Here is a 72,089-nt window from a genome sequence, read left to right as displayed (position 1 = left end):
TATTGGGGTACAATAATGCTTGCTGACCTACATTGGCTCCCGGTCCACCAACGCCTCAAATGTAAAATTCTCATCCTTGTGTTCAAATACCTCCCTGGCCATGCCCCTCCCTATCCCTGTAACCTCCTCCAACCCTACAACCCTCCGAGATCTCTGCACTCCTTCAGTTCTGGCCTTCTGTGCATTGATATCACAGCTTACATTGCAACACCAACATCTGCCATCGAAGGTCTGACTGCTGCATTTGGAGGTCAGACTGCTGCTTTGGAAGTTCAGATTGCTGCTATCGTGGATCTGGGTACTATTGTTGAAAGAGGCTTCCAGGGCATCACAGCAGTCCGGCAATCTGTTCTCCAACAGATCACCAGGATTGCTGAGGCGTCACCCCAGGAGAGTGGCAATGCCTCCATGGAAGACGAATCTGCTGTCCTCTCTCAGGATGACAGCGTTCCTGCTCCCACCACTGCCACTCCGCCAGTGCCCTTGCTGTTGCCTGTCAGCCAGCCAGGCCAGATTGCTGCAGCCCATGCCGAGATGATGCAACCTGAAGCCGGGCCCTCTCGTCCTCCACATCTGTCCGCACGCTCCTCAATTGAAGGTCAGCAGCCTTCCATTACCCATGATCCAGCCACTGGGGATGCACCTCATAGGAGCACTGGGAAAGGTAAAGGCACACGAGCGACAGGCACTAATGGAATGCATAAGGGTGAATAGTCTCATTTTGTGTTTAATTTCATGTGTTAATTTATGAATGTGGATTTGAATTTGTATTTGGCAGTGGTTTTTATTTCTGCGATGAGCTGAGGGAGGAAGCAATGTGTAATCATAATGAGGACGATTTGATGGTCATGTGAGAGAGGAAAGGTAAGGAGTGTGGGACTGTTGGTGAATGGGGAGGTGTCGTTGAGGTTACTGGTATCGCTCATTAATAATCTGATCTTGCAGAGTGCTGGCAGACAGGGCCTTTCTACTTTGTAGCCTCCCTGCCTCTTCTTCCAATTCCTGCTGTGCTTCCTCCTCCTCCTCCTCCTCCACTTTCTCCTCCTCCTCCTCTTCCACAGGTTAACGAGTAGCTGGAGCAATGATGCAGGTGGGGAGGCTTCAGATTTCTGGGGCTTTGGGGCCAGTTCTAGGGCAGGAAGGGTCTGTTCAAGAAGAATGGGTTGCACCTCAACAGAGCTGGGACCAATGTCCTTGTGAGGATGTTAACTAGTGCAGTGGGGGAGGGTTTAAACTAATTTGGCAGCGGGGTGGGCACCAGGATGAAATATTAGAGAGGAGAAACAAGGTGCACAGAGGACTGAGAGGGACAGGTAGCACTAGAGTGAAGATATCAGAAATAGGAGGGATCAGACAGGTGGCAAATGTGAGGCAGTCTAAAATGAGATTGGAGTGCATGTACGTAAATGCATGTAGCGTGGTAAATAAGGTTGGTGAGCTGCAGGCTCGAGTTGCCACATGGGACTATGATATAGTGGCAATAACAGAGACCTGGTTCAAAGAAGGGGAAGATTGAGTACTTAATATTACTGGCTACAAGGGATTCGGGAAAAATAGGGAAGGAAAAAAGGAGGAGGGTGGTAATATTGATCAAATAAACTGTTACAGCACTGGAAAGGAATAATGTAATCAAGGGGTCAAAGACAGAATCTATTTGGTTAGAATTAAGGAACCATCGAGGAGCTATTACATGACTGGGTGTACACTGTAGGCCACCAAATAGTGGGAAGGAGATAGAGGAGCAAATTTGCAGGCAAATTACAGAAAGATGCAAGATCTTTAGAGTTTATTGAGGGTGTAATTAGCAGGGTGGATAAGGGGGAACCAGTGGATGTAGTATATTTGGATTTTCAAAAGGCATTCGATAAGGTGCCACGCAAGAGATTGTTACACAAGATTGGGGCTCATGGGATTGGGAGTAATATATTAGAGTGGATTGAGGATTGCTTAACTGACAGAAAACAGAGAGAAGGAATAAACGGGTCATTTTCAGGTTGGCAGGTTGGAGAGAGTGGAGAAGCTGGGGTTGTTCTCCTTAGAACAGAGAAGGTTAAGGGGAGATTTGATGAACAGCTTTGACAGAGTAAATAAGGAGAAACTGTTTCCAGTGACAGAAGGGTCGTTAACCAGAAGACACAGATTTAAGGTATTTCACTTTCTGCACCTGATTTGACATTGAATTCGCCACATTAACATACACGTTTTGGTTCAGAATCTGCGGGGCTTATGAACATTAATCTGATTGGTTAAGGGGATACACAGCTGCTTGCCCTGTTCGCACAGGTCCCAGATGCCCGAGAGAGAGAGGGCCGCGCTGGATTGAGGGCCCCGTGAGAGGAACTTGCCGTGCAAAAAAAAACGTGAAAAGTCTACTGGCAAGCGCGAGTCTAACGAGCGGAGGGCAGCGTTCGTCCACCACTCACAGCAAAATCCAGCCCATACAGTCTATTTCAACAAACATTTATGAAAGAGAATTCCACAATCTGACCAGAGATTTTTTTTTTCTCTGAGATAGACTTAAATTTGTAGCCTTGTTACCTTTTCACTGACTGGCAAAAGACAATCTGTCACTGTTGACCTTGTCATAACCCTTCATGATCTTGAAGGCAGCTATCAAGTTACCCCTTAACTATCTTCTTACTTACTTGGCTATTTTTAAAATAATTTTCTTCATTCTCAGGATGAGGGCGTCACTGGCAAGGCCGACATTTATTGACCCATCTTTAGTTGCCCTGAGAAGGCAGTGGTGGGCTGCCTACTTGAACCGTTGCATTTAATTGGCCAGTTCAGCGTTCACCACCTTGGTGTGGGAGTCACATATAGGCTCAGACCAGGTGAGGACGGCAGGTCTCTTTGACAATCTGACAGCTTCATGGTCATTTTTACTGATACCACTTTTTTTACATAAGAACATAAGAACATAAGAAATAGGAGCAGGAGTAGGCCAATCGGCCCTTCGAGCCTGCTCCTCCATTTAATAAGATCATGGCTGATCTGATCTTAACCTCAAATGTAAATTCATGTCCAATTTCCTGCCCGCTCCCCGTAACCCCTAATTCCCTTTACTTATAGGAAACTGTCTATTTCTGTTTTAAATTTATTCAATGATGTAGCTTCCACAGCTTCCTGGGGCAGCAAATTCCACCATCTGAGTGAAGAAGTTTCCCCTCATCTCAGTTTTGAAGGAGCAGCCCCTTATTCTAAGATTATGCCCCCTAGTTCTAGTTTCACCCATCCTTGGGAACATCCTCACTGCATCCACCCGATCAAGCCCCTTCATAATCTTATATGTTTCAATCAGATCGCCTCTCATTCTTCTGAACTCCAATGAATAGAGTCCCAATCTACTCAACCTCTCCTCATATGTCCACCCCCTCATCCCCGGGATTAACCGAGTGAACCTTCTTTGTACTGCCTCGAGAGCAAGTATGTCTTTTCTTAAGTATGGAGACCAAAACTGTATGCAGTATTCCAGGTACGGTCTCACCAATACCTTATATAACTGCAGCAATACCTCCCTGTTTTTATATTCTATGCCCCTAGCAATAAAAGCCAACATTCCGTTGGCCTTCTTGATCACCTGCTGCACCTGCATACTAACTTTTTGATTTTCTTGCACTAGGACCCCCAGATCCCTTTGTAATGCAGTACTTTCCAGTTTCTCGCCATTAAGATAATAACTTGCTCTCTGATTTTTCCTGCCAAAGTGCATAACTTCACATTTTCCAATATTGTATTGCATCTGCCAAATCTTGGCCCACTCACCCAGCCTGTCTATATCCCCTTGTAGGTTTTTTATGTCCTCCTCACTCTCTACTTTCCCTCCCATCTTTGTATCATCTGCAAACTTTGATATGTTACACTCGGTCCCCTCCTCCAAATCGTTAATATAAATTGTAAAGAGTTGGGGACCCAGCGCTGACCCCTGCGGAACACCACTGCCTACTGGTTGCCAGTCCGAGAATGAACCATTTATCCCAACTCTCTGCTTCCTGTTAGATAACCAATCCTCCACCCATGCCAGAATATTACCCCCAATCCAGTGATTCTTTATCTTGAGCAATAATCTTTTATGTGGCACCTTGTCGAATGCCTTCTGGAAGTCTAAATACACTACGTCCACTGGTTCCCCTTTATCCACCCTGTACGTTATGTCCTCAAAGAACTCAAGCAAATTTGTCAGACATGACTTCCCCTTCGTAAAGCCATGCTGACTTTGTCCTATTAAATTATGTTTATCTAAATGTTCTGCTACTGTCTCCTTAATAATACACTAAATTCAAATTCTCAAACTGCCATGTTGGGATTTAAACTCACATTTTCTGGATTATTAGTTCAGTAACATGACCGCTAATGCTACAGTTGCAGTTTTCTTAAGCTATAAAAGGTCAGAGACTGATACAACGAAGCACAGATACCAGTGATGGATAACAATGCTAAAGCTAGTGGCATAATATAATCATAAATGTACATTTAAGCTCTCCTCGCAATACATCAGGAATTACTGGTCAGATCATTCTTTCCTCTGTTCAACATTTCAACATCATAAATAGAATTACATTTTATTTTGTTTTAACTCCTTTTTCCTCATGTCATCATGTGCCATTTTTGCTTAAATCTATTTACCTATTTGTGTTATTCATTCTTTAGCTCCTTGTTACTTTTCTTCCATTTTTGTTCCTTGCTTTATTCTTTCCATTCTGTCACACAAAGGACATGTAAGATACAAGATTACTTCTATCAGTGCCTTATCGTAAGTTCAACCTGAAGGGACCACCGATTACGAGAGATAAACGTACGTTACTTTGTCAATTTAAGATTAGCTTTATTTTTTTTTATTCGTTCATGGGATGTGGGCGTTGCTGGCAAGGCCAGCATTTATTGCCCATCCCTAATTGCCCTTGAGAAGGTGGTGGTGAGCCACCTCCTTGAACCGCTGCAGTCCGTGTGGTGAAGGTTCTCCCGCAGTGCTGTTAGGTAGGGAGTTCCAGGATTTTGACCCAGCTGGTTATACGAGGAATCAATGACAGTGATACAACATTAACTTGGAGAGTGACACTCAAGACCTGGGGATGATCAGATCCTCCTCAGTCTTGCGAGCAGGGCCGACGTGTCACCTTCCGTTCCCTCTTTACCGGTGTTTCTAAGACACCCTCCTGACGTCTCCCTCCTCTTCAGAATCCCTTGACTCTGGGTGCACACCTTAGCTTGGGTGTCATGCCTTTTTTATATCTCATCTCTGGTTTCATGTCTACATCAAACAAGCTCCGATTTAAGAAAGGGATAAATTAAAATCTTCTGTAGTCAATGGAATTTACTCATAAAATAACAGTGAGTCTAACAGGCCTAACCGATATTTCTGTGCATCTGGTACAGCGACTTCTGGTGAGCGTACATGCACAGCCAAACGCAGAAACCTGGAAGTTGCTGTACCAGATGAGACCTTCCTCGGAAAGTTTTGCAGAAGGAGATCTCGCTGTCAGACTCACCGCTGGAATGAATGGACCAGCATGAAGTTGGAAAATGAACAAATCTGCACAGAAGAAGGTACGCTGGGTTTTTTAGGTCTAAACTAACTTTTAACGGTGTGGTAAGTCTTAATGACCGCTAAACAACCTCTCTGGCACTGGAAATCGACTTTTAAATACATGGAGTTTCATTCCTTCCCATTTCAATTGTTGTTGAACATTTAAAAAAAAATGTTTTTAATTTTTATTTTGTTACTTTTTCTTCCTGTCTCTTTTATCTTTATCTTTTAATTCAGTATTTCTTGCCCTCGCTTTATTTCGCTTTCTCTAACTGATTTTACATTGAAATCACTGTCGTAGCTTTCACTTCCTGGTTCTGTGTCCGCGCGGCCTCTCAAGGATGCTTCAATCTGATTGGTTGATGGGACGGAGCGATCCTTTCCCCACTCACACAGATCACGGATGCCCGGGGAGAGGATGCTCTACTTTCTGCGGTTCACTATGAGAGGAAGTTCCCGCACTAAAGCCCATGGATCATTTGTGGGCAAGTTTAAATCTAACGAGCGCCGTTTATTCACCGGTCGGAGCAAATTTTGGGCCATTGTTTTGTCCAATCTATTCGAGTGGTGTCAATTTAAAGACATCTCACCACAGCCCTGCGTTCATTGACGCAGCTCCTTCTGATAATCGTCTGGACCATTGTCGTTGCTGTTTGTGGCTTCGACACCTATTCGCTTTGAAGCCCCAGCGTTTTCTTGTGACCGTGTGACGAGAAGCTTCTGCATATAGCAGACAAGCAGTCCATCATGCTCTCTGATGTTGCTGAAGGACCAAAATCCCTTCACACATGCTCATTAGATTTCAAAAGTTGTGGAAACCTTAGGCCTTTGAAGAAGGAGGCAGAAAATTCATACACACAACGGAACCAAATTTTGCTTTTCCCAGTTTTCTCCTCCACTCACCCGAAGGCCAGGACTCACACGTGGTGCCAGTTGTCTTGCATTTCACTCAAATGAGGCGAGACGGTGAGTGTTGGCAGGCTATTTTCCAGGTGGGTCATTCTGAGTGAGCCTGATACTCTCCTAACATAACATCCATACGTGCGCACTTGCCAGCAGGGGTCACTTGGCTGATTTTTTTCTCCTCTCTAGTCCTGGGTGCTGATGTCAATTGTGGTCCCTCCATCATTGCCCTGGCTGAGATCAGCTAACTCAACACAGACCAGCAATCAAACCTACCAGCTTTCTGGTCTATAAGGCACAGTTCAACACCATGTTTTGCCTACACCCAAGAGCTGTTGGAATGGCCCTACATACCAATGATTGCTAATTTAATTGTGTCTAACATTGCAGCTCCAAAAAGAAAAATGCACAAAAAGTACCTGATAAACTTCTCATTTGAACATCTTACAAACTCCATCTTGAAGACTCCTAGTTACTGTAGTCTTGATGTAGCCAGGTGCCTAATTGAGATACAAACACACACACACACACACATATTATTGAGGGAACATGTCTAAATTACACACTCAAACCAATATGAAACACTGAAACCTTGAAGTTTAATCTTCTGCAGGATACTGTCTTATAGGAGGTTTTACCGATTTTTATGGGTAAGGGTTCCCTGTAGAAGGTTCTTTATGAGGGATCCTTCCTGGATAATGGGGACAATGGATGGAGAGTATCGCAGTGGCACGCAGTGCTACCTCAACTGCTTTATCGAAGTCACCACTGCTTATCCATCTGCAGCCAGAATTAAACATTTTCTTATATATGCAGTGCTAGAGGTCGAAGCCACTGTTTCACTAGTCAGACATGCTGCCCCTTAACTTCTGGCTGCATTTACAACCATCTTGGTTCATTTTTGGTCACCCAGTGCATCAGGGACCTCCTGGTGGCTCTGCTCCTGGGTTTCACCAGGTCATCATGTACACAAGCTCAGGATGTGACATATAGCCAGGCAGGGTACCTCCGACTGTTTGTCCATCTTTAGATCTTTAATACAAACTAATAGTTTGACCGTGAGGTGTCCGTCGGTTTTGCTAGAAGCATTCCATGACCAGCAGGCGTTGCAAGACATCAGCTGTATTAGTCACAATTCTGTTTGAAATTCACCAAATGTTAACCTTTAGTTTTGGACAGGCTGTCTGTCATTTTATTGACAGGGTCCGTCTTTGAAGGGGATTCTTGTAGGTGTTCGATTAGAGTTTGACCTTGCCCAATCCCAACCATCAAACGTCTGTAGAAAATAGGACATTTTCTGAAGTAAATGAACATCTATCAATGCTCATGATGTATAGTTACAAATCGGCCAATGATAATATTTCAACATTTTCCAATATAAAGCAGCAATCGCGGATCTCCAGAGAAACAATTCAACAATTTAATGAGATGCTTACTATTTCTTTTTCTCCCCTTTCTATTTGTTTCTTTTTTAGTACTAAAAAAATACTATTGAGGCAAAATGATCCTCAGAAGTTATTGAAAGAATTATACCTTGAGGTATAGGGAACAGATAGGTCACTGGGTGGGGAATTCTCTTCATCGCATAATATCGCATGGCATGAGATGAATGGCAATTGGGCGTGAGATTACATAGAATTACGTAGAAAGTACAGCACAGAAGCAGGCCATTCTACCCAGCTGGTCTATGCTGGTGTTTTCGCTCCACATGAGCCTCCTCCCTCCCTGCTTCATCTCACCCTATCAGCATATTCTTCTATTCCTTTCTCCCTCATGTGTTAATTGAGCTTCCCCTTAAATGCATCTATGTTATTCGCCTCAACTACTCCTTGTGGCAGCGAGTTCCACATTCTAACCACTCTCTGGGCAAAGAAGTTTCTCCTGAATTCCTTATTGGATTTATTAATGACTATCTTATTGATTTAAATGAGGGAAATTTGCATGGAGTTTGCCACTCTTTCTCTCTCTCTCTCTTCCCACACCCACCCTCCACCTCCCACCCTACATCTTAATCCAGTGGCAAGACAAATTCGAGACATCTGGAGATGGGGAAAGAGCTGAAGTGGATGTCCTGTGGTATCTGATGCACCCATAACCGAATGCCTGAGCTTTCCACAGATCCTTGCTACCACGCCTTCTTAGCCGGAGAAGTTAGCTTATCTGCCCAGTCCATCTAATTCGCCAAAGCATTCCTCATTCAGCGCGGAGATGGGTGTCCCTCTATCTCAATGGGGAACACAAATCCGCAGGTTACGCTCACCTGGTTGAGCCTGAGAGCTGAGGCGGTTTCCCGGGGAGGGGCGGCCATCGCCAAACTCAAGCGACCGCTTGGAGCCATCAGTGAGATTTGTGTAAGCCGAGAACACCAAAGATTAATATAAACACGCTCTAGACAATGACTGCGGAGTTAAAATACCAAAGGATCCCATCTTCGGCCGAGCTCGCAACTTTACTTAACATGCGAAAAAGTGCAGCAGTTTGAGGGAACTCAGTCTGGTGGATCACATGAAATAGATATCAAAACCTGAGCTCTAAAGATTGTAGTGTCAGCATTGGAACGCCAGAGAGCTTGTTATGCAAAAACCTGGTCGGCTCTACATTTATCCTTTTGCAGTGTGACCTGCCTTGAAGACAACCAGTCTGGAGAGATCTTGAATCTATAATAACCTGCCATAAATAAATGACCCTTTGTTTACAAAGACCACATGAAATCAATCCCATAGGTGATCATTATGGAAGGATTTCAGTCCGTTGTTTGACTTTATCGTAATAGCACCAATATGACGTTTGATACCAAAGTAATGTTTGAAAGTCACAGATAAAACCGACTGAGGAAAATGGAGTAGCGAACATAGCCCTTAAGAAAAGACATACTTGCTCTCGAGGCAGTACAAAGAAGGTTCACTCGGTTAATCCCGGGGATGAGGGGGCGGACATATGAGGAAAGGTTGAATAGATTGGGACTCTACTCATTGGAGTTCAGAAGAATGAGAGGCGATCTTATTGAAACATATAAGATTGTGAAGGGGCTTGATCGGGTGGATACGGTAAGGATGTTCCCAAGGATGGGTGAAACTAGAACTAGGGGGCATAATCTTAGAATAAGGGGCTGCTCTTTCAAAACTGAGATGAGGAGAAACTTCTTCACTCAGAGGGTAGTAGGTCTGTGGAATTTGCTGCCCCAGGAAGCTGTGGAAGCTACATCATTAAATAAATTTAAAACAGAAATAGACAGTTTCCTAGAAGTAAAGGGAATTAGGGGTTATGGGGAGCAGGCAGGAAATTGGACAATGAATTTAAATTTGAGTTAGGATCAGATCAGCCATGATCTTATTGAATGGCAGGCTCGAGGGGCCGATTGGTGGACTCCTGCTCCTATTTCTTATGTTCTTATGAGAGTGAAATGTATGAACAGCAGATGCCCTTAATTTCAATGTGTGAAGTTAGCTGCTAGGTGCTAGAAACCTAGGCAAGCACTAAGCATGATTGTGTCAGGAGCCAAGACTACTTTTGGTGAAAGCGATTTCTGATATAGAAAGCAACATATTGGTGAAGGGAACTGATCTGCACATTAAAAGTTCAATGCATAGCGGAGTGGCCATAAGCATTTAAGAAAGGAAATCATAACAGGGACATACAATAGGCATTCTCAAAACCAACATCACTGTAACAGAATATCTGGTGATCAGCCTTGTGTTATTTTGCTGCATTCAAATTGGCTGCCACATTTCCTAAATTACAACAGTGACTACACCTGGAGTACTGCTTACAGGTTTGGTCTCCTTACCAAAGGAAGGATATACTTGCCTTAGAACGGTGCAATGAAAGTTCACTAGATTGATTCCTGGATGAGAGGGTTGTCCTATGAAGAGAGATTGAGTGGAATAGGCATATATTGTCTGGAGTTTAGAAGAATGAGAGGTGATCTCATTAAAACATATAAAATTCTTAGAGGGCTTGACAGGGTAGATGCTGAGAGGCTGTTTCCCCTGGCTGGACAATTAAGAACAAGGGATCATAGTCTTAAGATAAGGGGTCGACCAAGATGAGGAAAAATGTCTTCACTCAGAGGGTTGTGAATCTTTGGAATTCTCTATCTCAGAGGGCTGTGGATGTGCAGTCGTTGAGAATAATCAAGACTGAGATCGATAGATTTTTGGACACAAAGGGAATTAAGGGATTTCGGGATAGGGTGGGAAAGTGGAGTTGAGGTCGAAGATCAGCCATGATATTTTTTTTTATTCATTCATGGGATGTGGGCGTCACTGGCAAGGCCAGAATTTATTGCCCTTCCCGAATTGCCCTTGAGAAGGTGGTGGTGAGCCGCCTTCTTGAACCGCTGCAGTCCGTGTGGCGAAGGTTCTCCCACAGTGCTGTTAGGAAGGGAGTTCCAGGATTTTGACCCCGCGACGATGAAGGAACGGCGATATATTTCCAAGTCGGGATGGTGTGTGACTTGGAGGGGAACGTGCAGGTGGTGTTGTTCCCATGTGCCTGCTGCTCTTGTCCTTCTAGGTGGTAGAGGTCGCGGGTTTGGGAGGTACTGTCGAAGAAGCTTTGGCGAGTTGCTGCAGTGCATCCTGTGGATGGTACACACTGCAGCCACAGTGCGCCGGTGGTGAAGGGAGTGAATGTTTAGGGTACTGGATGGGGTGCCAATCAAGCGGGCTGCTTTGTCCTGGATGATGTCAAGCTTCTTGAGTGTTGTTGGAGCTGCACTCATCCAGGCAAGTGGAGAGTATTCCATCACACTCCTGACTTGTACCTTGTAGATGGTGGAAAGGCTTTGGGGGTCCGGAGGTGAGTCACTCACCACAGGATACCCAGCCTCCGACCTGCTCTTGCAGCCACAGTAATTATATGGCTGGTCCAGTTAAGTTTCTGGTCAATGGTGACCCCCAGGATGTTGATGTTGGGGGATTCGGCGATGGTAATGCTGTTGAATGTCAAGGGGAGGTGGTTAGACTCTCTCTTGTTGGAGATGGTCATTGCCTGGCACTTGTCTGATGCGAATGTTACTTAGCAGTTATCAGCACAAGCCTGGATGTTGTCCAGATCTTGCTGCTTGCGGGCACGGATTGCTTCATTATCTGAGGGGTTGCGAATGGAACTGCACACTGTGCAATCATCAGCGAACATCTCCATTTCTGACCTTCTGTTGGAGGGAAGGTCATTGATGAAGCAGCTGAAGATGGTTGGGCCTAGGACACTGCCCTGAGGAATTCCTGCATCAATGTCCTGGGGCTGAGATAATTGGCCTCCAACAACCACTACCATCTTTCTTTGTGCTAGTTATGACTCCAGCCACTGGAGAGTTTTCCCCCTGATCTCCATTGACTTCAACTTTACTAGGGCTCCTTGGTGCCATACTCGGTCAAATAAGGGTATCAAGGGCAGTCACTCTCACCTCACCTCTGGAATTCAGCTCTTTTGTCCATGTTTGTCCAAGGCTGTAATGAGGTCTGGAGCCGAGTGGTCCTGGTGGAACCCAAACTGAGCATCGGTGAGCAGGTTATTGGTGAGTAAGTGCCACTTGATAGCACTGTCGACGACACCTTCCATCACTTTGCTGATGATTGAGAGTAGACTGATGGGGCGGTAATTGGCTGGATTGGACTTGTCCTGCTTTTTGTGGACAGGACATACCTGGGCAATTTTCCACATTGTCGGGTAGATGCCAGTGTTGTAGCTGAACTGGAACAGTTTGGCTAGAGGCGCAGCTAGTTCTGGAGCACAAGTCTTCAGCACTACAGCTGGGATGTTATCGGGGCCCATAGCCTTTGCTGTATCCAGTGCACTCAGCCGTTTGTGACTATCACGTGGAGTGAATCGAATTGGCTGAAGACTGGCTTCTGTGATGGTGGGGATATCGGGAGGAGGCCGAGATGGATCATCCACTCGGCACTTCTGGCTGAAGATGGTTGCAAACGCTTCAGCCTTGTCTTTTGCACTCACGTGCTGGACTCCGCCATCATTGAGGATGGGGATGTTTACAGAGCCTCCTCCTCCTGTTAGTTGTTTATTTGTCCACCACCATTCATAACTGGATGTGGCAGGACTGCAGAGCTTGGATCTGATCCGTTGGTTGTGGAATCGCTTAGCTCTGTCTATAGCATGTTGCTTCCGCTGTTTAACATGCATGTAGTCCTGAGTTGTAGCTTCACCAGGTTGGCACCTCATTTTTAGGTACACCTGGTCATAGAGTCATAGAGTTATACAGCACGGATAGAGGCCCTTCGGCCCATCGTGTCCGCGCCGGTGCTGCTCCTGGCATGCTCTTCTACACTCCTCATTGAACCAGGGTTGATCCCCTGGCTTGTTGGTAATGGTAGAGTGAGGAATATGCCGGGCCATGAGGTTACAGATTGTGCTGGAATACAATTCTGCTGCTGATGGCCCACAGCGCCTCATGGATGCCCAGTTTTGAGCTGCTAGATCTGTTCTGAATCTATCCCATTTAGCATGGTGGTAATGCCACACAACACATTGGATGGTGTCCTCAGTGCGAAGACGGGACTTCGTCTCCATGAGGACTGTGCGGTCGTCACTCCTACCAATACTTTCATGGACAGATGCATTTGTGACGACGTTGTCAAGTAGGTTTTATCCCTCGTGTTGGTTCGCTCACCACCTGCCGTAGGCCCAGTCTGGCAGCTATATCCTTCAGGACTCGGCCAGCTTGGTCAGTAGTGGTGCTACCGAGCCACTCTTGGTGATGGTTATTGAAGTCCCCCACCCAGAGTACATTATGTGCCCTTGCTACCCTCAGTGCTTCTCAACATGGAGGAAGATTGATTCATCAGCTGAGGGAGGGCGGTAGATGGTAATCAGCAGGAGGTTTCCTTGCCCATGTTGGTCCTGATGCCATGAGATTTCATGGGGTCCAGAGTCAATGTTGAGGACTCCCAAGGCCACTCCCTCCTGATTGTATATCACTGTACCGCCACCTCTGGTGGGTCTGTCCTGTGGGTGGAACAGAACATACCCAGGGATGGTGATGGAAGAGTCTGGGACGTTGGCTTAAAGGTATGATTCTGTGAGTATGGCTCTGTCAGGCTGTTGCTTGACTAGTCTGTGGGACAGCTCTCCCAATTTTGGCACAAGTCCCCAGATGTTAGTGAGGAGGACTTTGCAGGGTTGACTGGGCTTGGTTTGCCTTTGTTGTGTCCAGTGCCTCGTGGTCCGTTCGGTTTTATTCTTATTATGAATTTTTTTAGCGAGATTTTACAACTGAATGGCTTGCTAGGCCATTTCAGAGGGCAATTAAGAATCAACCACATTGCTGTGGGTCTGGAGTCACATATAGGCCAGACTGGGTAAGGACGGCAGGTTTCCTTCCCTGAAAGGCATTGGTGAACCAGGTGGGTTTTTAACGACAATCTGGTAGTTTCACAGCCACCATTACCGATACGAGTTTTTTAATTCCAGGTTTTATTGAATTAATTGAATTTAAATTCCCCAGCTGCCGTGGCAGGATTTGAATTCATGCCTCCAGATTATTAGTCCAGGCCTCTGGATTATTAGTCCAGTAACAAAACCACTATGCTACCATACCCATTCATATTATTGAATGGCGGAGCAGGTTCTAGGGGCCGTATGGCCTACTCCTGCTATTATTTCTTATGTTCTTACTCCAAAAGTATTTCAGTGGCTGTAAAGCTCTTTGGGATGTCCTGAGGCCGTGAGAGGCGCCATATAAATAAACAAGTCTGTCTTCCTTTCACAAAACCTACTTTAGGAATAAGCATTTCTGTGCCATCTGTAGTTTGGGTGTGCAAGGCAAGGAAATCCACCTCGTATTTGGACTGGTGCAGAACATGAATGAGGGCCACGCTAGATAATGAGGAAACTCAGTTGTAGATCTCAACTGGTCCGAAGGAACGTAGACATAGTCACCCATTAGACAGAGAGGAGATTCCGAAGGTTCATCAAATAAACAATTCTAATATAGCCCTTCATTATACCGTCAGGAACACGGCTCAGACACAGGCCACTGTTCCCACTGGATTGCAAAGGGATTCGGATATAAATTCAACAGACGTGTAGCCAGTAAACTGCCAGGAAAAGTGAATAAAAATAAAACTTTTAAGAAAGTTGACCTGCCGTCAATCATTTCCTTACAGCTAACAAAACCAGCCTAAAAAATATGGGAACATGTATAGGTTTGTCACAGCTTCCCCAACCAGGATTGCACATGCACTGGCTGTCAAACTGTGTCTCTGTGTTTGCATGCCATGGGCTGGATTCTGGCCATTCATCGTCAATGGATGGACGTAAATTTCTAAAAAGGGGCAATCCATTCTGAATGGAAATAGTCCAAAGTGATCCAGCTTCAGATATTTGGGAATATCTGAACTTGACTCAATTCAGACTCAATTGGATGTGAAATGTCTTTGCTATTTAACTTTCTCAGTTGACTCAGCTAATTCTTAGCCCCTAATTCATGTCGTTTTCCTGGAAAATTACATTCCAAGTCACAGCATCCTTGTGTTCTATAGGTAGAGCATAAATAATCAATGAATAAATATAAATCCCAAAGGACTTGGGTCTACATTTTCCTTTAAGCGGAGATGAGCTGGTCACTATTGGCAGTAAACCTAATAGGCTTCACTGTGACTCATTCGGCCTAATGCTTCTCAGCTTAGCAACACAGACATTGGGCCTGATATTACCAGGGCGGCGGGTTCAGGGCGGGGGGGCGATTGGGCCCCCCCACCCCGCCGACAGGAACGCACCCGATAGCAGCTGCTAATATCGAGCCCATTATCTGCAGTAAGGACAGGGGGGGAAATCCACCTCAATGGCAAATAGGAACTCCATTGTGACAAATAAAATCCTTGTTGTACTCATAAAAAATTGTCCTGGAAGTAAGATCAGATAAATTTGAAATTTAGCAGCCCCGCTCTTTAGAAGAAAAGATTTGAGACAGACTCGTATGTTTAGGTAATAATTTTAGGCCTATTCTTTTCAAGTTGGCTCCTGCACCTTATGGTTTGAATACAGCTAGAGTTATGCTCCACTCACTACAGAAGTTTAGTTGTGTTCAAGAAAGTAAAATTGCCAGTGCACAACCAAAGACAAACTTTGGTCTGCCTTATATCTGACTGTTTTCAGAGTTATCAGGGATACCTCCGAGATAGAATCATAGAATCATAGAAGTTTACAACATGGAAACAGGCCCTTCGGCCCAACATGTCCATGTCGCCCAGTTTATACCACTAAGCTAGTCCCAATTGCCTGCACTTGGCCCATATCCCTCTATACCCATCTTACCCATGTAACTGTCCAAATGCTTTTTAAAAGACAAAATTGTACCCGATTCTCCTACTGCCTCTGGCAGCTCGTTCCAGACACTCACCACCCTTTGAGTGAAAAAAATGCCCCTCTGGACCATTTTGTATCTCTCCCCCTCACCTTAAATCTATGCCCCCTCGTTATAGACTCCCCTACCTTTGGGAAAAGATTTTGACTATCTACCTTATCTATGCCCCTCATTATTTTATAGACTTCTATAAGATCACCCCTAAATCTCCTACTCTCCAGGGAAAAAAGTCTCAGTCTATCCAAACTCTCCCTATAAGTCAAACCATCAAGTCCCGGTAGCATCCTAGTAAATCTTTTCTGCACTCTTTCTAGTTTAATAATATCCTTTCCATAATAGGGTGACCAGAACTGTACACAGTATTCCAAGTGTGGCCTTACTAATGTCTTGTACAACTTCAACAAGACATCCCAACTCCTGTATTCAATGTTCTGACCAATGAAACCAAGCATGCCGAATGCCTTCTTCACCACCCTATCCACCTGTGACTCCACTTTCAAGGAGCTATGAACCTGTACTCCTAGATCTCTTTGTTCTATAACTCTCCCCAATGCCCTACCATTAATGGAGTAGGTCCTGGCCCGATTCGATCTACCAAAAATGCATCACCTCACATTTATCTAAATTAAACTCCATCTGCCATTCATCGGCCCACTGGCCCAATTTATCAAGATCCCGTTGCAATCCGAGATAACCTTCTTCACTGTCCACAATTCCACCAATCTTGGTGTCATCTGCAAACTTACTAACCATGCCTCCTAAATTCTCATCCAAATCATTAATATAAATAACAAATAACAGCGGACCCAGCACCAATCCCTGAGGCACACTGCTGGTCACAGGCCTCCAGTTTGAAACACAACCCTCTACAACCACCCTCTGTCTTCTGCCGTCAATCCAATTTTGTATCCAATTGGCTACCTCACCTTGGATCCCGTGAGATTTAACCTTATGTAACAACCTACCATGCGGTACCTTGTCAAAGGCTTTGCTAAAGTCCATGTAGACCACGTCTACTGCACAGCCCTCATCTATCTTCTTGGTTACCCCTTCAAAAAACTCAATCAAATTCGTGAGACATGATTTTCCTCTCACAAAACCATGCTGACTGTTCCTAATCAGTCCCTGCCTCTCCAAATGCCTGTAGATCCTGTCTCTCAGAATATCCTCTAACAACTTACCCACTACAGATGTCAGGCTCACCGGTCTGTAGTTCCCAGGCTTTTCCCTGTCGCCCTTCTTAAACAAAGGCACAACATTTGCTACCCTCCAATCTTCAGGCACCTCACCTGCAGCTGTTGAGATCTCCGCGCTCTTTCAATTTTGGTCTCTTGCGCGTCCCCAATTTTCTTTGCTCCACCATTGGCGGCCGTGCCTTCAGCTGCCTAGGCCCTAAGCTCTGGAATTCTCTCCCTAAACCTCTCTACCTCTCTCCTCCTTAAAACCTGCCTCTTTGACCGGCCTTTTGGTCACCTGTCATAATATCTCCTCATGTGGCTCGGTGTCAAATTATGCCTGATAACGCTCCTGCGAAGCACCTTGGGACGTTTTACTACGTTAAAGGCGCTATATAAATACAAGTCTTTGTTGTTTTTACAAATGAAGAGCTAAGAAACAGGCTGAATCTCTGCTTTATTTTCCACGGTTCTCCTATCCATCCTATTAACAACAACTCTGACATTTATCCTTGCAGTAGCTATTATTAACAAATAAAAATCACTGAAAAATAATGCCAGAGCCGACCTATAAAAATCTCGGCCATGGCACTGTAAAAGTCCCCCAGCTTTCAGCTTCTGCCCCTGGTAGTTTTTATGACTCCACCTCAAACAGTTTATCATACTGCATTAGTGTCCTTCTTTCTAACTTGCTTAGGAAGTTCCATAATTTGATTGTTCTCTTAGGAATTCACCTTCATCTTCAAGATCCAAGCTCAGGTACTTTCTTTTTCTACTCTCCGGGAATGGGGAGATCAAGTCGTCCGGTTTTGAAGCAGAGGCAATTTATTATTCACATGGCGGATTATGTCAATTTGATGTTCATCTAACCAATAAATTCCTCGTTCCTTTGAATAGTGCCCTCATTAGTGGCAATTCTGACATCTTCCCTTTCGGAAAAACTAACTGTTTGTCACTTTACACATGTTCAAAACCATGAGAGAACAAGTACTGTCATTGACTGAGCCCATCTGTCATGTTCACCTCCCCCTCTTGGGACCACCTAGTACCTTCAACTGCTCTGGCAGTCTGACACAAGAGTGTATACGTGCAGGAAGGTCCACTCTAACAGGGAATGAACGAAGCTTCACCACAAGAATACCAGCACCACAAAGGAAAGTTCTTTTATCTCTCCTCCTTCCTTTTGGTCACAGGACATTCAGTTACAAAATGTTATGGGATGGGTTATACAATTGTTTATAGAAAAATAATTGCATGAGAAGCACACACTGAATATACACTCTCCAAAATTCCTTAATATCCAAAACCCTGTATGTGGTGTGTGTGTGTGGTGTGTGTGTGTGTGCGGTGTGTGTGTGTGTGTGCGGTGTGTGTGTGTGTGTGTGTGGTGTGTGTGTGTGGTGTGCTGTGTGTGTGTGTGTATATGTGTGTGTGTGTATATGTGTGTGTGTGGTGTGTGTGTGTGGTGTGCTGTGTGTGTGTGTATATGTGTGTGTGTGTGTATATGTGTGTGTGTGTGTGGTGTGTGTGTGTGTGGTGTGTGTGCATGTGGGGTGTGCGTATGTGGTGTGCTGTGTGTGTGTGTGTATATGTGTATGTGTGTGTGTGGTGTGTGTGGGTGTGTGTGTGTGTGTGTGTGGTGTGTGTGTGTGGTGTGTGTGTGTGTGTGGTGCGTGTGTATGTGTGGTGTGTGTGTGTGTGTGTGGTGTGTGTGTGTGGTGTGCTGTGTGTGTGTGTGTATATGTGTGTGTGTGTATATGTGTGTGTGTGGTGTCTGTGTGTGTGTGTGGGGTGTGTGTGGTGTGTGTGGTGCGTGTGTGTGTGTGGTGCGTGTGTATGTGTGGTGTGTGTGTGTGGTGTGCTGTGTGTGTGTGTATATGTGTGTGTGTGTATATGTGTGTGTGTGGTGTGTGTGTGTGTATATGTGTGTGTGTGGTGTGTGTGTGGTGTGCTGTGTGTGTGTGTGTATATGTGTGTGTGTGTGTGTGTGTGTGTGGTGTGTGTGCATGTGGGGTGTGCGTATGTGGTGTGCTGTGTGTGTGTGTGTATATGTGTATGTGTGTGTGTGTGTGTGTGGTGTGTGTGTGCATGCGGGATGTGCGTGTGTGATGTGCGGTACGTGTGTGTCTGTGTGTGTGTGTGTGTGTGTGTGTGTGTGGTCTCCATCTTCGGCCCCGCTTCAGCTTATCTGCTGCTGAAACCCTCATCCATGCCATTGTTACCTCTAGACTTGACTATTCCAATGCTCTTCTGGCCAGCCACCCATCTTCCACCCTCCATAAAATTGAACACATTCAAAACTCTGCTGCCTGTATCCTAACTCGCACCAAGTCCCGTTCACCCTTCACCCCTGTGCTCGCTGACCTACATTGGCTTTTGGTCTGGGAACTCCTCGATTTTAAAATTCTCACCCTTGTTTTCAAATCTCTCCATGGCCTCGCCCCTCCCTATCTCTGTAACCTCCTCCAGTCCTACGCTACATAACCCCCTGCACTCCACTTGATCTCTGAGCTCCTCCAATTCTTGCCTCTTGCACATCCCCGATTTTAATCGCTCCACCATTGACGGCCGTGCCTTCAGTTGCCAAGGCCCTACGCTCTGGAACTCCGTCCGTAAACCTCTAACTCTCTGACTCTCTCTATTCCTTTAAAGCACTTCTTAAAACCTACCTCTCTGACCAAGCTTTTGGTAGCCTGTCCTAATATCTCCTTATGTGGTTCGGTGTCGAATTTTGACGGATAATGCAACTGTGAAGCGCCTTGGGACATTTTATTACATTAAACGTGCTATATAAATGCAAGTTGTTGTTGTGTATGGTGCGTGTTTGTGTTTGTATGTGTATGTTTGCGGTGTGGTGTATGTATATGTGGTATGTGTGATGTGTGTTTGTTTATGTGAATTTATGTCTGTATAAGTGTGTGTGGTGTGTGTGATGTGTGTTTGTGTATGCGTATGTATGTTTGTGTGTGTGTGCAGTGTGTGTATGAGTGTGTGGTGTGAATGATGTGTGTTTGTGTATGCATATGTATGTTTGTGTGTGTGTGCAGTGTGTGTATGTGTGTATGGTGTGTGTATGTGTGTGTTTGGTGTATGTATGTGGTGTGTGTATGTGTTTGTATGTGTGTGGTGTATGTGTATGTGGCGTGTGTATGCATATGAGTGTGGGGTGTATATGTATGTATGTGTGTGTATGTGTATGTGTGGTGTGTGTGTATGTCTGTGGTGTGTGTGATGTGTGTTTGTGTATGTGTATGTGTGTGGTGTATGTGTGTGCGTATGCATGTGTGGTATGTATATGTGTGTGTGGTGTGTGTATGTATATGTGTGTGGGGTGTATATGTATGTATACATGTGTATGCATGTGTATGTGTGTATGTGTGGTGTGTGCATGTGTGTGTGGTGTGTGTATGTGTTTGTATGTGTATGCCTGTGTATGCGTGTGTTTGTATATGCATGTAGTGTCTGTGTGTACTTATGTGTGCTTGTGTATATGTATATGTGTGTGTGGTGTGTGTATGTATGTATGTGTGTGTGGTGTGTGTATGTGTGTCTGTATGTGTGTAGTGTGTGTATATGTGTGCAGCGTGTTTATGAGCGCGGTGTGCATTTGTGTATGTGTATGTCTGTGTGTGGTGTGTGGTGTGTTTGTGTGTATGCGTGTGTATTTGTGTGGTGTATGTGTGTATTTGTGTGATGTGTATTTGTGAATGTGTATGTGTGTGGTATGTGCGTGCATGTGTGTGGTGTATGTATGTGTGTGGTGTGTATGTATGTATGTGTATTTATGTGTGTATGTGTATGTATGTGTGTGGTGTGTATGTATGTGTATATGTGTATTTGTGTGGTGCACAGTGTGTGTATGTGTTTGTATTTGTGTGGTGTATATGTACGGTGTGTGTATGTGTGTGTGCTGTGTGTTTGTGTATGTGTATGTATGTGTATATGTGTGTGGTGTGTGTTTGTATGTATGTATGTATGTATGTATATGTGAGTGATGTGTATGTGTTTGTGTGTGTTTTTATGTGTGTATTGATGTGTGGTGTGTGTATGGTATGTATTTTTGTGTGGTGCGTGTATGTGTGGTGTGTATGTATGGTGTGTGTATGTTTGGTGTGTGTATGTGTGGTGTGTGTATGTGTTTATGTGTGTGTTTGTATGTGTGCATTGGTGTGTGGTGTGTGTATGTGTGGTGTGTGTAATATTTTTGTGTGGTGTGTGTATGTGTATATGTTTGGTGTGTGTATGTGTGGTGTGTGTATGTGTGGCATTTGTATGTGTGGTGTGTGTATGTGTGGTGTGTGTATGTGTGGTGTCTGTATGTGTGGTGTGTGTATGTGTGTATGTTTGGTGTGTATGTTTGGTGTGTGTATGTGTGGTGTGTGTGTATGTTTGGTGTGTGTATGTGTTTGTATGTGTGTGGTGTATGTGTATGTGGTATGTGTATGTATGAGTGTGGGGTGTATATGTATGTATGTGTGTGTATGTGTGGTATGTGTGCATGTCTGTGGTGTGTGTGATGTGTGTTTGTGTATGTGTATATATGTGTGTATATGTGTGTGGTGTATGTGTGTGGGTATGCATGTGTGGTGTGTATATGTGTGTGTGGTGTGTGTATGCATATGTGTGTGGGGTGTTTTTGTGTGTATACATGTGTATGCATGTGTATGTGTGTATGTGTGGTGTGTGCATGTGCGTGCGGTGTGTGTATGTGTTTGTATGTGTATGCCTGTGTATTTGTGTGTTTGTATATGTGTGTAGTGTCTGTGTGTACTTGTGTGTACTTGTGTATATGTATATGTGCGTGTGGTGTGTGTATGTATGTGTGCGTGGCGTGTGTATGTGTGTCTGTATGTGTGTAGTGTATGTGTGTATGTGTGCAGCGTGTTTATGAGCGCGGTGTGCATTTGTGTATGTGTATGTCTGTGTGTGGTGTGTGGTGTGTTTGTGTGTATGCATGTGTATTTGTGTGGTGTATGTGTGTGTATGGTGTGTATGTGTGTATTTGTGTGATGTGTGTTTGTGCATGTGCATGTGTGTGGTATGTGCGTGCATGTGTGTGGTGTATGCATGTGTGTGGTGTGTATGTACGTATGTATGTGTATGTATGTCTGTATGTGTGTGTATGTATGTGTGGTGTCTGTGATGTGAGTTTGTGTATGTGTATGTATGTGTGTATGTGTGCGTATGTGTGCGGTGTGTGTGGTGTGTGTATGTGTGTAGTGTGTGTGTATGAGTGTATGTATGTGTATGTGTGCATTTGTGTGGTGTACAGTGTGTGTATGTGTTTGTATTTGTGTGATGTATATGTACGGTGTGTGTATGTGTGTGTGATGTTTGTTTGTGTATGTGTATGTATGTGTATATGTGTGTGGTGTGTGTATGTATGTATATGTGAGTGATGAGTATGTGTTTGTGTGTGTTTTTATGTGTGTATTGATGTGTGGTGTGTGTATGGTACGTATTTTTGTGTGGTGCCTGTATGTGTGGTGTGTATGTGTGGTGTGTGTATGTGTGGTGTGTATGTTTGGTGTGTGTATGTGTGGTGTGTATGTTTGGTGTGTGTATGTTTGGTGTGTGTATGGTACGTATTTTTGTGTGGTGTGTGTATGTGTGGTGTGTATGTGTGGTGTGTATGTATGGTGTGTGTATGTGTGGTGTGTATGTTTGGTGTGTGTATGTGTGGTGTGTGTATGTGTGGTGTGTATGTTTGGTGTGTGTATGTGTGGTGTGTGTATGTGTGGTGTGTGTATGTGTGGTGTGTGTATGTTTGGTGTGTTTATGTGTGGTGTGTGTATGTGTGGTGTGTATGTTTGGTGTGTGTATGTGTGGTGTGTGTATGTGTGGTGTGTATGTTTGGTGTGCGTATATGTGGTGTGTGTATGTGTGGTGTGTGTATGTGTGGTGTGTGTATGTGTGGTGTGTATGTGTGGTGTGTGTATGTGTGGTGTGTGTATGTGTGGTGTGTATGTGTGGTGTGTGTATGTGTGGTGTGTGTATGTGTGGTGTGTGTATGTGTGGTGTGTATGTTTGGTGTGTGTATGTGTGGTGTGTATGTGTGGTGTGTATGTGTGGTGTGTGTATGTGTGGTGTGTGTATGTGTGGTGTGTATGTTTGGTGTGTGTATGTTTGGTGTGTGTATGTGTGGTGTGTGTATGTGTGGTGTGTATGTTTGGTGTGTGTATGTTTGGTGTGTGTATGTGTGGTGTGTATGTGTGATGTGTGTATGTGTGGTGTGTGTATGTGTGGTGTGTATGTGTGGTGTGTGTATGTGTGGTGTGTGTATGTGTGGTGTGTGTATGTGTGATGTGTGTATGTGTGGTGTGTATGTTTGGTGTGTGTATGTTTGGTGTGTGTATGTGTGGTGTGTATGTGTGGTGTGTGTATGTGTGGTGTGTGTATGTGTGGTGTGTGTATGTGTGGTGTGTGTATTGTTGGCCAGAGGCTGCAAAAACCTGTTGAGGTTTATTCGAAGTGCTAACAAAGACACTGACATTTGAACTGAGGTGACCTGGAGTTCAGTCACTGGTCTGAACCGGTTTGAATTTGTTCCGCTTCTTACAGAGACAAAGGGACGGTGTGCTACCTGGGCCCTTGGAACAGAGCCAATCAGGGGATGACATCGATCACTCCAGCAACTTTGAGCCAACCGGAGAAGACAGCATCATTCGAAAAGACAGACTTGGGGAATAAAAACTGGAGAGTTGCTGGTTTGGTCCCAGTGTGTGTCTTTGTTTGTTTGTGAGCAAGAGAGAGAGTCAGTGTGTGTTTTTGTTGGTGTGTGTTTGTGTCTTTGTTTGTGAGGGAGACTCTGGAGACTAGCCCTCGTGGAAGTGAATACCTTACGTCAGGGACGTAAAGACTGCGTCAGGGACGTGGAGACGACGTCGGGAGTAAGAGGGAGAATTGCCTGGCCAGCAGTGTCTCTCCTTTCCGGGTAATATAATATCCTTTCTATTCTGTGACCACTCTGGGAGTGTTGTCAGGAAAACCTTGTGGGTGTGTGTTTAAAGCCTAATACTCGGGGAGTATTAATAGAGAAACCTAGTGGGTGTGCGTTTAAAACCGAGTTTGAGTATAAACCTGTATAACCTGCTGTAAACTACATGCCTATATCTAACTAGACGTATAAGTGGTATGTACATGATCTAATAATGTTAATAAAGCGAATTGAGAATTAAGAGAGAATTGACTCTTCCTCTGTGTACTAAGCCAAAACCGTTAACCGGTGACTTCCGGTCAACAGTATGTATTTATGTGTGTGTTTGTATGTGTGTATTGGTGTGCGGTGTGTGTAAGTATTTTTGTGTGGTGTGTGTATGTGTATATGTGTCGTGTGTGTATGTGTGGTGTGTGTATGTGTGGCGTTTGTATGTGTGGTGTGTGTATGTGTGGTGTGTGTATGTGTGGTGTTTGTATGTGTGGTGTGTGTATGTGTGCATGTTTGGTGTGTGTATGTTTGGTGTGTGTATGTTTGGTGTGTGTATGTTTGGTGTGTGTATGTGTGGTGTGTGTATGTTTGGTGTGTGTATGTGTGGTGTGTGTATGTGTGGTGTGTGTATGTGTGGTGTTTGTATGTGTGGTGTGTGTATGTGTGCATGTTTGGTGTGTGTATGTTTGGTGTGTGTATGTTTGGTGTGTGTATGTGTGGTGTGTGTATGTTTGGTGTGTGTATGTTTGGTGTGTGTATGTTTGGTGTGTGTATGTATGGTGTGTGTCTGTGTGGTGTGTGTATGTTTGGTGTGTGTATGTATGGTGTGTGTATGTGGGGTGTGGTGTGTGTGTATGTTTGGTGTGTGTATGTTTGGTGTGTGTATGTGTGTATGTTTGGTGTGTGTATGTATGGTGTGTGTATGTGGGGTGTGGTGTGTGTGTATGTTTGGTGTGTGTATGTATGGTGTGTGTATGTGGGGTGTGGTGTGTGTGTATGTTTGGTGTGTGTATGTTTGGTGTGTGTATGTGTGGTGTGTGTTGTGTGTATGTTTGGTGTATGTATGTGTGGTGTGTGTATGTGTGGTGTGTGTATTTGTAGTGTGTGTATGTGTGTATGTTTGGTGTGTGCATGTGTGGTGTGTGTATGTGTGGTGTGTGTGTGTGGTGTGTGTATGTGTGATGTGTGTATTTGTAGTGTGTGTGTGTGGTGTGTGTGTGTGGTGTGTGGTGTGTGTGTATGTTTGGTGTGTGTATGTGTGGTGTGTTTATGTGTGGTGTGTGTATGTGTGATGTGTGTATTTGTAGTGTGTGTGTGTGTGGTGTGTGTATGTGTGGTGTGTGGTGTGTGTGTATGTTTGGTGTGTGTATGTGTGGTGTGTGGTGTGTGTATGTGTGGTGTGTGTATGTGTGGTGTGTGTATGTGTGGTGTGTGTATGTTTGGTGTGTGCATGTGTGGTGTGTGTATGTGTGGTGTGTGTGTGTGGTGTGTGTATGTGTGATGTGTGTATTTGTAGTGTGTGTGTGTGGTGTGTGTGTGTGGTGTGTGGTGTGTGTGTATGTTTGGTGTGTGTATGTGTGGTGTGTGTATGTGTGGTGTGTGTGTGTGGTGTGTGGTGTGTGTGTATGTTTGGTGTGTGTATGTGTGGTGTGTGTATGTGTGTATGTGTGTATGTTTGGTGTGTGCATGTGTGGTGTGTGTATGTGTGGTGTGTATATGTGTGGTGTGTGTATGTGTGGTGTGTGTATGTGTGGTGTGTGTATGTGTGGTGTGTGTATGTGTGGTGTATGTATGTGTGGTGTGTGTATGTGTGGTGTATGTATGTGTGGTGTGTGTATGTGTTGTGTGTGTATGTGTGGTGTGTGGTGTATGTATGTGTGTATGTGTGGTATGTGTATGTGTGGTGTGTGTATATGTGGTGTGTGTATGTGTGGTGTGTGTATATGTGGTGTATGTATGTGTGGTGTGTGTATGTGTGGTGTGTGTATGTGTGGTGTGTGGTGTATGTATGTGTGTATGTGTGGTGTGTGTGTATGTGTGGTGTGTGTGTCTGTGTGGTGTGTGGTGTATGTATTTGTGTATGTGTGGTGTGTGTATGTGTGGTGTGTGGTGTATGTATGTGTGTATGTGTGGTGTGTGTATGTGTGGTGTGTGTGTATGTGTGGTGTGTATGTTTGGTGTGTATATGTGTGGTGTGTGTATGTGTGGTGTGTGTATGTGTGGTGTGTATATGTGTGGTGTGTGTATGTGTGGTGTGCATATGTGTGGTGTGTATATGTGTGGTGTGTATATGTGTGGTGTGTGTATGTGTGGTGTGTATATGTGTGGTGTGTGTATGTGTGGTGTGTGTGTATGTGTGGTGTGTGTATGTGTGGTGTATGTATGTGTGTATGTGTGGTGTGTATATGTGTATATGTGTGGTGTGTGTATGTGTGGTGTGCATATGTGTGGTGTGTGTGTATGTGTGGTGTGTGTGTATGTGTGGTGTGTATGTTTGGTGTGTATATGTGTGGTGTGTGTATGTGTGGTGTGTGTATGTGTGGTGTGTATATGTGTGGTGTGTGTATGTGTGGTGTGTATATGTGTGGTGTGTGTGTATGTGTGGTGTGTATATGTGTGGTGTGTGTGTATGTGTGGTGTGTATATGTGTGGTGTGTATATGTGTATATGTGTGGTGTGTGTATGCGTGGGTTTGGGAGTGGGGGAGTGGAGATGCTTCCTTCAGGAAATCAAGATTTAATTTACTTCAACATTATTACAAGTTGGCCCCTGGACAAGGTTGTCTCCTTTATTCTAACACTTGTAATTTTTATTTTAAAAGGAAAGTTGCATCCATTTTTCATATATCGTTACCTATTTGTTTGTGATGAAGTGCTATAAATGTAAATGTACATAATTTATACTTTCTTTTGTGTTGGCTTAGGAACAAACTGTATCCACACATGAACATCAGGTTAACAGCTGAATAACACTGTTAGCAAATAGAAGCCAAGTACAACAGATGTAGTGCTGAAATTTTAATGATTTCTTCAGCAGGCCATTTCATTTTAATTTAATTTTTTATTAAGACTGGAAGCTGCCACATTAAAACTTCTTAATGGGATTTCGAGAATATAAATTTGCCATTTCCGCACTGGTTGACTAAGTAAGCTCTTTAAATTTAGGAATATGCTAAGAACAGAAAGATATAGGCCATGTTAAGCACTTCACCACTGATACAATTGCAGGTTCTGGAATGGATTACCAAACGTGCATGTGTTCATGGAGGTAGTGATTGATAAGTCACGTCATTCCCTATGCAGTTGTTGACTCTTTGCAAGTCCTTCTAAGCCAGCTGTTATCAGTTAAATAAGTCAAATATCAAAGATTGAAAAGGGAAATATGTTACACATTGTGACTCATGGATTTATTAACAGATATTGGGCTGAATTGTTCTATTGCTGAGATGTAGATTTTTTTTGATGGTCGTTATGTGTGTACCATGCAATAAAAATGCAATTTGCCCCATCTTCACATGGCAATTTAAAGTTAACATTGCTTGAAACCGTCCAGTACAAAAATGGAATTTCAAAATCTAAGCAGACAATAAGTGACATAGAAACATAGAAAATAGGAGCAGGAGTAGGCCATTCGGCCCTTCGAGCCTGCTCCGCCATTCAAAATGATCATGGTTGATCATCTATCTCAATTTCATATTCCCGCTCTCTCCACATACCCCTTAATGCCTTTTGTGTCTAGAAATCTATCCAGCTCCATCTTAAATATATTCAGTGACTTGGCCTCCACAGCCTTCTGTGGTAGAGAATTCCACAGGTTCACCACCCTCTGAGTGAAGAAATTTCTCCTCATCTCAGTCCTAAATGTCATACCCCATATCCTGAGACTGTGACCCCTCGTTCTGGACCCCCCAGCCAGGGGAAACATCCTCCCTGCATCCAGTCTGTCTAGCCTTGTCAGAATTTTCTATGTTTCAATGAGATCTCCTCTCATTCTTCTAAACTCGAGTGAATACAGGCCGAGTCGACCCAATCTCTCCTCATACGACAGTCCTGCCATCCCAGGAATCAGTCTGGTGAACCTAAATTGATGACCTTTGTTAATGAGTGGATAAAGTAGGAAAATGACAAGCAAGGCTCACAATAAGTGGGCAGTTAGACTGCAGGCACCTGTTTGAGATCAGTATCTACTTAGAGTGCCATGGGATCAGTTATAATAGTAGTAGTACTCTCACCTCTGACTGAGAAGGTAGTGGGTTCAAGTCCCACTCCAGAAAGTTGAGCACAAAAATCTAGGCTGACAATCCAATGCAGTACTGAGGGAGTGCTGCACTGTTAGAGATGCTGTCTTTCAGGTGAGACGTTAAAACTGAGACCCCTTTTGCTCTCTCAGGTGGACATGAAAGATCCCATGGCACTATTTTGAAGAAGAGCAGGGGAGTTATTCCTGGTGTCCTGGCCAATATTTATTATTCAACCACCACCACTAAAACAGGTCATCTGGACTTTATCACATTGCTGTATGTGGGACCTTGCTGTGCGCAAATTGGCTGCTGCGTTTCCTACATTAGAACTACATTGGGACGTCCTGAGGTTGTGAAAGGCGCCATATAAATGCAAGTTCTTTCTTTTATGACCAACTCCCACATTGCTTTTTGGCCAGAAATAATGGAAATTTGTGCATGCTCAGAGTGCATTCAGTAATATGTGAATACTAGCTAGATTTAATGTTATCAGACAGCTGACTGGAATGTTAGCTCTTTATTAATATTAAAAAGATTAAAAATTTACTTTAAAAGGTTTTTAATCAAGCCAAGGATGAGCTAGATTTTTTTTTTAAACTTCACTTCACACTGTCTCAGTCATAAAGTGAAGCATACAAAGTCCAAAATAGTCGGAGACTTCCTTCTGGGAGAGGCACTCACATCATTTGTTTAAATGTGATTTGGGTGAACACACACCTTAATTGCACTGCACAGTTGGTTTGATGAAGGAGAAAATACTTCATGTTAACACTAACTGGGCTAAAGGTTTGTCTTCACCATTGAATTCAAATGAACCTACAATGGGCTTCATACAATCGCAATAAACTTGAGCACGTCCAAAACTCTGTTGCCAGCATCCTAACTCGCACCAAGTCCGGTTCATGCATCACCCCGGTGCTCACTGACTGACATTCCCACTCCGGGAATGCCTCGATTTTAAAATTTTCATCCTTGTTTTCAAATCTCTCCGTGGCCACGTCCCTCCCTACCTCCAGCCCTACAACCCTCCAAGATCTCCGCGCTCCTGCAATTCTGGCCTCTTGTGCATCCCCGATTTTCATCGCTCCACCATTGGCAGCCGTGCCTTCAGCTGCCTAGGCCCTAAGCTCTGGAATTCCCTCCCTAAACCTCTCCGCCTCTCTACCTCTCTCTCCTTCTTTAAGATGCTCCTTAAAACCTATCACTTTGATCAAGCTCACATCTCCTTATGTGGCTCGGTGTCAGATTTTGTTTGATAATCGCTCCTGTGAAGCGCCTTGGGACATTTTACTACGTTAAAGGTGCTATATAAATGCGAGTTGTTGTTGTTTTTGTTGTTGGGTGGGCGAGCCGCTCCATCAGATTGGCAGTGAAAATGAATAATTACCACCTTGGCCTAGAAAATGGGCCTCACAGCACCTGTTTTATCGGGCCTCACGTGGCCTACTGAGGACCCAAAATGGAGGACAGGAAACACGCGCGCAGTTCCCGCAGAAAGGACACACTCACACCGGCCGAAAGTGCGGCGTCTGCCATATTGGGTAAGGAAAAACAAGAGGCGTCCTTTACCCAAGAGCCTAAAGCAGGCGTTAGGCCCCTTTTGCATGTGCAACGCTAGGTGTGGCCCGATTTCCCTCCTCACTTCCTCCGGCCTTCGTGGCGGGTCATTGCGCTGCGCCAGCTCGATGACAATGAGGTCCAAGGCCCAATATCTGGGGAGCCTCGGACTTCACCATTCCGGTGCAGGGTATTTACCCTGGCCCTTTCCCGAGCACCGAGGAAGGGCATTCCTGAATTCCAGGCCATTATGTCATAGAATTATTGAATCATAGAATCACAGAAGGAGGCCATTCGGCCCATCCTGCCTGCGCCGGCTCTTTGAAAGAGCTATCCAATTAGTCCCACTCCCCTGCCCTTTCTCCACAGCCCTGCACATTTTTTCCCTTCAAGTATTTATCCAATTCCCTTTTGAAAGTTATTATTGAATCTGCTTCCACCGCCCTTTCAGGCAGTGCGTTCCAGATCATAACAACTCGCTGCGTAAAAAAAAATCTCCCCATCTCCCCTCTGGTCCTTTTGCCAATCACCTAAAATCTGTGTCCTCTGGTTACCGACCCTCCTGCCACTGGAAACAGTTTCTCCCCATCTACTCCATCAAAAACGTTCATGTTTTTGAACAACGCTATTAAATATCCCCTTAAACTTCTCTGCTCTAAGAGTAATATAACTGGTAACATAGCAAGGAAGCAAAGTCTCAGACAGCAGGCACTTCTAGATTGAAAAAACACTCTGCGATTCCACCACGTTTGTACAAAACCCCTCAGTTCACTACATCAACAAAGGTGTTAATCCTCTAACCCATTAATGGTGAAATAGCTGTCAAAATAATTCCTCACAAATATGATTTCTACTGACTCGTGCCTTGCTTACTCAATTTTTTTCATAGAAAGCATGGTGTTAGAGTCTCCACCAGCCAATAAAATATCTGGACTAAACCGTTCACCCCAGAAAAAAACACTACATCTCTGAAAGCCCATGGGGAGGTGGGAGAGGTGGGGGGAAGGGGTTTGAATCGCGCTGAGGTTTGTGGGATCGGGGGGGCGGGAGGAGCATCTACGGTAACCGCCCCCCCTTGCCGAAGAGCCTGGAAATGTCAGCCAAAGCTTGCCAGACCTGGGAGGGGAGAGGGAGCTGGATCATCCCAGCCAACACTCCCCCCTACATAAAAACAAAGAAGTTGACCTGCGACAGGTGGCTGCTTTATAAAGTAGAAAACTATTTCTGCACCTCTGTTCTTCAGAGGGATGAGGGGGAGGGTTCAGACCCCGATTCCGGCCTAGACCCTCAGGTAGGTCTAATGTCTTCTGGGTGTCAAGCAGGTGCGTCTGGTGAGAGCAGCAACACTATGTCGGGGCATGGGAACTCCTGACTTAGGAAGGCCTTCCTTCTATGTAGGTGCAGGCTGAGACAGAGATTAAGTGTTAGTCTTGGCTGTCGGTAGCATTCTTACCTCTAAGTCAGAAGGTTGTAGGTTCAAGTCCTGCTCTAGGGACTTGTGTTCATAATCTAGGCTGACAGTTCTGCACTGCCGGAGATGCTGTACTTCAGATGAGATGTTAAACTGAGGCCCTGCCTGCCCTCTCAGGTGGATGTAAAAGATCCCAAAGCACCATTTTAAGAACATAAGAACATAAGAAATAGGAGCAGGAGTAGGCCACTCGGCCCCTCGAGCCTGCTCCGCCATTCAATAAGATCATGGCTGATCTGATCCTAACCTCAAATCTAAATTCATGTCCAATTTCCTGCCCGCTCCCCGTAACCCCTAATTCCCTTTACTGGGACGTGGCATATCCGAGTCCTGCCCCAGAGTTCCACCCTGATGTCCAGGCTAATATTTAACCTCAATCAACACCTACAAAACCGATGCTCTGGACCTTTATCACATTACCGTTTGTGGGAGCTTGCTGTGCACAAATTTCAAAATGTTTCCAAAATTGCAACAGCGACTACACTTCAAAAAGTACTTCATTGGCCGTAAAGTGCTTTGAGACATCCTGAGGTCGTGGAAGCCGCTATATGAATGTACGTTCTTTTTTTCTTTCTCCCACCCCCACCATAAGGCTTTCCCTGAACGCGTGATGTAAGGCTGGGACGTGGCATATCCGAGTCCTGCCCCAGATTGTGGCCATTCCAGAAGACACTCCGTGAGGTGCCTCTGAATCTCCAGCTCCTACGTTTCTCAAATTATGCTGAGGAGTATAGAAAACGCCCCAATTATCTTAAAATGAGAGCATGAGCCATAACATAGGAACATTGCAAGAGGAGTAGACCATTCAGCCCCTCGAGCCTGTTCTGCCATTCAATTCGATCGTGGCTGATCTGTATCTTAACTCCATCTATCTGCATTGGTTCTGTAACCCCTAATACCCTTGCCTAACAAAAGTCTATCAAACTCAGTTTTGGAATTTTCAATTGACCCCCAGCCTCAACAGTGTTTTTGGGGGGAGAGAGTTCCAGATTTCCACTACCCTTTGTGTGAAGAAGTGCTTCCTGACATCACCCCTGAATGGCCATTGTTTTGGACTCCCCCATCAGAGGAAATAGTTTCTCTCTATCTACCCTATCAAATAGGATGAAACCAGAACTGAGAAGTTATACCTTTTAGGAAATAGTGAATAGGCAGAGGCTCTTTTCTCTGGACAAGAGAAGGCTGGGGTGGGAGAGGTGGGTGACCTGATAGAGGTCTTCAAAATTATGAAGGGGTTCGATAGGATAGATGTAGAGAAGATGTTTCCACTTGTGGGGGAGACCAAAATTAAGATAGTCACTAATAAATCCAATAGGAGAAACTTCTTTAGCCAGAGAGTGGTTAGAATGTGGAACTCACCACCACAAGGAGTAGTTGAGGCAAATAGCATAGATGCATTTAAGCTAGATAAGCACATGAGGGAGAAAGGGATAGAGGGATATGCTGAAAGGGTGAGATGAAGAGGGGTGGGAAGAGGCCCGTGTGGAGCATAAACACCGGCATGGACCTGTTGGGCCGAATGTTTTGTTTCCGTGCTGTAAATTCTATGTAAGTCCAAGTAAATAAAGAGAGGAATAGTTAGAGTTAATAGGCAGAGTTATAAGGCAGAAAAATGCAAGCAAGTCAAGCAGGTTAGTTCTACACTCCTTAGAAACTTTGAAAGGCTGGGTTTTGACTAACCTTTAACACTACAGCATAGAAAATAGGCAGATACAGGAGCATTAAGGTACAATAAATATTTAATGGTGTAGATAAGGTAAGCCCAGTGGATTACTTGATAATTAACCCAGGAAAGTAGGACCAGAGAATATGAATTTAAATTAAAGTTAATTAAAATAGATATTAGGAAGAAATTCTTTACTTGAAGAGAGATAAATGTTTGAAATAGTTTGTCAGTGACGGTAGTAGACTAAAAAAAACTTATTTATACAGTGTCAGGCGCGGCTCAGTGAGTAGCACTCTTGCTTCTGAGTCAGATGGATGTGGTTTCAAGTCCCACTCCAGAGACTTGAGCACATAAGAACATAAGAACATAAGAAATTGGAGCAGGAGTAGGCCAATCGGCCCCTCGAGCCTGCTCCGCCATTCAATAAGATCATGGCTGATCTGATCCCAACCACAAATCTAAAGAACACAAGAAGTCGGAGCAGGACCCGGCCACATAGCCCATGGGCCCTCTCCGCCACCCACAGGGCATTGACCGATCCGAACTCAGCTTCATGTCCAATTTCCTGCCCGCTCCCCATAACCCCTAATTCCCTTTACTTCTAGAAAACTGTCTATTTCTGTTTTAAATTTATCTAATGATGTCGCTTCCACAGCTTCCTGGGGCAGCAAATTCCACAGACCTACCACCCTCTGAGTGAAGAAGTTTCTCCTCATCTCAGTTTTGAAAGAGCAGCCCCTTATTCTAAGATTATGCCCCCTAGTTCTAGTTTCACCCATCTTTGGGAACATCCTTACTGCATCCACCCGATCAAGACCCTTCACAATCTTATATGTTTCAATAAGATCGCCTCTCATTCTTCTGAACTCCAATGAGTAGAGTCCCAATCTACTCAACCTCTCCTCATATGTCCGCCCCCTCATCCCCGGGATTAACCGAGTGAACCTTCTTTGTACTGCCTCGAGAGCAAGTATGTCTTTTCTTAAGTATGGAGACCAAAACTGTGTGCAGTATTCCAGGTGCGGTCTCACCAATACCTTATATAACTGCAGCAATACCTCCTTGTTTTTATATTCTATCCCCCTAGCAATAAAAGCCAACATTCCGTTGGCTTTCTTGATCACCTGCTGCACCTGCATACCAACTTTTTGATTTTCTTGCACTAGGACCCCCAGATCCCTTTGTACTGCAGTACTTTCCAGTCTCTCGCCATTAAGAAAATAACTTGCTCTCTGATTTTTCCTGCCAAAGTGCATAACCTCACATTTTCCAATATTATATTGCATCTGCCAAATCTCCGCCCACTCACCCAGCCTGTCTATATCCCCTTGCAGGTTTTTTATGTCCTCCTCACTCTCTACTTTCCCTCCCATCTTTGTATCATCTGCAAATTTTGATATGTTGCACTCGGTCCCCTCCTCCAAATCGTTAATATAGATTGTAAAGAGTTGGGGACCCAGCACCGACCCCTGTGGAACACCACTGGTTACTGGTTGCCAGTCCGAAAATGAACCATTTATCCCAACTCTCTGCTTCCTGTTCGATAACCAATCCTCCACCCATGCCAGAATATTACCCCCAATCCCGTGATTTTTTATCTTAAGTAATAATCTTTTATGTGGCACCTTGTCGAATGCCTTCTGGAAGTCTAAATACACTATGTCCACTGGTTCCCCTTTATCCACCCTATACGTTATATCCTCGAAGAACTCAAGCAAATTTGTCAGACATGACTTCCCCTTCATAAAGCCATGCTGACTTTGTCCTATTAAATTATGCTTATCTAAATGTTCCGTTACTGTCTCCTTAATAATAGACTCCAAAATTTTACCCACCACAGATGTTAAGCTAACTGGCCTATAATTTCCAGCCTTCTGCCTACTACCCTTTTTAAATAACGGTGTTACATTAGCAGTTTTCCAATCTGCCGGGACCTCTCCTGAGTCCAGGGAATTTTGGAAAACTATCACCAAAGCATCCACAATCCCTACTGCCACTTCCCTCAAGACCCTAGGATGGAAGCCATCAGGTCCAGGGGATTTATCCGCCTTGAGTCCCATTATTTTACTGAGTACCATCTCCTGAGTGATTTTAATCGTATTTAGCTCCTCCCCCCGAGAGTCCCCTGTTTGTCCAGTGTTGGGATATTCTTAGTGTCCTCTACTGTAAAGACTGAAACAAAATATTTGTTCAGCATTTTTGCCATCTCCATGTTTCCCACCATTAATTTCCCGGTCTCATCCTCTAAGGGACCTATGTTTGCCTTAGCCACCCTTTTTCTTTTTATATAACTATAGAAACTCTTGCTATCTGTTTTTATATTTTTTGCTAATTTCTTTTCATAATCTAACTTCCCTTTCTTAATCAATCCTTTAGTTACCTTTTGCTGTCTTTTGAAGAATTCCCAATCTTCTATCCTCCCACTAAGTTTGGCTACCTTATATGTCCTTGTTTTTAGTCGGATACTATCCTTGATTTCTTTACTTAGCCACGGATGGCTGTCATTTCTTTTACACCCTTTTTTCCTCAGTGGAATATATTTATTTTGAAAGTTGTAAAATAACTCCCTAAATGAACACCACTGCTCATGTACCGTCTTACCCTTTAATCTATTTTCCCAGTCCACTTTAATCAATTCCGCTCTCATACCATCATAGTCTCCTTTATTCAAGCTCAGTACGCTTGTTTGAGAATCAACCTTCTCACCCTCTAATTGGATATGGAATTCAACCATGTTGTGGTCGCTCGTTCCAAGGGGATCCGTAACTAGGACATTATTAATTAATCCTGACTCATTACACAGGACCAGGTCCAAGGTTGCTTGCCCCCTTGTAGGATCAGTTACATACTGCTCAAGAAATCCATCCCTGATGCAATCAATGAACTCGTCCTCAAGGCTGCTCTGCCCAATTTGATTTGTCCAGTTAATATGATAATTAAAATCCCCCATAATTATGGCTGTTCCCTTATTACATGCCCCGACTATCTCCTGATTAATACTTCTTCCAGCAGAGTTGCAACTATTAGGAGGCCTATATACTACGCCCACTAATGTTTTTTTTCCCTTATTATTCCTTATCTCCACCCAAACTGTTTCATTATCTTGATGCTTTGTCCCAATATCATTTCTCTGTATTACAGTGATTCCTTCCTTTATTAACATAGCCACCCCACCTCCCCTTCCTTCCTGCCTGTCCTTCCTGATTGTTAAATACCCTGGCATATTTAATTCCCAGTCGTTGTCACCCTGCAGCCATGTTTCTGTAATGGCCACAAGATCATACCCATACGTAGTTATTTGTGCCGTTAACTCGTCCATTTTATTACGAATGCTACGTGCATTCAGATAAAGAACTTTCAAATCTGTTTTGTGACGCTTAGTTCCTGCTTTTTCCTTTTTTAACACTTTACCTATTACTCCATACCTTCTGTCCCTTCCTGTTACGCTTTCCTCTCTCTCCCTGCTCAGGTTCCCAACCCCCTGCCACTTTAGTTTGAACCCTCCCCAACAGCACTAGCAAACACTCCTCCTAGGACAGCGGTCCCGGCCCTGCCCAGGTGCAGACCATCCGGTTTGTACTGGTCCCACCTCCCCCAGAACCGTTTCCAGTGTCCCAGGAATTTGAATCCCTCCCCCTTGCACCATTCCTCTAGCCACGTATTCATTTGAAATATCCTCCTATTTCTACTCTGACTAGCACGTGGCACTGGCAGCAATCCTGAGATTACTACCTTTGAGGTCCTATTTTTTAATTTACCTCCTAACTCCCTATATTCTGCTTTTAGGACCTCATCCCCTTTTTTACCTATATCGTTGGTGCCTATGTGCACCACGACAGCTGGCTGTTCGCCCTCCCCCTCCAAAATGTTCTGTAGCCGCTCCGAGACATCCTTGATCCTTGCACCAGGGAGGCAACACACCATCCTGGAGTCTCGGTTGCGGCCGCAGAAACGCCTGTCTATTCCCCTTACAATCGAGTCCCCTATCACTATAGCTCTGCCACTCTTTTTCCTCCCAGCCTGTGCAGCAGAGCTACCCGTGGTGCCAGGAAGTTGGCTGCTGCTGCCTTCCCCTGATAAGTCATCCCCCCCAACAGCATCCAAAGTGGCATATCTGTTTGAGAGGGGGATGGCCACAGGGGACCCCTGCACTACCTGCCTGCATCTCTTACTCTTCCTGGTGGTCACCCATTCACTTCCTGCCTGTATACCCTTTACCTGCGGTGTGACCAACTCGCTAAACGTGCTATCCACGAGTTTCTCTGCATCGCGGATGCTCCACAGTGAGTCCACCCGCAGCTCCAGCTCCGAGATACGATCGGTCAGTAGCTGCAGGTGGACACACTTCCCGCACACATGGTCGGCAGGGACATTGGTAGTGTCCATGACTTCCCACATCTTGCAGGAGGAGCATATCACGGGTGCGAGGTCTGCTGCCATGACTTGCCTTAGCTTAGTTACCCCTTTTAAATTACGTTGAAATTAGAAAATGTTAACTATACTAGGGACCTAGGTTCACTAAAAAAAAACACTATCTGCTATAAAACCTGCAGATCTTCCCTTTCTTATTACTTTACTTACAGTAAAATGGTAGAAATACTCACCTGAACCTACTCACCAATCAGCTGCCTCCCCTGTGCCGCATCACTTTCTGACTGGTGACGTCACCCCGAACTGCCGCTGGTCTCAGAGTCTCGCTCTCAGAGTAAGCTCTGGTCTCGCTCTCTCCGCGCTGTTTATATCCCCGCTCTGGTCTCGCTCTCTCCCGCCGCTCACCGACTGGACTCTCGCTCTCTCCGCGCTGTTTATATCTCCGCTCTGGTCTCGCTCTTTACTGCCGCTCACCGACTGGACTCTCGCTCTCTCCGCGCTGTTTTTATCCCCGCTCTGGTCTCGCTCTCTCCCGCCGCTCACCGCTCTCAGGTCCACTACCGCTCTGCAGGAAAAGCAAGGCAAAGCAGCACCTCCTTCCCCCACTTTACCAAACTCCCACACGTACCGAACTCTCAGCACACTGTGTTGTCCTCACACCGTGCTGTCCGCACTGACAGGCCCCTGTATTTCTACAGTTGAGACTCAGATGAGTCAGGCCTGCCCCACCTTCAGGTACCAATTGAATCTAGCTAACCAATTAACTTGCTACAGCAGCTCTCTGCTGAAGCCAGACAGAAACTTAGAAATTTAAACTTTTAAATTGACCTTAAACAGTTGAAGCAATATGCACTAGATTTAAAGAGATTAACCCTTAAAGAGATTAACCCTTCAACTCCCACACGTACCGAACTCTCAGCACACTATGTTGTCCTCACACCGTACTGAGATTTCAGTGCAGTACTGAGGGAGCGTTGCACTGTCGGAGGTGATGTTTTACGGACGAGGCCACATCTGTCCTCTCAGTTGCACGTAAAAGATCCAATGGTGGTATTTTGAAGAAGAGCAGGGGAGTTCTCCCCAGAGTCCTGGCCAATATTTATCCCTCAACCAACATCACTTAAAAAAAAAAGATTATCTGGTCATTATCTCATTGCGGTTTGTGGGAGTTTGCTGTGTGTAAAATTAGCTGCCATGTTTCCCTACATTACAACAGTGACGACACTTCAAAAAATACTTTGTTGGCTGTTAAAGCGCTTTGGGATGTCCTGAGGTCATGAAAGGCGCTATAAAAATGCAAGTTCTTTCTTCCTTTATTACGAACAGTCAAAATGCAGCCGGATGCAATAATGGGAGAGTTAGGGTACTGGAGGGAGAATGGGTTTTAGTTGTACTTTGACTTTTCTTATAGTTTTATGATAATGGGGACAGCTTTGAGTGCCATTATGACTGTTATGCCACTGTAGGCATTGGCTAACCCTGGGGAATCTGTCAAGTGAATTTCATTCCCTGAATTATATATCAATTCGTTTTTAAAGATTTTTTTTTAAGAAAATCAAATTATGTTCACCACTATTGCTTTTTATCCCATTACGATGTAAAAATGCAATATAGTTTAGTTACCTTTCTCATTGAAAATTTTTCTTTTCCAATCATTTATGTTTCCCGTGCCTTTTCCCCTTGAAGTCAGGAAACTGGTAACCAATTAATATCGAAATGTAACCAAGAAACAGTGAGCAAATGTCATTCGTTGTGTCCTGCAATGTAACTCGCTGGAGTATTTCTCCTACATTTTCCATCAGTTTTGATCTGCCCATTCTGTAATTTATACATAAAAACTTGTCGGCAATATCAGTGTTTTAATGCATGGCAATCTTTTTTTGTGTTATTTTTAAAATGGGGTTTACCTATTAACTATGGTTAACAGCTCAGTTAAAACAGACAGAGGAAATTCATATCAACACATTTAGGTTAATTTTTAGTCACTTTAAAACATTTCTTTAACATAGTGTAATCATTGTACATCATTTAAAATCTTATAGGTGGTTTTCAAGTTCTAAAATTCCAACTTGATTGAATCATGGCAAATACCAATGAATCCTACGAGTTGCGTAAGTCTCAGTAGAATCATTTTTAATAAAATATCAAATGAACTGCTGCAATATCTTTCGGTTTGGCATCAGGGATATGAAAGTTCACAGCAGACTCACAGTCTGTGTGATGTTATAATTCTTAACTGCGGCACCGCAGTGGGATCCCTGATAGTGAAATTCATAGCTTGTGCCGAGCTTCTCAATATACCGAAGAAAAATTTCCTGACGTACTTCATTCGGCTTCCCGTTGAAGTATGGAGGGGCAGGCCATGCGACTGGATGCACCAAAGTGCTGCGGAATGTCGGGAGCAGAGGCCTGTGACTTCCTTCGTGCCAGATGCACAGTGTACATGGTGTGGTAACGTGGGAGCACTTTGAGCTCCTGGAACCTGCACACAGACTCTGCCCGCCAGGCTTATTGACGGGCTAATTTGCCTGTAAGGAGGCACCAAGGCCGTTGTAAGCGCATGTTGCTAAAACTGGGGGAAGACAGAGCAGGCTAAAATAGTCTTGGAGACCTCGAGTGGACTGTAAAGTAGCACATGGGGTGGCTTCTTGAGGATGCTGAAGTTCCATGATGACCCCTGATAGAAGTATGAGTCACGTTGTCCCTCTCCTTGGGTCTTGGGCTTGGGTGACTCCGTGGTGTCATGAGCTATTGATTTGGAGTAATATCCTTGCTATGCCTATGGCTGTCTTTGCCTTTCAAATAACGCTGACAGCCTCCACAAAGATCCAGGATAAAGAGCATAATTCTGTTCCCAAACCAACTTACATCTATATGGCACCTTATCATGTCCCAAAGCTCTTCATATCCAATGAATAACTACTTTCGAAGTGCAGTCACTATTATATAAACAAATACAGTGGCCAATTTGGCTGCAGCATGGTCCCAAGAGTTGCAATGATCAGTTAGTCTAGTTTTTGGTGCTGTTGGTTGAGATGGGAATATTGTTCTTCTTCAAATAATGCCATGCGATTGCTTACATCTATCCAACAGGCCTTGGTTTAACATCTCCTCTGAAAGACAACAGTTCAAACAATGTCCTCAGCACTGCACTGAAGTGTCAGCCCAGATTATGCAGTGAGGCTTGAACCCATGACCTTCATGACTCAGATGTGAGAGTGGTACCACAGAGCCAATGGGACACTATTACTGAAAAGATGCAAAAAATTGAAGAAGCCACAGTTTTTCCCCTGATATCTCATACAGTTTGTGGCAGTCTGCTTACTAGTGAATTATAACAGTGCAGAACAGCATAAACCTGTGTTGCTCGTCCATGCATCCTTGGTGTTTGTGTTGTCAACCCCCTGACTCATGGGCTGGTCTAGGCAGACAGCTGTATGACATACGACGCCGTTCCTTCACGGCAAGTATCAGCCATGGCTCAGCGGGTGGCATTATTGCCCCTGAGTCAGGGGGTTGTGGGTTCAAGTCCCACTCCAGAGATTGAGCTCAAAATCAAGGCTGACTCTTCAGTGCACTACTGAGGGAGTGTTGCACTGTCAGAGATGCTGTCTTTCACATGAGACGTTAAACCAAGGCCCTGTCTGCTCTCTCAGGTGGACGTAATAGTTCCTGCGACACTATTTCGGAGAAGATATACATTAATGACTTGGAGTTGGATGTACAGGGTACAATTTCCAAATTTGCAGATGACACAAAACTTGGAAGTGTAGTGAACAGTGTGAAGGATGGTGATAGGCTTCAAGAGGACATAGACAGGCTGGTGGAATGAGTGGACATGTGGCAGTGAAATTTAATGCAGAAAAGTGTGAAGTGATTCATTTCAGTAGGAGGAATGAGAAGAGGCAATATAAACGAGAGGGCACAATTCTAAAGGGGGTGCAGGAACAGAGAGATCTGGGGGTATAAGTGCACAAATCATTGACGTTGGCAGGGTTGGTTGAGAAAGTGGTTAAAAAAGCATATGGGATCCTGGGCTTTATAAATAGAGGCATAGAGTACAAAAGCAAGGAAGTCACGATGAACCTTTATAAAACACTGGTTCGACCACAACTGGAGTATCTATTGTGTCCAGTTCTGGGCACCGCACTTTAGGAAAGATGTAAAGGCCTATAGAGAGGGTGCAGAAGAAGATTTACTTGAATGGTTCCAGGGATGAGGGACTTTAGTTATGTGGATAGACTGGAGAAGCTGGGATTGTTCTCCATGGAACAGAGGAGATTTGATAGAGGTAATTAAAATCATGAAGGGTCGAGACAGAATAGATAGAGAGAAACTGTTCCCATTGATGGAAGGGTCAAGATCCAGAGGACATAGATTTAAGGAGATTGGCAAAAGAACCAAAGGTGACATGAGGATAGAACATTTTAAACAGTGAGTGGTTATGATCTGGAATGCACTGCCCAAGGGGGTGGTGGAAGCAGATTTAATTGTTGTTTTCAAAAGGGAATTGGATAAATACTTGAAAGGAAAAAATTTGCAGGGCTATTGGGATAGGGTAGGGGTGTGGGACTAGCTGGATCGTTCTTGCATAGAGCCGGCATAGATTCGAAGGGCTGAATAGCCTCCTTCTATGCTGTAACCTCTCTACGATTCTAAGAGCAGGGAAGTTCTCCCCGGTGTCCTAGCCAATATTTATCCCTCAGCCAACATCACTAAAGGAGATTATTTGGTTGTCTTAGTGGGTAAATGTGCTACATGGTGCGATTATCACGTTGCTGTTTGTGGGACCTTGCTGTGCGCAAATTGGCTGCCGTGTTTCCCTACATTACAACAGTGACTACACTGCGAAAGCACTTCATTGACTGTAAAGCACTTTGGCATGTCCTGAGGTTGTGAAAGGCGCTAGTCTTTCTTTCTGTTGTTATTAGGTCAATATCCTGGAATTCCCTAACTCATGCCATCAACACACGGACTGCAGTGGTTCAAGAATAAGAGTCATCACCACCTTCTCAGGGCAACTAGGGATGGGCAATAAATGCACCATTTCCAGGACAAATAAAAAAATGACATTGGGCTCAATATTAGGAGGGCGGTGGGTTTGCAGCGGGGGGTCGACTGGGCGCGTGGGTAACGCGCCTGGTGAAATCAGTGCGCTCCGCATGGAATTACAGGCTAATTGGACCCACTTACCTTTGCTTCCGGGTTTCCCGCTGGTAAGCTGTGCGGCGGGCGGGCTGCGCATGTGCAGCAAGGTCTGTCATCTGGAGGAGTCCTATTTAAAGGGGCAGTCCACCAATGCTCCTCTTGCAGCAAACAACCAATGCTACACAATGGAGCACGCCAGAGGGAAGGCTGCCCCAAGATTTTCAGACTCCTCACTCCAGCTGCTGCTGGGTGGGGTGAGGAGGAGGAGGGAAATCTTTTTCCCGTCTGATGGGAGGAAGTGCCCTCCCTCCACCACGGAGAAGGCCTGGCTGGAGGTGGCCGAGGAGGTCACCAGCTGCGGCAATGTGCCACGAACCTGGGTCCAGAGCAGGAAGAGATTTAATGACCTAACCAGGTCAGGCAAGGTGAGTATACTTAAGCATTCTCCCACACTCCGTCTTCCACATCACCTCCACCACCACACAACTCCTTCTGCACTGCCACCACAATGCTCTCGCATCACTCCTCACATCCACTCAACCATCATCCTCACCTTGCCTGCATGTACTCACCGGCCCTGTCCCCATTCGAACACTACCACACAACCCAATCGTCATACAATCTCATGGCTATGTTGCACATGCACCCACCCATGCATCTCCCTCACGCTCACCCCCACCCACACCAATGCATGTAATGGCTCACCATGCAACCATCACTCAATCACGCCTCTGTGTGATTGAGTGATTGATAGGAGAAGAGATGCCAGAACGCCCGGGAAAGGGCACGGACCGGAGGGGGCCTGCCACACCAGGTGGTTCTAACGGACGCGGAGCAGCAGGCATTGGAGCTCAGCCGCACGCTGGAGTGCCTGTCTGTGGCGGATGCCGAGGCTGGGATTGCACAAGCGGCCGGTGACAGAAAGCTAACACTCAGCACTCATGATAGCGAATGATCTCAGCATCACTTGGCATCTGCAGCACCTCAACATCTGTCCACATCCCTAAAATTGCTTTCTGTTCTCTTGCAGGGCCATCTGCGAGTACCATGACCGTGGAGGGCGATTCCTCAGAGGACCTGCCGGCCTCTGAGGGTCCATCATCACACCTGAGTGAGCACGAGCAGACCCTGGTGGCAGGGGCATCCGTGGAGAGTCCGCGTCGGTGGGAGCACTCTTCTCCAGGCAATGCTCAGCTGAACACAAATGCTGAACCCTGGGGGCCAGCAGCGAAAAGGAGAGTCATCGTGGGGCAGCAGCACATTGCCGAGGTGCTGGAACAGGTGCCATGCGCACCCTCCACAATCGCGCAGAGGATGGAGGAGTCCAACTCCTGCATGAGGGGAATGGTGGCACAGGTACAGGAGGGTATCTCCGAGATAGTGTCGCAGGGACGTGAAGGCATCTCTGAGATAGTGTCGTGGGTAGGTGCGGGAATGTCTGCGATGGAGGAAAGGCTAGCCTCCCTCGAGCGTCAAGCACGGCTCAACAATGAGTCCATTCAGGCCCTGACAATGGCCGTTCGGATTCAGGGTGAGCAACATTCTGCCGCCTTGAACAGGCTGACAGATACTTTACAAGTGGCCTTCCAAGGCCTCACACAAGTCCTCCAAACTGCCGTCCAGCAGGGTGGAAGGAGTAATGTGGGCCTGGGCCACGAGAGGGATGATGGTGAAAGGGGACATGGAAGTGGGGATGCCCCTCAAAGCGCTCCCACGTCTCACCCGTTGCCTCCCTCTCAACCAGTACCCGCAATGCTGCCCCCTCTCCAGATGGCCGAGTCTGCCCCTGCACAGGTGCAGGTGGAGCAGTCTTTGGAGGGGCCCTCACGGGCACCCAAACCCAGAGGGCGTCGGCCCAAAGCATCTCATCGGTCATGGCATGGACAAGAGCAACCTGCCACTACCTCTGCTGAAGCCACGTAGGGGTTCCTGGAAACGCAAGGCGAAGGTTTTGTGAGCACAAAGGGAATGCACAAGGGTGTCTGGCGATTTGTCATGTTTTTTATTTATATTTGTTTTATTTCACATGCACAATAAATCTTATTATTATCACCACTACTGCCACGTCTTGCTCATTCTTGACTGGCTTTTGGAATAGGTCCCTTTCATGGGGTTCACCATGAACACGCACACTTGATGCCACCCATTGTGTCACTGCAGAGTGGGTGTAGGTGTATTTGCAGGGCTTTTTTGTGCAGACGACTGAGAGACGTCGGCGATGTCCCCGGTGGCACCCTGGAAGGATGCGGAGGAGAAGTTGTTGAGGGCAGTGGTGACTTTAACAGCGACAGGTAAGAAGATGGTGCTCAGAAAAGCAGCTCGGCATGAAGGAGGCTGCAGATGTCCACGACTACATGTCGAGTGACTCTGAGCCTCCGTGTGCACTGCTGCTCAGAGAGGTCCAGGAAGCTGAGCCTCGGTCTGTGGACCCTGTGGCGAGGGTAGTGCCCTCTGCGACGCATCTCTCTCTGTGGTTGCCCTCCCTCCTGCTGTGCAGGTGGATGTGTCACAGCACTGTGTTGTGGAGCTCCACGTGTCAGAGGTGGACGGCGTGGCCGGCGAGGCTGGTGATGCTGTTCGCCCTCCGAGGAGGTCATGACTGCAGCTACGGCGGCCCCCATCCGGAAGATGTACATTTGAGGGGGTCCGCAAGGTAGGTACATGTGTCTGGACACCGGGGTAAGTGTGCAAGTTTGTGAATTTGACTGTCAGGAGGAGGGTGGTGGAGGGCAAACTTTGTCTAAAGTGACAGAGTGGCCTCCTGCAATGAGTGAGGGTCTCCCCGCCCCGACCTGTCAAATGGACCTTTGCAGCTGCCACAGGCTGGTGGCTGCAACACGTCCATTTGAACTGGGAGTGTTTCCCCCAGTACGGGAAACAGTCTCAGTTAATTTCAAAATCCCACCCCTCCTAAAATATCAGGTCAATCAGTTCTGTAAACAATCTGAAGTACCTGTTTAAGTACTTTAAGTGGCACCCCTCCGGCTTTAATTGCCGGCGGGAGTCCCACATGCGGGGGCTGCGCACGCATGTCAGTGCGTCACTGGGGAACCCGGAAGTGGGCGAGTTGGAGCCGGGCTCCAGACCAACCCCGGGAATCCCCGATTTTCGCAGCCCCCCCTCGCCACGAACGCTCCCGATCGCGGGGTACGAAAATCGAGCTCATTGTTTCCGACATTATCTCCCTCTGCTGGATCCGTATGCAATCACATACTACAGCCTTAAACATTACAATCTCCTGAAGGCACTGAACTTGAAGGGATGCAGTTCCATGGACAAGAGGTCGCTTATCCAAGTCATAATTCTTTATGAGTCCAGAGAGCAAGGCTATTCCTCTGTGGCAGGCATCACAACCAAGAACGTGGATCCTGCCTTCACCTGACACCCCACGGATGAATTTTCTAGACTGGTCCCAGGGATGAGGGACTTCAGTTATGTGGAGAGACTGGAGAAGCTGGGGTTATTCTCCTTAAAGCAGAGAAAGTTAAGGGGAGATTTGATAGAGGAGTTCAAAATCATGATTGGTTTTGACAGAGTAAACAAGGAGAAACTGTGTCCAGTGGCGGAAGAGTCAGTCACCAGAGGACGCAGATTTAAGGTGATCGGCGAAGAGCCAGAGGCGACATGAGGAAACATTTTTTTTTTACACGACGAGTTGTTATGATCTGGAATGCACTGCCTGAGAGGGTGGTTGGAGCAGATTCAATAGTAACTTTCAAAAGGGAATCGTATAATTCCCTTTCGAAAGGAAAAAATTCTCTTTTGAAGGGAAAAAAATTACAGGGCTATGGGGAAAGAGCTGGGCAGTGGGACTAATTAGACAGCTCTTTCAAAGAGCAGTCTAATTAGTCCCACAATGGGTCAAATGGTCTCCTCCTGTGAAGTATACCTACTATGATACTACGATACTATGATTATAGATAGTGATCAGAAACCAGATTACAGAGAAATACATAGAGTATACAGCCACAGAAACAAACCATTCGGCCCAACGGGTCCATACGTCTGTGTTTATGCTCCTCATGGGCCTCCTCCCGCCCCACTTCATCTGACCCGATCAGCAGACCCTTCTATTCCTTTCTCCCTCATGTACTGATCCAGTTTCCCCTTTAAATGCCACTACAGGTGCATCTCGAGTGGCAACACGCCCATGGAGCCAGAAAATCAAGCATTTGCCCACCATTGAGGGTAGGTTGCCCTTGCCTCCCTGAGACCCATATAATGCCACTCCCTTAGCCCCCTGTGCAAGGAGGCTGACAATTTTATTTAAAAAAAAACCACCTAGCTTCTGACCGATTTTATTGAATATAAGACAATGAAGATGAAAACTGAGATGAGGAGAAACTTCTTCACTCAGAGGGTGGTAGGTCTGTAGAATTTGCTGCCCCAGGAAGCTGTGGAAGCTACATCATTAAATAAATTTAAAACAGAAATAGACAGTTTCCGAGAAGTAAAGGGAATTAGGGGTTACGGGGAGCGGGCAGGAAATTGGACATGAATTTAGATTTGAGGTTAGGATCAGATCAGCCATGATCTTATTAAATGGCGGAGCAGGCTCGAGGGGCCGATTGGCCTACTCCTGCTCCTATTTCTTATGTTCTTATGAAGCCAGATCTACTGGTCCTTCTGCTGCTGTGCCTGAAATCATTTCATTTAGGCCTAGGCCAGGGATCTGAGACCTTCTGGTCTGTATGGCCTGAATAGCCTAGTATCACACCATGTAGCACATTTACCCACTTAGGCACTGGGGTAACACCCAGAATACATTTAAGGCATCGCAAAACATCGGCTGGTTTTCTCATTGATTCCAGCTTTTAGATAATTACGACACAGTACCCCAGTGTTAATCTCAACAGTACTACCTGTCTAATTTGGCACAAGTCAGGAGTGTGATGGAATACTCTCCACTTGCCTGGATGAGTGCAGCTCCAACAACACTCAAGAAACTCAACACCATCCAAGATAAAGCAGCCTGCTTGATTGGCACCCCATCCACCACCCTAAACATTCACTCCCTTCACCACCGGCGCACTGTGGCTGCAGTGTGTACCATCCACAGGATGCACTGCAGCAATTCTCCAAGGCTTCTTCAACAGCACCTCCCAAGCCCGCGACCTCTACCACCTAGAAGGACAAGAGCAGCAGGCACATGGGAACAACACCACCTGCACGTTCCCCTCCAAGTCACACACCATCCAGACTTGGAAATATATCGCCGTTCCTTCATCGTCGCTGGATCAAAATCCTGGAACTCCCTTCCTAACAGCACTGTGGGAGAACCGTCACCACACGGACTGCAGCGGTTCAAGAAGGCGGCTCACCACCACCTTCTCGAGGGCAATTAGGGATGGGCAATAAATGCCAGCCTCGCCAGTGACGCCCACATCCCATGAACGAATAAATAAAAAAAAATTTGGATTGAGATAAATACAGGAGAGTTTAACAATGTGCGTTTGGGCTGTGTGAGGGATATCATTGACAGGGAATGGGATGTTTTCCATTTTTGACACCCGTTGCCAGCGTTGAACAGATCAGGTGCACAAAGTACAGCTCTCTGCTTTACTCCAACAATGTTGCTTCATCCCCATACTGCGCTTGTGATGTGTGTGTTTTTTATATATTTCTGCCACCAGCCACTTTACAGCTACTCCGAGTGAGGTTGCCAAATCAGTGTCAATTGGAGTCGAATTCTGGATGGCGTTGTGCTGCGAGTCCAACTATTAAGAACTGAGTGAAGACTGTCCAAACTCATTTCACATGATTGAGAGCTGGCTGCTTCTAATCAGATTGGGCAGGGTTTGAATCCAGATGCCAGAGGTGAAAGTGCATCAATGGATCAGTCTTGATATCTCCAATTGCTACCAATTCAGACCATTCTGAAGCTTAGTATTGGTGTCTTCAGGACATTGTAGATTGAGGGTTTCCTCCTTTTCCAAACTGCACTCCCAACTTCCATTAAACAGTGCTTGCTATTGCTGTCAAATAACTTGTTTGTAAAATCCCTCACCTGTCTAATCCATTTTGTTGTTAGTAATAATATGTAGGTGTCTATAATGGGTATCGCTATTAACTTAAACATTACCACCTCTGAAGTAGGAACATGGGAATAGGAGTAGGCCATTCAGCCACTCGAGCCTGCTCCACCATTCAATTAGATCATGGCTGATACGACTATATCCCAACTTCATTTACCCACCTGAGCTCCACACCCCTTGATACCCTTACCTAATAAAAAGCTATCGATCTCAGTCTTGAAAGTTCTAATTGCCCCAGCATCCACAACCTTTTGGGCAAGAGTTTTCCAGATTTCTACTACCCTTTGTGTGAAAAAGTGCTTCCTGATTTTCCCCCTAAATGGCCTGGCTCTAATTGTAAGATTATGTCCCCTCGTTCTTTACTCCCCCATCAGAGGAAATAGTGTCTCTTTATCTACTCTACTAAATCCTTTAAACATTTTAATCGCCTCGATCAGATCACCCCTCAATCTTGTATACTCAAGGGACTAAATCTCTGATGGATTATCTCTGTTAATACGGCTGGATGACAGGTTAGTATTTCATAACTGTTTCCCTGACAATGAAGAAACAGAACGTGGAACTATTTAATCTTAAAGTTTTTAGCTTTCAGGAAATTTTGAAACTTTAATGCAAGTCAACGATACCTCAATCTTCCTTCAGATATGTGACGTTACCTCCATTCAAAAGGAGAACGACTGAAAACTCGAACAGCAAAGATACCAAACATCAGTGGGACCAATGGACAAGTGCTCACTAATCACACAAGTGAAACTATTGGGACCAGTGCACACAGAGAGATATTTGCTCTCCTACAGCACCACAGTATAATCCCAAGGTTTATTCCAACAGAATTTACACAGAATTACATAGGATTTACAGCACAGAAACAGGCCATTCATTCCAACTGGACTATGCCGGTGTTTATGCTCCACACAAGCCACCTCCCACTCTATTTACTTCATCCCTCCCTTTTCTTTCTCCCTCGTGTATTTATCTAGCTTCCCCTTAAATGTATCTATGTTATTCGCCTCAACCACTCCATATGGTAGCAAGTTCCACATTCTTACCACTCATCCAACTTAACATTGGATCATCAATTCCGATGATAATTGATCGTTGAGAAGATTAAATATTTCACGGTGTACAATGATACCTTTGCTACCGAGGCCAGTGGATGGCAGTAGGCATAGCTATAAGTATTTTGGAGCTTTGTCTTTATGGATTAGGGAGCATTTCTGCAAAACATTCGCTGAGGAGATTAAATGGGTAGGGTGGAGTCCATGATAGGGTAGTTTGGTAAAGGTCTGTTGCCAGAGTAGGTTAGATGTGTTGAACGGCTTTCTCTAATTCTCATTTGTGTTCTCACATAAGCATGTATTTTTAATTCTGAAAACTGAGTTCCAAAAATATATGGGGTACAAAGGTCCATTCAGACTTCTTCAATCTGCATAGGTTAAAACTATCAGGAAAGATTGAACAGGCTGGGTCTCTCTTCTCTCGAAAAGAGAAGGCTGAGAGGTGATCTAATAGAGGTCTTTAAAATTATGAAGGGAATCTCCTCATGTGGGGGAATCCAAAACTAGGGGTCATAAATATAAGATCAACACTAATAAATTCAATAGCCAATTCAGGTGAAATTTCTTTACTCAGATAGTGGTTAGAATGTGGAACTTGCTGCCACAAGGAATAGTTGAGGCCAATAACATAGATGCATTTAAGGGGGAGCTGGATAAACACACTGAATAGAAGGATATGCGGATAGGGTGAGATGAAGAGGAGTGGGAGGAGGCTGGTGTGGAGCATAAATACCGGCATGGACCAGTTGGGCTGAATGGCCCGTTTCTGTGCTATACGTTCTTTGTAATGCTATGAATTGGAGCACACAGCGATGGCTGACTGACTCAATTAAACTGAAGTTCCTTATTCCTAGAACAGAATTGGTGCAGCACTATATTAAAAACCATCAGTGACTTGCTCAGTGCACAACCCATTAAAAACACATGGCACGTCTGAATTTAAATTAACTTTTTGGAATACAGGCTTCTGTTGGGGATCAGTAACTCCCCACTCACCAACCAATCAGATAAAATTAGCTTAACAACAAATAATTTATGAATGATTTGTTATATCGAGTAGATTACATAGGTGAGCAGACAATGAAGTTGGTGACAACTTCTAATTAAACACAATGGATCTTCTTTCGATGAGTAGCTGAGCCATAGAGACCTTTTTTTTTTATTCGTTCATGGGATGTGGGTGTCGCTGGCAAGGCCAGCATTTATTGCCCATCCCTAATTGCCCTTGAGAAGGTGGTGGTGAGCCGCCTTCTTGAACCGCTGCAGTCCGTGTGGTGAAGGTTCTCCCACAGTGCTGTTAGGAAGGGAGTTCCTGGATTTTGACCCAGCGATGATGAAGGAACGGCGATATATTTCCAAGTCGGGATGGTGTGTGACTTGGAGGGGAACGTCCATGTGGTGTTGTTCCCATGTGCCTGCTGCTCTTGTCCTTCTAGGTGGTAGAGGACACGGGTTTGGGAGGTGCTATCGAAGAAGCCTTGGCGAGTTGCTGCAGTGCATCCTGTGGATGGTGCACACTGCGGCCACAGTGCGCCGGTGGTGAAGGGAGTGAATGTTTAGGGTGGTGGATGGGTTGTCAATCAAGCAGGCTGCTTTGTCCTGGATGGTGGGACCACAAAGGATTTGGTTCAATCACCAGTTTGTGCTGAGTTAACTGGTCAGCCAAAGCGGTCGTAGGGACTGGTACAATGAGCCTCAAGAACCCATGGGTTCAACGGCAAAGGAAAATTGTCCATGGCTTTTACTCTTGATCACTATCTAGCAACCCCTTCAGCTGCCTACGCCCTAAGCTCTGGAATTCTCTCCCTAAATCTCTCCGCCTCTCCTCCTCTCTCTCTCCTCCTTTAAAACGCTCCTTAAAGCCTACCTCCACCTGTCCTAATATCTCCTTATTTGGCTCGGTGTCAAATTTTGTTTGATGATGCTCCTGTGAAGCACCTTGGGATGTTTTACTATGTTAAAGGCACTATATAAATGCAAGTCATTGTTGCTGTTGTGGTGTGGACATCAGGTGAAGACCGGATCAGGCTCAACTGCATGAAGGCTTTCCTCAGTCAAATTGCCTCCTGACATTCACCTCAAGGCTCATGGATAAATAATGGCAAATTGGGCGAGGCATCCTTAGAGTTTTAGCCCAGCAGGGAGTCAATGTCTTCAGGAGAGAAGAAGGTAACATGAGGAAAAACTTTTTTACGCAGCGAGCGGTTGTGATCTGGAATGTAAGAGTGGTGGAAGTAGATTCAATCATGGCTTTCAAAAAGGAATTGGATAAACACATGACAGGAAAAAATTTGCAGGGCTACGTGAAAAGAGCAGTGGAATGGGACTAACTGGATTGCTCTTGCAAAGAGCCGGCACGGGCTCGATGGGCTGAATGGCCTCCTTCTGTGCTGTAACTATTCTATGATTCTATGATTCTAAGGGCAGGGGAAGAAAACCTGACCATTTTTAGTGCGCTTTTAATGTCAAGATTTAAGATTGAAAATGGCTATACAATCAGTTATAACGGGAATTCCCTATGTAAACAGGTACCAGCGACACTGCAGTTGCAGGCTAAGGTCACAAGGTGGCGCAGTAGCAGCATTGCATCTTCTGCCACACCGTAAACAATACCACTAATAGTTGGCAACAAGAAGGTACTTTAATGAATGATAACGGTGAGGTTATTTTGTTATCACCGTCTAACATCAGCATGTAGAAGTTAACAAGTATTTTGTTCCTTTTTCACAAGCTGAAAGAGCGTGGAATGACCCACAGTTGTTATGGTGAGGACAGCAAAACATGACCAGCGCAGAGATCGTTATATTCCACCCAAAGGAAAGATGATGGGCTCAAAGGTTAAAGGAAAAATAAGCCATAAATTTCCCAAGGCCTTCCGGCACCCTCCTGCGGTAGATCAAGTAGGACTGTGGCAGAAGGCCCGTGAATGACGCCAGAATCCAGAAACGGCCATGTTCCGGCCTGTGCTACCAATACCTGTGGAGCCTTGTTTGGGGCAGAACTTCCGCCTGGCCCTAAATAAGGCCTCCCACGTCAGAGGAAGGCGTGGCAGTGGAAGGCCGGTCTCTGAGGAGGAGTTTCCTCAACTCTGGCCTGGCATCTGCTGGGCGAGGAAATGAGATCCAGATCTGGGTCTTGGCTTGAATCCCAGAAGGCTCGAGCTACCAGTATTTAAAAATCGGGCCCTCTTTTACAAGGAGGCTGGTAGACCTCTTCCCAAAAGTTCCATGTGCTCGGAGCTGCCAGCGTTTTTTGCGAGCAGCTGGCCTACGCCCCTTCTTCTGCCCACTCTGCTCTGGGCAGCCTCTGGTGAGCTCCCAAGAGGCGTCTATAGTGGCGTGGCATCCGCCAGCTTTATGTTAACAAGGGAACCCGTCGATCCCACACAATCTTCTGGAATTAGCAATGGTGGTTCCCAGTGGGCAGATCCAAGGACTTCCAATGGGGTCAAAGGCCTGCGGATGCCTGAGGCCAAATTATTTCACTGAACGTTCTGGCTTATGCCTCCGCATATACAATCAACAGGAGTGCTATAGGCTTAAGTGATGCATTCATAGTTTTTGTTGATATTTTTCTCAATTATTGGCCCATCAATGTTTCGCTGGGGAATGATAGCATAGTAGCATTGTAAGTACAGCAGAGGAGTAGTCCATTTGCCTGTACCAGCTCTTTGAAAGAGCTATTCAATTAGTCCCACTCCCCTGCTCTTTCCCCATAGCCCTGCAATTTTTTTTCCCTTCACGTATTTATTCAATTCCCTTTTGAAAGTTATTATTGAATCTGCTTCCACCGCCCTTCCAGGCAGTGCATTCCAGATCATAACAACTCGCTGCGTAAAAAAATGTTTCTTCATGTCGCCTCTGGTTCTTTTGCCGATCACCTTAAATCTGCGTCCTCTGGTTACCGACCCTTCTGCCACTGGAGACAGTTTCTCCTTATTTACTCTATCAAAACCGTTCTTGATTTCGAACACCTCTATCAGATCTCCCCTAAACCTTCTCTGCGTTCTAAGGAGAACAACCCCAGCTTCTCCAATCTCTCCACATAAGTGAAGTCCCAGTTCAACCACTTTACAGCATGGGTTAGATGAAGAGCACTCTGTGTGAGTTTGCAATGCAGTGCTAAATCAGGGGCAGTTTAATGCTGTGGGGTCATGCCTGTTAGAAGCTGGGCTGTGACCACCCAAAGTTTATGTCATGTAGGATCCTCACAGGCAGCAGACAAGAAAGAAGGAAAGAACGTGCATTTATATCATGCCTTTCACGACCTCGGCATTGCAAAGTGCTTCACAGCCAATGACGTATTTTCTAAGTGTAGTCAATGTTGTAAAGTAGGAAACGCGACAACCAATTTGCGCACAGCAAGGTCCCACAAACAGTAATGAGATAATGACCAGTTAATCTATTTTAGTGACGTTGATTGAGGGATAAATATTGGCCAGGACAGCAGGGATAACTCCCCTGCACTTCCTCGAAATAGTGCCATGGGTTCTTTTACGTCCACCTGGGAGGGCAGACGGGGCATCGATTTAACGTCTCATCTGAGAGACGGCACCTCTGACAGCGCAGCACTCCCTCAAAAGCACACTGAGATGGGGAAGACTTTCACTTCACCAGCCTGCGTTGGGTACAGAGTTGAAAGGCCAGCGTCTGCTCTGTCCTAGTTTTGGTATCACAGAAACAATAGGCAGATTGCCTCTGTATTGTAATTTGATATTACAATCCCCACTTGGCTTCCTGTAACTCCTTCTTTGCTGCAGTATCTCGCTTGTACTGCTGGTAATTTACCTCCACAGTGCACCCACTGCCACAACTCCTAGAAATTCATGTAGCTGATAAGAGTCTTTCAGTATAAGGAAGAGAGGCCAATAACCTGGATAGGGTTGCAACTCTGGTTGAACATATTCCTGGAGGTTTGATCATGTGACATTCGATCACATGACACCTAATCATGTGACATCTGAAACACATGACATCGGATCATGTGACACTTGCCCGCGGCTTGCAAAATATTATTGCATTTTACCCTACAAAGGTCGGGTCCCTTGCAATTGTATATCCTTGCTTGTGGCTGCAACTAGCAGCTGTCTTGTGAGAAGTACTGAGAACCAGGAGGCCACCCATGAGCAGGCAAAGGAAGTTTGTAGGCGCAATACCACAGTCGCGAAGCTCTACTTTTCTCCTGAGATCAGTGCCCGGGAGATTCATCTTCCATTCTGGGAGACTCCCTGACAATCAGAGGGTGCACTGCATTGTCAGAGGTGCCGTCATTCAGATGTGACATTAAACAAGGCCTGTCTACCTGTTCAGGTGGACGTAAAAGATCCTATGGCACTATTTGAGAGGGGGGGGGCGTTGGGTTCTCACACTGTCCTTCGCAACATTTATCTCTCAACAAACACACTCAAAACAGATTATCTGGTCATTTATCTCATTGCCGCTTGTGGGACTTTGCTGTGAGCAAATTGGCTGCCGTATTCATAAAAGTGACTATACTTCAAAAGTAATTCCTTGGCTGTTGAAGAACTTTGGAATGTCCTGAGGACATGAAAGGTGCAATATAAATGCATGTCCTTTCATGCGTTCTTCCTTCTTTTACAAGTAAAGAATATTGAAAGGCAGAGCTGTATACCAGAGCTAGCCGCTCCTGTAGTCAAGCTGTAGCAATACAGCTATAAAATGGTCTCTACTTGACAATGTGGAAGGTTGCCCAGGTATGTTTTATCCACAAGAAAGAGGATCAATGTAAATCGGCTAATTACTGCCCTAACAGCCTCTTCCCAATATGAAAGAAATAACTTGCATTTATCTAGCGCCTTTCACAACCTCAGGACGTCCTAAAATACTTTACAGCCAATGAAGTACTTTTGAGGTGTAGTCACTGTTGTAATGTAGGAAAAAGGCAGCCAATTTGAGCACAGCAAGATCCCACAAACAGCAATGTGATAATTACCAGATAATCTGTTTTAATGGTATTGGATGAGGGATAAATATTGGCCAGGACACCAAGGAGAACTCCCCTGCCATGGGATCTTTTATATCCACCTGAAAAGAGCAGACGGGGCATCGGTTTAACATCTCATCGGAAAAGCAAAGTGCGAGCGTAGATTTTGTGCTCAAGTCTCTGGACTATGAACCCACAAATCTTCATGACTCAGAGGTAAGAGTGCTACCAACTGAGCCATGGCTGACACCAAGCATAAGTGATGTGATGGAAAGAGTCTTCAATAACGCCATTGAGCATCAAGTCATCAACGATAACTTGCTCACCGGCACTTTTGGGTTCTACCCAAACCCTCGGTTGCGGACCTCATTGTTTCAGACGTGCTTGCAATTTCCGAATCCCAGAGGAGAAGAGAGAGCAGCTGCCCTCAACAATTTCATGGGGCAACTCGGGGATGGGCAGCAAACGTGGCCTTGTCGGCATCGCCCACATCCCAGGAGCAAATACAAAAAGGGCCAACGTTGTGGGAAAAAAAAAATACCCAGAGCTGTAGCGGGAAGCAGAAATCAATGGTAAGAACTGAGTCACAGTCTGTGCCCCCTGGCAACTCAAAAATTCTTACAAGAGCTGAGGAAGTAATTACACAACCGATTTGTATTCAGCATGAGAAAGGAACTCAGGTGGAGAGTCTGCTGCTAATTCGTATAATGTTTTCTACATTAGTCATAAATAAATAGCATCACAGTAATGACTATACAATTTTCTATTATCAGTATGCCAACAATGTTTACCAAAGTCTTATAAATTCTCCTTTTTATTTTTTTCGTCCATTCCCGGGATATGAGAATCATATCATATGAGCATGTGAGAATATGGTTTAAAACAAGCATAGAAAATAGGAGGGCAAAGTTCTGCATCTCTGAGGAAAATAACTTACAGGAACCCAAGAGGTCATTGAAAGAGTGCTGAGGCATTAGAACAGTGAAAAACAGTAAAATTCACGAGACAGGGTGTCCTAACCTAGTATGAACTTAGTAAGACCTGATAACGGTACTGTAAACACTAAGACATTAAACAATCCTTGGTGGGTTTTGGAGAGTTAGCACAGTAGGTTGGTTTACGACCAGGAGATAAGACCAGTGGTGCTTACGTACAGAACAACACAGCTGAACGGCATAAAGATAGGGCATGTTCCCTCCCAAAAGTTAGAGCTCTCAAGAGGGGATAGTCGGAGGTCCAGGGCCACAGGCAGTCCGCGGAGGTCAGGTCTGATCGACCTGGATATGCGGACAGGTCAGGTTATATTGATTGCTTGTCATTAATATAATCTATAGGGAGTTGTATTATAACTGTTGAATGTAATGTTGGAGGCAGCTGTTGTGCAACTCTGTTATACGTCAATCTATTAAACTTGTTATTTTATAACCACTCAGGCTTAACAACCCATAGTTACGACAGTAACGGGAGAAAATCCGCTAGCAACTGGCAAGGCTGACATTTATTGCCCATCCCTGGGCCAGAAATGAGTTACAGGTAGAGCATTTCATAATATCGGAGGGAAGCCCCAAACACCAATAGAATGTCCTGTGCCTGTACTCATCGTTAAAGTTTCAAATAAATAAATTAATGAATTATTCTGCGTCTTCTGAAAAATTCATAATGTGCAATAATCACAGTTTATGCATTGCTTAAAGTCCACCATTAGAAACAATGTTGTCAGCCATGTATCAGGGGATAGCACTCTTGCCTCTGAGTCAGCAGATTGTGGGTTCGAGGGACTTGAGCACAAAATCTAGGCTGACACTCCTAGTGCTGTACTGAGGGAGTGCTGCACTGTCGGAGATGCCACCTTTTGGATGAGGTGTTAAACCTCAGGTGGATGTAAACGATTCCACGGCCCTATTTGAAGAAGAGCTGGGGAGTTCTGGCCAATATTCAATCCTCAGCCAACATCACTAAAACAGCTGACCTGCTCAATTATTTCATCGCTGTTTGTGGGATCTTGCTGTGCGCAAATCGGTTGCCGCGTTTCCTACATTACAACAGTGACTACACTTCAATAGTTCCTCATTGTCTGTAAAACGCTTTGGGATGTCTTGAGGTCGTGAAAGGCGATATAAAAGTGCAAGTTTGTTCTTTTTGATTACTTCCAAGTGATTGCAAGCTCCCAATGAGCCTCCAACAGGGATACTGAAGCTGATGTAGAAATGATTGACAAGGAAGAATTGCAGGACAGAATCTGCATTCTATCAGTCTGTGTCACAGTGGACTAATGTAATAATGTGCTGGATCACCAGTCAGCTTTTGCACTAGAGCCCACTCATGTTCCACCCTCCACCCCGATCCTATCCTACCTCTGCGCTGCTCATATGGGATTCCACCCCACCCCCACCCCGTTCTATCCTACCCCCTCTCTGCTCCTGTCCCACTGCTGCCCTGTTCCTTTCCCAACCCCACCTCCTTCCTTGCTCCTATCCTTAATCCTGTCTGCTTCAGCACCTGGCTTAAAGTGACAATGCTAACGGTGCCATTACTTTGCAGGCCCACTCTTTCCTCTAATTTTCTCGATGGTTTTCTAAAATTGCCCTTTAGTACCTGACTGGATCCACTCAGGGCCCCGTCCAGTTGTATGGTCCTATCGTCGCCTCTGGTGTACGAGCTTGGTGGAAGCGCGGGTGAGAGTAGAGGGGAACTACGTTGACGCTAAGCTTCAACTTTTCCCCCCGGGAGGTTCATCTTCCATTGCGGGAGACTCTCGGACAATCCGGGAATGTCAGTCTCCCTAAGCCTGGAAAAGAATGCCACCAACATTGAAGACAATGCAAGAATAAAAGTTTACAAGACCACTGAAACAGGAGAGATGCAGGGTGAGAAAGTTAATCAAGGGCACGGAGACCGAAACAAGTGTGAGGTAGAAAGAAGGAAGGAAAGAAAGACTTGCATTTATATAGCGCCTTTCATGACCTCAGGACATCCCAAAATGCTTCACAGCCAATTAAATACTTTTGTTGAAGTATAGTCGCTGTTCTAATGTGGGAAACATGCAAATTATGCACAAGTTCCCACAAACAGCAATGTGATAATGACCAGATAATCTGTTTTAGTGACGTTGTTGAGGGATAAATATTGGCCAGGAAGGAAGATGAAAAAAGTTAGAGATACACTCCCTCAGTGACTTAATAGGTAAATGCATCATGTGATGTGTTACTAAGCCGCACAAACAAGAAAGCCCTAGGGTCAGTTGATGGTCTCTGCTGAGTTAACTGATCTTAGCCAGGGCAGCGGTTGAGATATTGCAATTGGCCTCTGTGCTAGAGAGGGGAAAAAGTGGCCTGAATATCGTCCAGTGGTTGTTGGACGGCATGCACTCGTGAACATCAAGTGACCTTTTTACCAGGCACTAGTTCTGTCATAAAGGGAATGTCACAGGCTGTTTTTCAAACGAGAAGAACTCACATCACAGTTTGGTGTCTCACTAATTCCTCAGCAGTTCCAAAATCACTAGTGCTATGAACACATACAGGTAAGGATAATTGCTCAGCCTATGCACTAGTTAGTGGTGCTCCTGGAATCTATATCTAAGCCAATAGTTAGTTGCATTAGCACGTCAATTCGCTTTGCTACAAGAAGGACAGGATGCAGCTTGGCTGTGGTGCCTCCCACAGTCAAATAGTCCAAATCCACTTTAAGGCTCAAACGGGAAGAACCTGAAAAGGTAGGCTCTCAGTATCCGAGGCACCTTACCATTGAATGAGTAATCCTCTCCAGGAGAGAAGGAAGGAATGGAAAAAAGAATGAGTGTAAGTTGGGGGAGGCGGTGGGGGTTGGTGGAGGTGGGGGAGAGAGAGGTGGTGACAGGCAGATAATGAAAACAAAAATAAACAATACCTGATAGTCCAGGCAGGCCATGTTTGGGAACATACGTAGATACACTGACAGCACTGACAGCCACTGGCTGCATTTTATCTTTCCGTGGCTTTGAGGCAATAAATGCCTAACGACTGATTTGAGATGGTGAATAATATTACCCCATAACAGTGCCAACATGACAAACTGAGCTCCAGATACTCCATTCATCACTGTTGAGGGAAGCGAATGAGGACATGTTAAATGGCTTCAGAATTGCAACGGTGCGGTTCTGAACTGACTTAGCACATTATAACAAGCAAGGACTAGTTGTCCAGAGCTTCTTATTACACACACTAAACTAACAAGCCCAAGTACTGTGACGTGGGGTGATAGCAACGCTGTCGTCACCCCAATGAAAATATTATAATATTTACAAGGCATCAAATATCGAAGTGTCTCACTCAGAAGAGATTTGGGTTGGGTTGTGATGCCCTCCAGGTACAAATAGCCTGCTCAGACTAGGCTAAGGCATGAAGAGCAGCCTCTTGGGGAGGCAACAAAGGACATCTGGTGCCCGTGGAACCATAGCCCAGCAAGAGCTAGCACCTTCAGGAAAGGAAGGGAGAAAAATATTGGGGGAAAGACTGAGAAGTCTTCCATCTTCCTCCCTTTGTCCGGCCCCTTTCTCAGGGTCAGAGTCATTTATATATTGGGACGGATGTTAGCTGAGGCTTTTTAAGTTCCTGCTTTGACGAAAGCAAGCAATTGCTCTGTGATTAATTGCCTTAGTCAAAGCATCCATTTAGATTTTAACTGAAAGAAAGAAAGAACTTGTATTTACATAAACACCTTCCATGACCTCAGGACGTCCCAAAGCACTTTACAGCCGATTAAGTACTTTTTGAAGTGTAGTCACTGTTGTAATGTAGGACTCAGCCAATTTGCGCACAGCAAGGTCCCACTAACAGCAATGTGTGATCATGACCAGATCTGTTTTTACATGTTGGTTGAGGAATAAATATTGAGGTGAAGGTAGCGTTGCTATTACGGGAGAACTCTCCTGCACTTCTTTGAAATAGTGCCATGGGATATTTTGCAGCCACTGGATAGGGCAGGCAGGGCCTTGGTTTAATGTCTCATTTGAAACACAGCGCCTTCAACGGTGCAGCACTCCCTCCCTCAGTACTGCACTGGAGTCAGCCTGGATTTTGTGCTCAAGTGTCTGGAATAGGACTTAAATCCACTGACCCACGGCCCCTCCACCGCAGCCCATAGCAACTTTGGACACCAAGAACACATCAGCATTCCTTGTGCAAATTATGGGCAGTACGTCACATGATGTCATCCCACCATTTGTATCCATCATAATACGGCCACCCATATTTGGGCAGACGTACTATACACCCAGTGTCACGTCCGGTGGGAAATCCTGGGACTGGCGGTGGGTGGTGAGGAGCCAGCAGAGCAGCTCTCTGTCCGATTTTCCTTCCTTGCTCACCTGAGTTACAACGGTTAACTACCCAAGAAAACCGCCCTCCAGTCATAAGAACACGTGATAGAACGGAAGGACATAAGAAATAGGAGCAGGAGTAGGCCATAAGGCCCCTCGAGCCTGCTCCGCCATTCAATCAGATCATGGCTGATCTTCTACCTCAACTCCACTTTCCCGCCCTATCCCCATATCCCTTGATTCCCTTAGTGTCCAAATATCCATCGATCTCAGTCTTGAATAGACATTCATTAATGATGATCCACAAGAGCCTAAAACAGACTATCAGACGTTACATTCATCACTGAACTAACTATCTCCTGTAGAATTTTAAATATTTTAAAATTAAAATAAAACTTACTTATCATATTTATCATGGACGGGTAATTGTTTGGTCATGGATTTTTGCGGTAGCTGGTCCGTCAAGCCTGCCCCGCACTATAACGGCTGGAACATCATAACTAGACATTTCCTCATCAACACCCCCTCACCCCTTCCCCCCCACCTCCCCATCAACCACTCCCTCCCCAGCAGACATGCAATCTCCCAGGAGAGGCAAAATAAATGGAGAAAAACCCAGGGCCAATAAGTGAAAAAATACTTTGGAAAATTCCTCTCCGACCCTCCCCCAAATGAAACCAGTCCAGGAGATCACATGGACCAAGTGTTAGCTGTAAAACCACTTACCTTCTATATGATGTGACCTCTGCCCCACTCAAGAACTGGTCCAGCTCCCACTTGAAAGTAAACAGGGGGTCAACACCCACCACACCAGCCGGCAACACATAAACCGCACTTGGAGTAATTTGCACAGTTCTGATCTCCATATTATAAAAGGGATGCAGAGGCATTGGTTAAGGTGCAAGAAAGATTCACAAAGATGATACCAGAACTGAGAGGACATATGTATCAGGAAAGGCTGAACAGGCTGCGGTTCTTTTAAGAACATAAGAAATAGGAGCAGGAGTAGGCCATAGGGCCCCTCAAAATCTTCAATAAGATCATGGCTGACTTTCCAACTCAACTACACTTTCTTGCCCAATCCCCATAACCCTTGATTCCCTTAGTGTCCAAACATCCACCAATCTCAGTCTTGAATATAGTCAAAGGCTGAGCATCCACAGCCCTCTGGGGTAGAGAATTCCAAAGATTCACTACCCACTGAGTGAAGAAATTTTTTCTTATCTCGGTCCTAAATGGGCGACCCCCTTATCCTGAGACTATTACTCCTAGTTCTAGACTCTCCAGCCAGGGGTAACAGCCTCTCAGCATCTACCCTGTCAAGCCCTCTAAGAATGTTATATGTTTCAATGAGATCACCTCTCATTCTTCTAAACTCCAGAGAGTATAGGCCCATTCTACTCAAGCTCCCCTCATAGGATAACACTCTCATCCCAGGAATCAATCTGGTGAACCTTTGTTGCACCCCTCAAAGGCAAGTATATCCTTCTTTAGATAAGGAGACCAAATCTGTACACAGTACTCCAGGTATGGTCTCACCAGAGCCCTGTATAATAGCAGCATGACCTTCTTATTCTTATACTCCAACCACCTTGCAATAAAGACTAATTGTTTGCTGAACCTGCTTGTTATGATTTGTGTACAATGTCACCCAAATCCCTCTGAATACCAACATTTCTTGGTCTCTCATCTTTTAAAAAATATTCTGCTTTTCTATTCATCCCACTAAAGTGGATAATTTCACATTTCCACGCATTATACTCTATCTGCCACCTCCTCGCCCCCTCACTTAACCTGTCTATATCTCTTTGCAGCCTCTTTGCGTCCTTCTCACAGCTTACTTTCCCACCTAGTTTTGTATCATCAGCAAACTTGGATACTTTACACTCGGTCCTCTCATCTAAGTCATTGATATATATTGTAAATAGCTGAGGCCCAAGCACTGATCCTTGCGGCACTCCACTAGTTACAGCCTGCCAACCTGAAAATGACCCGTTTATTCCTACTCTCTGTTTTCTGTCCATTAACCAATCCACAATCCACACTAATATATTACTCCTAATCCGATGAACCCTAATCTTGTGTAACAGCCTCTTGTGTGGCACTTTATCGAATTCCTTTTGAAATTCCGAATATATTACATCCACTGGTTCCCCCTTATCTACCCTGCTGGTTACACCCTCAAAAAACTCTAATAGATTTGTCAAACACGATTTCTCTTTCATAAAACCATGTTGTGTCTGCCTAATCATATTATGGTTTTGTAAGTGTCCTGTTACTACGTCCTTAATAATAGATGCAAGCATTTTCCCTACTACTGATGTCAGGCTAACTGGCCTATAGTTCTCTGTTTACTCTCTCCCTCCTTTCTTGAACAGACCCTTTTCTCTAGAAAAGAGGGTGACCCACTAGAGGTATTCAAGACAATGAAAGCGTTTGATAGGGTGGACATAGACAAAATGTTTCCACTTGTGGGGGAGTCCAAAATTAAGGTCATAAATATAAGATAGTCACTAATAAATCCAATAGGGTATTCAGGAGGAACTTCTTCACCCAGAGAGTGGTTAGAATGTGGAACTCGCTACCACAAGGAGTAGTTGAAGCTAATAACATAGATACATTTAAGCGGAAACTAGATGAGCACATGAGGGAGAAAGGAATAGAAGAGTATGCTGATAGGGTTAGATGAAGAAGGGTGGGAGGAGGCTCGTGTGGAGCATAAATGCCGGTATAGACCAGTTGGGCCGAATGGCCTGTTTCTGTGCTGTAGACTTCATGGGCTCGATATTGCCGGGCTGCGGATTCGTGGCTGGGGGGCTACTGGCCGCATGGGTAACGTGCCCGGTGAAATCAGTCTGCCCCGCGCGCGATCACAGCCTAATTGGATCCACTTACCTGTTGTTCCGGGTTCCCCACTGCTGATCTGCGCGTCGGGCGGGCTGCGCATGCGCAGTAAGGTCTGTCAGCTGGAGGAGCTCTATTTAAAGGGGCAGTCCTCCACTGACAGATGCTGCAACAAATAGCAAAAATTACAGCATGGAGCAGCCCAGGGGGAAGGCTGCTCCCAGTTTAATGATGCCTCACTCCAGGTATCATTAGATGGGGTGAGGAGGAGGGGGAGGACAGAGAACTTCCCCCCGGCAGGCGGGAGGAAGCGGCCTGCCTCTGCCACCAGGAAGGCCTGGCTCGAGGTGGCAGAGGAGGTCACCAGCACCACCAACATATCGCCCACCTGCATACAGTGCAGGAGGCGCTCCAATGCCGTAAGTAGGTCAGCCAAAGTGAGTACACTTACTCATTCCCCAACACTCCGTCTGCCACATCACCGCCCCCACCCCACATCTCCTTCTGCACTGCCAACAATACTCTGTCACATCACCCCTCACACCCACTCAAACCTCATCCTCATCTTACCTGCACTTACTCACCTCGCCAGTACTCATCCCGCCACTACCACTCAACCCAATCCTCATACAATCTCATGGCTCTATCTCATACTCACCCTCTGATGCATCTCTTTCACGGTCAGCCTCACTCAACCTGCCTCTACCTGTGCTGTAGCCACAGGGCATGCATCACATATGTGCTGTAGGAAGCGTAAGGCAAACGTGTTGTGATCATGAAGGGGATGCACAAGGGTTTTTGAGGGTTTGTCATGGTTTTTACTGCTATTTAATTTCTGACCAACTCACATCACATATTATATTGGCACCACTACTGCCACGTCTTTGCGAATCTTGTCTGGTTTGTGCAATAATGCCCTTTCCTGAGGATCACTATGAAGACCCACAACTGATGCCACCCATTGTGTCACTGCAGAGTGGGTGTAGGTGTATTTGCAGGGCTCTTCTGCGCAGACGACTGAGAGACGTCGGCGATGTCCCCGGTGGCACCCTGGAAGGATGCGGAGGAGAAGTTGTTGAGGGCAGTGGTGACTTCAACAGCGACAGGTAAGAAGATGGTGCTCGGGCCAGCCGGGAGCAGCTCGGCATGAAGGAGGCTGCAGATGTCCACGATTACATGTCGAGTGACTCTGAGCCTCCATATGCACTGCTGCTCAGAGAGGTCCAGGAAGCTGAGCCTCGGTCTGTGGACCCTGTGGCGAGGGTAGTGCCCTCTGCGACGCATCTCTCTCTGCGGTTGCCCTCCCTCCTGCTGTGCAGGTGGATGTGTCACAGCACTGTGTTGTGGAGCTCCACGTGTCAGAGGTGGACGGCGTGGATGGCGAGGCTGGCGAGGCTGGTGATGCTGTTCGCCCTCTGAGGAGGTCATGACTGCAGCTACGGCGGCCCCCATCCGCAAGATGTACATCTGAGGGGGTCCGCAAGGTAGGTACATGTGTCTGGACCCCGGGGTAAATGTGCAAGTTGGTGTATTTGATTGTCAGGAGGAGGGTGGTGGAGGGCAAACTTTGTCCAAAGTGACAGAGTGGCCTCCTGCAATGAGTGAGGGTCTCCCCCCGCCACCTGTCAAATGTTGCAGCTGCCACAGGCTGACAGCTGCAACACGTCCATTTCAACTGGGAGTGTTTCCCCCAGTATGGGAAACAATCCCAGTTGTTTCTAAAATCCCACCCCTCCAGACATATTCCCTTAATCAGGTCTGTTAATGACCTGAAATAGCAATGTAAATAGTCTCAAGTGGCACCCCGCTGGCTTTAATTGCCTGCGGGAGTCCCACATGCGGGGGCTGCGCGCGCACGTCGGCGCGTCTGTGGGAAACCCGGAAGTGGGCGGTTTGGAACCGGGCTCCCGACCCACTCCGGCATTCCCCGATTTTCGGAGCCCCCCCCGCCAGGAACGCACCCAATAACGGGTGCTAAAATGGAGGCCCATGTAACTCGATGTAAATGAAATCTCACAAAGATATGCTTTGAAAACCATGGAAAAATACCACAAGATTCCTGAACCAGATACACAATGGTACTGGTCCTGCTGGTCCACATGGTTGGAGTATCAATGTGTCGCATGACGGAGTAGTCGAATCTAGCAAGCCACTCAGTTGTCAAGAAGGCGGCTCACCACCACCTTCTCAAGGGCAATTAGGGATGGGCAATAAATGCTGGCCTTGCCAGCGATGCCCACATCCATGAACGAATAAAAAATAAATCGGGGTTGTGCATCAATAGAACTGTCCACATTCTGTATTGGGATGTCTAGAAGAGCTGCCAAATGGGGCAATGTTCTTCCTATCCAGGAGAGACAAAAACTGTTAGCTGAGTCAACAGATGGGCGGTCCTTCTCACAGCTCCAGAGCAGAGACCTCAAAGCGAGCCAGCTGCCTGCTTTCTGACTGAGGGAATGGCAGGCAAGGCTTAAAGGGGAACTATTCTTTATTAAAAAAGCACTCGACAAGTCTTCAGCTTTTGATTGAGGAGGAAGCAGATCCAGAAAGACCTTCGGATTATTTCCACCATACGTGACATTGGATGCAATTGATGCTATTCCGCTGGCCTTTATATCTAGAGGACTAGAATACAAGGGGGTAGAAAGTTATGCTACAGCTATACAAAGCCCTGGTGAGACCACACCTGGAGTACAGTGTTTAGTTCTGGGTACCAAACATTGGCCTTGGAGGGAGTGCAGTGTAGATTTACTAGAATGATACCTGCACTCCAAGGGTTAAATTATGAGGCGAGATTACACAAACTAGGGTTTTATTCTTTTTTTTATTCGTTCATGGGATGTGGGCGTCGCTGGCGAGGCCATCATTTATTGGCCATCCCTAATTGCACTTGAGAAGGTGGTGGTGAGCCGCCTTCTTGAACTACTGCAGTCCGTGTGGTGAAGGTTCTCCCACAGTGCTGTTAGGCAGGATTTGACCCAGTGACGATGAAGGAACGGCGATATATTTCCAAGTCAGGATGGTGTGTGACTTGGAGGGGAACATGCAGGTGGTGTTGTTCCCATGTGCCTGCTGCTCTTGTCCTTCTAGGTGGTAGAGGTCGCGGGTTTGGGAGGTGCTGTCAAAGAAGCCTTGGTGAGTTGCTGTAGTGCATCCTGTGGATGGTACACACTGCGGCCACTGTGCGCTGGTGGTGAAGGGAGTGAATGTTTAAGGTGGTGGATGGGGTGCCAATCAAGCAGGCTGCTTTGTCCTGGATGGTGTCGAGCTTCTTGAGTGTTGTTGGACTTGCACTCATCCAGGCAAGTGGAGAGTATTCCATCACACTCCTGACTTGTGCCTTGTAGATGGTGGAAAGGCTTTGGGGAGTCAGGAGGTGAGTCACTCGCCGCAGAATACCCAGCCTCTGACCTGGAATTTAGAAGATTAAGGGGTGATTTGATCGATGTTTTCAAGATATTAAGGGGAACTGATAGGATAGAGAGAGAGGAACTACATCCGCTGGTTGGGGAGACTAGGACTAGGGGACATAGCCTAAAAATTAGAGCCAGGACTTACAGGAGTGAAGTTAGGAAACACTTCTACACGCAAAGGGTGATAGAAGTTTGGAACTCTCTTCTGCGAACAGCAGTTGATGCTAGCTCAATTGTTAATTTTAAATCTGAGATTGATAGATTTTTTTGACCAAAGGTATTAAAGGATATGGAACTAAGGCCGGTATATGGTGTTAGGTCACAGATCAGCCATGATCTTATTAAGTGGCGGTACAGGCTCGAGGGGCTAAATGGCCCACTCCTGTTCCTATGTTGTGCGTTTGAGAAAATACATGGGCAGCTATCTCATATTCTGATGCACTTTAAATAAATTTAAATTGAACGGTTGGAAAATCATACACCGTGCATGCTCAAATTTCCGATTTCACGGGCAAGTGAAATACATTTTGAATGTTCACTCATACAACCGATTGTAATAACAAGATAGTTATGGACGAGTGTAATGATATGGGGAAAGAGCGGAGGAGTGGGACTAATTGGATAGCTCTTTCAAAGAGCCAGCAGAGGCACGGTGGGCTAAATGGCCTCCTTCTGTGCTGCAAGAATCTGTGAGTGAGAAAGGCCATTCAACCCACCTTAATTCATTCATCCAAAACATTCTTTCCATTGCGGCATCTAATTGTTTTTTTAAATGATTTCTGGGCTTTCACATCCACCATTCTGCCTGAACGCCCATTGCAAACCACACTCTGCATGAAAAAGACTGATATCAGTCCTAAAGTTTGAGCCCTGTATCCCCTTGTCCTATTCCCACAAGTAGTAAGCTGGATTAACCTTTTCCATACCACTTGCTATTTTATATACTTCCACAAAATCATCTCTCAGGAGCTCCCCCGCCTCCAGTTGGAAAAGCACTAGTCACTCCTCGTAACTACTACTACCACTACTACCGTAACTAGCATTTATACAGCACCTTTAATGTAGTAAAACATCCCAAGGCGCTTCACAGGAGCGTTATCAGACAAAATTTGACACCGAGCCATGTAAGAAGATATTAGGACAGGTGAGAAAGGTAGGTTTTAAGGAGCGCCTTAAAGGAGGGGAGAGAGGTAGAGAGGTTTAGGGATGGAATTCCAGAGCTTAGGGCCTAGGCAGTTGAAGGTCCGCCAATGGTGGAGCGATTAAAATTGGGGATGTGCAAGAGGCCGGAATTGGAGAGGCGCAGAGATCTCAGAGGGTTGTAGGGCTGGAGGAGGTTACAAAGATAGGGAGCAGCGAGGTCATGGAGGGATTTGCAAACAAGGATGAGAATTTTAAAATCGAGGCATTGCCGGACCAGGAGCCAATGTAAGTCAGTGAGCACGGGGGTGATGGGTGAACGGGACTTGGTGCGAGTTGGGATACGGGCAGCAAAGATTTGGATGAGCTTAAGTTTTCAGAGGATGCAAGTTGGGAGGCTGGCCAGGAGAGCATTGGGATAGTCGAGTGTGGAGGTAACAAAGGCATGGATGAAGGTTTCAGCAGCAGATGGCGATAGGGATCAGTCTTGTCGCTGGTCTCTGCACTGCTCTGCTTGAATGTCTCACTTGCTTCTCAATTGGGCAAGTACTCAAGGTACGGTCTAACCAGAACACTGTACAGTTTATTCACAACTTCCTTTGACTTGTATTGAGTTGCTTTGGCTACATCCTTCAACATTCTATTGGCTTTATTGATTGCTGCTCTACATTGGTTGTACTTGTTTAGTGTCAAGTTTAATAAGACTCCTAGATCTCTTTCAACCTCTTCCCTTGCTATTTCATCTCAGTAGATGGAGTATGTATGTTGTCCATTGTTCCTTCCTCTGCACAGTACTTTACACTGGTTTTAAATTTCATCAGCTACCGTTCCGCCCGCTCACATATTTCCTTCAGCTTATTCTGTAGTTTCTGGGCTGCGAGTCCTGCAATTCCACTGCCCCTCAGAGTTTGGTACTGTCTGCAAATTTAACCAATTTGCATTGAGTTTTATGAATCCAAGTCATTGACGTGCATTAGAGTAGAGGTCCCAACACTGGGACATCCCACCCATTACTTCACCCCCCCAACCCCGGCCATGGGAGAATGGGGATAGGTAGATGGGAGAGATGGCTGGGGGAGGTATAAAAGGAGGTGGAGAAGAGGAGATGGGGTGAAGAGGGTATCAAATTAGAAAGGGGACAAGATTGATGGAGGAGAGAGGAAGGGGGGGAGATAAAGAGGATGGGGGAAATGGAATGGGGGCGTATGGGGGGGGGGAAACAGGGATGGGAGAGATAGGGAAGGAAAGGTGAGGAAACTATGGGAAGTGAGGAGGATAGGGAGGGTGAGGAGGAAAGGGAAGGTGAGGAGGGTAGGGAGGGTGAGGAGGAGGGGTGAAGGATGTTTGGATGAATAGTGGTGGGGAGGGGGGACAATTTCCTATGGCTTATTTTGATGCTGTGTGGAGGAGAGGAGGTTGTGGCCCTGGGTTGATTTTCCAGTTGGGGGTGGAAGAGCCAGCAAGAAATTCCAGGCTTAGTGAGGGATCGAGGGGCCTGTGTAATTTCAATCCCCTGTGGGGAAGGGACACCAAGGGCTGAAATGTCAGGTGGGTGGGGGGGGGGGTGGAGAGGGGGACTGGACTGTTAAATGAAGAGGTGGAAGGACTGAATTGCCAGTCAATGTGGGAAATAGGTTAAAAAGACGATCGCACAAGCAGAACCCACTCACCTGTAGGTGTGTGGCAGTTAACTGTAGTGAGAAACCACTCACTGCTCAACTGCAGCCTCCCCCACTGCCCATTGTAGTACTAAGCCATACAGTCTCAGAAGGCACTACCTTAACCCCTGGTCTGGGAAGTGTTATCTGATCTCAACCTCAGTCATATGGTTACAATTGACCAAAATGCTGCTGGGCTAGAGAGGAACAAAAAAAATCAGCACTCTTGTGCAGTTTTAATTTCCGCTGTGAGCTATTGGTTTAACACACAAAATTCCCACCTTTAATATTTCAACCCATTGATTTTGTGTGAGTTAATGAGTGCTAGAATTTAATGTTTACATGTTTAGCCAATTTACCAATATAACAAAAGAACCCACGGAGTGAATAATAACCGCCTGTTATCTAGTAGCCCCGGCTAAAGATTGGACACTCGAGGAACTTTAGTGAGGACAGCGTACAAACATATGAACAATAAAGGAAGGACCCTCTGGTCCATCCAGCTTGCCCCACACAATTGTGATACTTTGTGCATCACAATATATACACTCCCCACCCCATGTGATCTCCTGGGAGAGGTGAGAAAACCTGATAAAAACCCAGGCCAATTTGGGGGAAAAAAAATCTGGGAAATTCATCTCCGACCCCTTTGGCGATTGGAACTAGTCCAGGAGATCACCCTGGCCCTGGATTTTATACATTACCTACCTTTCGTAAGAGGTGATCTCCACCCCAGCCAGAAACAGGTCCAGCTCTTGCTTGAAGGAATTCAGCAAATCGGTGTCCAACACAGGAGCCGGCAGCCATTCCAGAGGTCCACAATTCTCTGGGGAAAGAGCCACCTCCTGACATCTAACCTAGCTCTGATCTTATACACTTAAAATTGTGATCCCTGGTCCTCCCGAACATATTTAATTGGAACAAACTGCCAACTCGAACAGTCTATTCCCTTCATCATCCTATAAACCGTGGTCAGATCACCTCTAAGTCTACGCTTCTCTAAAGTGTAGAGTCCCAGCTCTTTCAGCCTACTTTCATAACTGAGATGCTGTAAGCTGGGAATTAGTCCAGTGCCTCTCCTCTGCACCCTTTCCAAAGCCTCAATATGAACCACCACGTGAGGAAACCAAAACCGTCACAGTATTCCAACTGAGGCCTGACCAAGGACTTGCACAAGGACAAAATAGTATTCTTTTTCTTGTGGTTAATTGTCCTATAAATGCACCCCAACACCCTTATTTTCTCCAGTTATCGCTTCACGGTATTGTTCATGAACCTTTAGTGATCTATGCACTAGAGTGCCCAGATCACTTTCTTTCTCCACCTGCTTTAATGCTTTTCCCTGAAGGGTGTGTGTATGTTGAGCATTTGCCCCACCCACAGGCATAACACTGCACTTCTCCAAATTAAACATCATTTGCCAGTCACGAGCCCGGTCCCCCATCACATCAAGACCCGTCTGAATCAGTCGAGCGTCGTCCATAGCCCTGACACTCGCACAAATCTTGGTATCATCTGCAAATTTGCAGATCGTGCAACCAACACCTACATCTAGATCATTAATAAAGACATGATTGAGGTGTACAAAATTATGATGGGCACAGATAGGATGGATACTAAGGAGCTTTTTCCCTTCGTTGAGGGTTCTATAACAAGGGGGCATAGATTCAAGGTAAAAGGCGGGAGGTTTAGAGGGGATATGAGAAAGAACTTTTTCACCCAGAGGGTGGTTGGAGTCTGGAACTCACTGCCTGAAAGGGTTGTGGAGGCAGGAACCCTCACAACATTCAAGAAGCATTTGGATGAGCACTTGAAATGCCATAGCATACAAGGCTACGGACCAAATGCTGGAATATGGGATTAGATTAGACAGGGCTTGATGGCCGGCGTGGACACGATGGGCCGAAGGGCCTCTATCCGTGCTGTATAACTCTATAACTCTATAGATAAGGTAGATAGTCAAAATCTTCTCCCAAATGTTGGGGAGTCTATGATGAGGGGGCATAGATTTTAGGTGAGAGGGGAGAGATACAAAATGGTCCAGAGGGGCAATTTTTTGACTCAAAGGGTGGTGAGTGTCTGGAACGAGCTGCCAGAGGCAGTAGTGGAGGCGGGTACAATTTTGTCTTTTAAAAAGCATTTGGAAAGTTACATGGGGAAGATGGGTGTAGAGGGATATGGGCCAAGTGCACGCAATTGGGACTCGCTTAGGGTTTAAACTGGGCGACATGGACATGTTGGGCCGAAGGGCCTGTTTCCATGTTGTAAACTTCTATGATTCTATGATTCTATGATTCTACATTTAAGAGCGACTGCTCCAACACTGATCCCTGTGGGACACCACTGGTGACTGCTCTCAAAACAGATCCAAATCCAAGTGTAACTATTTTC

The sequence above is a fragment of the Heptranchias perlo genome, chromosome 14 (genome assembly GCF_035084215.1).
Source record: "Heptranchias perlo isolate sHepPer1 chromosome 14, sHepPer1.hap1, whole genome shotgun sequence".
Taxonomy (NCBI): Eukaryota; Metazoa; Chordata; class Chondrichthyes; order Hexanchiformes; family Hexanchidae; genus Heptranchias; species Heptranchias perlo.
Note: the sequence above shows the minus strand (reverse complement) of the source record.